General features: G+C 37.7%; 4 protein-coding genes and 1 pseudogene across 14 annotated transcripts; 3 read left to right on the plus strand and 2 right to left on the minus strand.

Annotated features, from left to right (window-relative positions):
* Positions 1-501: 501 nt before the first annotated feature.
* LOC104603019 (DNAse I-like superfamily protein) lies at positions 502-9,862 on the minus strand. Of its 3 annotated transcripts, none has more exons than XM_088886640.1 (13): positions 9,570-9,862; positions 9,284-9,352; positions 9,118-9,183; positions 8,942-8,994; positions 8,739-8,820; positions 6,362-6,448; positions 2,557-2,649; positions 2,415-2,447; positions 2,181-2,257; positions 1,857-1,968; positions 1,597-1,682; positions 1,399-1,483; positions 502-1,111 (listed from the first exon to the last, which is right to left on the minus strand). In XM_088886640.1, the coding sequence occupies exons 1-13, from the start codon at positions 9,798-9,800 to the stop codon at positions 995-997; spliced, it is 1,191 nt and encodes a 396-aa protein (XP_088742766.1). In that variant the 5' UTR covers positions 9,801-9,862; the 3' UTR covers positions 502-994. The 3 variants fall into 3 exon arrangements, with proteins under 3 accessions (XP_088742766.1, XP_088742764.1, XP_088742765.1); XM_088886638.1 differs by having other exon boundaries at positions 9,284-9,447; positions 9,570-9,837; XM_088886639.1 differs by lacking the exon at positions 6,362-6,448 and having other exon boundaries at positions 9,284-9,447; positions 9,570-9,837.
* A 216-nt stretch (positions 9,863-10,078) lies between these two features.
* Positions 10,079-22,826, plus strand: LOC104603018 (protein FAR1-RELATED SEQUENCE 5-like). Of its 9 annotated transcripts, none has more exons than XR_016068730.1 (8): positions 10,079-10,324; positions 10,428-10,488; positions 17,180-19,520; positions 19,638-19,721; positions 19,795-19,901; positions 21,287-21,349; positions 21,416-21,476; positions 22,752-22,826. XR_016068730.1 is itself a non-coding variant. In XM_010266918.2 (8 exons), coding segments are annotated over exons 3-7 (2,547 nt in total). In that variant the 5' UTR covers positions 10,080-10,324; positions 10,428-10,488; positions 16,935-17,066; the 3' UTR covers positions 21,473-21,476; positions 22,752-22,826. The 9 variants fall into 9 exon arrangements, 7 of the variants coding, with proteins under 7 accessions (XP_010265219.1, XP_010265222.1, XP_010265220.1 ...); XR_016068729.1 differs by lacking the exon at positions 19,795-19,901 and adding an exon at positions 21,593-21,748; XM_010266918.2 differs by lacking the exon at positions 19,795-19,901 and adding an exon at positions 16,935-17,068 and having other exon boundaries at positions 10,080-10,324.
* A 1,672-nt stretch (positions 22,827-24,498) lies between these two features.
* LOC104603017 (Ribosomal protein L12/ ATP-dependent Clp protease adaptor protein ClpS family protein) lies at positions 24,499-28,616 on the plus strand. Its single transcript, XM_010266916.3, has 3 exons — positions 24,499-24,705; positions 27,097-27,247; positions 27,876-28,616. Exons 1-3 carry the CDS (start codon positions 24,642-24,644, stop codon positions 28,135-28,137), a joined length of 477 nt encoding a protein of 158 aa, XP_010265218.1. The 5' UTR covers positions 24,499-24,641; the 3' UTR covers positions 28,138-28,616.
* Positions 28,617-30,663: 2,047 nt separating this feature from the next.
* LOC104603016 (GDT1-like protein 5) lies at positions 30,664-40,621 on the minus strand. The gene is made up of 12 exons (XM_010266915.3): positions 40,337-40,621; positions 40,168-40,236; positions 39,209-39,268; positions 39,050-39,097; positions 34,472-34,560; positions 33,360-33,396; positions 33,236-33,283; positions 31,996-32,064; positions 31,875-31,919; positions 31,708-31,769; positions 31,285-31,357; positions 30,664-31,176 (listed from the first exon to the last, which is right to left on the minus strand). Exons 1-12 carry the CDS (start codon positions 40,355-40,357, stop codon positions 31,105-31,107), a joined length of 693 nt encoding a protein of 230 aa, XP_010265217.1. The 5' UTR covers positions 40,358-40,621; the 3' UTR covers positions 30,664-31,104.
* Positions 40,622-57,475: 16,854 nt separating this feature from the next.
* LOC104603119 (disease resistance protein RGA2-like) lies at positions 57,476-61,563 on the plus strand (annotated as a pseudogene).
* The last annotated feature ends 3,440 nt before the right edge of the window (positions 61,564-65,003 follow it).

Raw genomic sequence — 65,003 nt, forward strand, 5'->3', positions numbered from 1 at the left:
CATAAATAACCCCCTATATAGCTGCTTATAGTTATTAGGGAGGTATTTATGTAAAAAACCCATTAGGGGGGGCTCCCCAATGACTAGTTCTTGGACAGTCCGAGCATGGCCTACTACGGTCCTGTCACGGGCAACATGACATGTCGTGCTTTGCCAGCCCATGGACTTCGAACCCTAGGTCCCCAGCATGGTGCGAACCATCATGCTAGGCCTGGCATAGTCCACGTGCCGTCATGCCGTTCTAGGCTGGGCCACGGGCGGCCTGGCCCAATTTACACCTCTAAGCGTATCCTATCAATATTTTAATACTTGAATGACAAGAACTTTTACTTCATGTCTCTCTCAAAGTCCTCCCTTCCCTTCAATTCTTGGAAACTCCCCCGAATTTCGCCAACTCAGAAACCCATTTTCCCTGTCATCTTCTCATCATATACATTTTGGCCAACTCAGAAACCCATTTTCACTTGAAGTCTTAAGATACAGAGGATAGCTCCTTTAAAATGATGAAAACTCAAACTTGTACTTGGGTTGTCTGTTCAGTAAACAATCTGTGTACTTTCCAGCAAAATCAATAATTAACACGTAAACTAGACAAGTAACCTAAGTATTTATTATAAAACTAAAAAATGAATCATTTTGATACTCTCTTCAATATAGCTTTCTAATAATACATCTTGAATAGCAGCAAACACCAGAAGCATTTAATACAATTTTGACACTGACCCGGTAAACATATCTAGGAATGGTGCAAGCTGAGTTTATTAATAGCAGGTATAGTCCAGAAGCTACCAGAGCCACAATATTGATAGCAGGTATGGTCCATAAGTCATGAAGCCAAGCTGAAAGAAAAGCACTCCTGCCAGTTTATGATAACCAAATTCTTTCCACATTGTATTGTATATTGGCAACTTTTCCCCCTTGCTTTTGCTTATGCTCTTTCCTTTCATCCACCCTCAATTACTCTTTGCTGTCACTTGAACTAATCTATTTGTCTTTAGTTGCTGAATGGATATGTCTGATGTGGGTCTTGATATGGTGTGGGCTTCAACTTCCCTTCTGCTTTCTTGAAGGCAAATTCAGAAACCAAGGCTAAATGATCACTACCCAATTTCTGTATGCATTAGAAAAGAAAGTGGAGGAAAAGGATCAGATATGCATGGCTTTAGATATAAACAAGATGGAACATATCAAAGAAACAAGGACTGCTAGATAATGAGGGAGACATCATCCTTGGCATTCAATCGGACTTAGAGCACAGACACGGGTTTGCCACTGGAAAATCAAATTTTCTTCCCAATTTCAAGTTAAGCAACAGGAACCTCATATCCAACATATTTGCATTTAGAAATTACTTGACTAATGATCGGCAATGAACCCTTGAACCAGAAGAATGCATACCTTGGATGGCAAACCACCTGTCTTCCTTAGCATATCAACGGGAGGAGTGTCAAGAACTCTTGTAGGAAAAAGACCATCTGAGTACCTATATCAAGAGTGAAAATACCTGCATGTAAGCTTATTGTAAGAAGATGCCTCCTACCTTTTTTTAAGAGGCAGCTTTCCTTTTTTAATTCTTCAGCAATGTCACTATTTTACCAGAGATAGTCAACAGTTCCGAGAAATCTTGAATGATATGTGGTAGCTAATGGTTCACCATGGGAACCTCTTGTCCTTGCAGATCCCTGCACAAGACAAATATTAAATCTTAAAATTTGTCCTTATAGATCCCTGCACAAGACAAATATTAAATCTTAAAATTTGTCCTTATAGATCCCTGCACAGGATAAACATTAAATCTCAAATTTATGATGCAAACTTAAGAGAGGAAAGAAGTTGAAGTGAAGCAATTTACCAACCTTTACAGTTAAGTAAGAGCTGTTGAGTTTCAAAGGATGCTCAACTATGGTGCGATTGGGACTGCCAGTTGCGATGTTGACCTGTTCACCACTCCAGCTATAATTCAAACATCTGAAGTGAAGAGCAATAATTCATTGGTGATTGCAGATTTCACTTAACAAAATGAAAGTCTATAAAAGGAACTTGTGTGGTGAAACTTAGGTTTCTAACAGTCTATATGAATGCATGTAATGGTAAGCATCAATCAAATGTGGCAGAAAACTAGAGCAAGTTGTGACACTCTCATATCAATATCAGCATAGAAGCTCAGAATAAAAAATTACCCATCAATCAAAACAAATGGCCTTCTCATTGGTATTTGGCCTGATAAATATCTTCTATCATATAGTGTGACATTCAGCTGCAAATAAGGACCATAAGATAAATTTCAAGAAATTCAGGTATATACCTAGGAGTATGAATTGTATACTGGTACCATTAGATTTTCCCCCCATTTCAATACCATATGACATAAACAATATCTGAGATAGCATTAGCATTACTACAGAAAATTTCACCTCTGATGACGACAAGAACTTGTAAACTGCGCTCTGCAGACAATTAAATTACATTTAGCATTTACTGTATTAAACAAAATCCTTAAGCCCCTAAATCTTACATACAGAAACAAGATGAACAGCAATTAAATAGGCATTAAACCTGAGGAGTGCTGTTGAAGTCACCAACAAGCACAACAGGGATATTGCCCCATTTCTCTGAGAGAGCATGTGCCCTCTGCAAAAGCAGACGGATCTGAAAAATAGAATGATTCAATATTAAATCATATCAAGGAACAATTTAGAGAACTAACAAAAAGCAAAGCTAGATTTTTTTTTTTTTTTGATAGAAAGCACAGCTAGAATTGGATGACAAAAACAAGAAATGTGTTTTGGGAGCTTCCTTAGCTCATACAATCTAGATGTAATGTATGAAACGGTACAAAGTAGATGTTATTAAAACAATTCATTCATATATTATGCACATCTAGATGCACAAATAAGCTTTTCACAAAGTTCAACAAATTTCCATCAGTAATCATGGACTTCATATTCACACTTTCATAAACACATTTGGAAAGGGCATAAACAGAATGGAATGGCAAAACAGGATTCATATGGCTGACCTCATATAGTTGGAAAACTTAGATGATGATGATGAAACAAAGATTTGGAAAGGGTTTATGAGAAATTCAAAAAAGTTCTGGGGTTTTAGAAGGAAAGAAACGCAAAGATCTTTTTATTGTAGAGCTTCTTGAGCTAGGCTGCTCATTAAAAGTAATATTATGGTTAGAAAATGTGAAAACAGTTTTACCAGTTGGCTTATCTCTGAGTCCATATGAAATCATGACAGACAGAAATAAAATCAAAACAGTAAAAGCAATTGTTTGAGGAAAGTAGTAGAGAGAGTAAAAACAATTTAATAATAAAAACTACTAACAAGGTAGATAATAAACATATAACATTTACACACCATCCTACTGCTAACAACATTCTGTAAAAGTAATAACATAGGTTGTGATAACCCTACATTTTGATGCCTTAAGGGCATCAATTCAGGGGTATTTTTGGCCTTAGAATAGTCAAAGTATACCCTTTTCCCAGTTAAAATCAATTATGTTACCTCTGAGGGTTTTTAGGCTGAAGTGCAGTTTTTGGGAAGCTGGTGTAAAGACCAGCTGAGAGAGGGGGTGTTTTTGTAAAGAACTGAGAACAGGAGGGCACCTCCTATCTGCTAAGCCCAGTTGGCACCCATCCTATTGTATTACCATGCTCCCCTCTCCTTAGCAAACCCTAGGGAGCTTTTTTAACCTAATCTTTTCACTCTTAGCAAACCCTAGCCACCCCTAGGTGTTTAATTTCCACCCTCCACCTCTTTTAATCTCAACCACTCATTTTAGGGCTCTCCTTTATAGCTTTTAAACCCTAGGGTGCCACTTATTCTGCTAATCCTCACTATTCAGCTCCTCACCATTAAATCTCAGCCACTCTCTCCATCTTATATCCCAACCATTCAATCTAGGGTGCCACCTATTCTTTTAATCCTAACCCTTCAACCCTAGATGTTCTAATCTACACCCTCCATTTCTAGGCGCCCAAATCTCAGCCCTACATAATATTGGGCGCCCTCTCCTTTTATTTTCAGCCATAGGATCACCCCAAAACCATCTTAGCCATCCATTAGAAACCCTAGGGCGTCCCTAACTTTGCTAAAACCCAACTGCCACCCCCATCTTTCTCCTTATTTCCAATTGTGTCCACCCTTCTCCATAAAAAGGGTCCTAGTGGCCCTGTAGAAGGGGTTGGTCAATTCACCCAGGTAAGAAGGAAGGCTGATTTTGAGAAGTTCAAGGGTAGAGGAAGAGGAGGACGCCTAGGCAAGAGGAGGGGTTCCTACTTGCAGTTCGCCAACACCACTACTACCACCTCTGGATTTGAATGCCAACCATTTTTTCTTCAGTTTTAGAATTACTTTATGTTCTTTATTTCAGTTTATTTTTCCTTCATGCAAATTTACTTTTCTTAGATTTAATTTGTGTTTTAATTTTCTTCTGTAGATCTGAAATTCGGCCAGGTAAGACGAAAGGCCTAACTCGAGAAGTTCGAGGGTGGAAAGAGAGATCCGGAAACTGCTACCTCTAATCGGATTCTCAGACATTTTTATTTTGTTTCTTTTATTTAGTTGTTTCTGTTATTTATTTATTTTTATGCACTTGTTATTCTCAGTATTGTTCGAATTTGGTTTTAATGAATTCCATTTTTTAATTAATTAATTTTATATTTTTGCAACTCCCCTTTGTGTTCTCTCTCCCAGATCTAAGAAAATATTAGTAGTTGTTTGAGAATCAGAATAAAATTATAAATGTTTAAACTAGTGTTCCAAAGTGGTTAACGACACGCTCCAGATCACACCAAGCTGCATTAAGCTACCTGGGTAGAAATGGAACTAAATTACTTGTCAAATACTGAGGAGCTTCCAAATATGCTAAAATGTGTATATCACGGGCTTAACATTACTAGTTTTAGATTCCCCCATATGTACAAATAGTGGAATCTGGAAACTTGTAGAATAAAAATATTGAATTCTATTTTCTGCTCCAATTTCCATTGAAACAAATGGTCCTAGGAAAAAATTTTCAATTGTTTTGCTCATTTCAGGGAAGGCATTGAAAATGTTTAAAATGGAAACTCCTCATGTGATCTTGAACAACTAAAAATAATATTTAAGAGTGATATGGTTGACAAAGTTGTAATCACCACCTTGCAAACCACTGAACCAGTTCAGCTTTTATCTATTTTGATATTTGGGCATTCATCATTTCAGGGAGTCTTGAACTTTTCTTTTCCTTTTTTAAGCATTTATAAAATTTCCACAATTATTTCCATTTCATCTCGATTGCTACATTTTTTAAAGGTCCATCTCAATTGTTGCATTGACACGGGTGGTTTTGTGAGTGCCCAGTGCTATTGTAGTTTTTGCCCTTACGTACCATGTTAAGAAATTAGGCATTCTAATGATAATTGCTACACAAGATATAGCTTCTATCCTATGTTGACTTTAAATTCTTACTGTAGTGCATATGCCACAAATTATTGCTGGGAAGCCACCCTAACAGGTTGCAACATTGTGTGAGTGTTAAATTTCCTTCATGAATGGATGAAACTCCAGACTCATTTAGAAGTGAAAGATCAATATGTAACATAATCTGTATGGGTCCCTTTCTCGACGGATATTGCATTTCGTGTTCACCTCATAATCAATCCATAACCTGAGTATTATTTTATCTCAGCTAGTCAGCTTCATAGTTATCAATGGAACTTATTTGAGATGAATGTGCAAATTCAATAGTAGATCCCCAGGTTGTTCTGGATGGATGTCAGATGGTTCAAATGGTCCATGGCCTTTGAGACCTATGATCAAGAAGGTAAGAGCCTTGACTTCAGGGTAAACATCCTATTCTGATGTCTCCCAGGGTCTGGTATCAAATAGTTTAAACCAGGAATTGGGCTTCAAGATTTGAATTGTAGCTGCTCCTTAATAAAATTTTGTTAGAATCAAAAAGAGTTGGCAGGGGCTATTGCTTGGTGTAATGGTAAAATCTTGTTATAAAGGCTTTTTTATCTAAAAGAATGTTGGAAGTGTGAAACTAATTCTCTTTTAATAATTTATGTTATTTGATCTGAAATTTATAGAGATCATTTTTCTCACATGCATTACAGATAGGGCTAACTGTCTAAGTTATTTTTCCTTCAAATTAAGTTTTTGTTTTCTTATCTTATTTTTCTTTTTTTCCTTGTCAGAAGTTGGATATTAACGTTTGATGTATGCAGGGATCCTAGTCAAAAGAAAAACAGCACTAAGAGAAAGAAAATTAAAAAATCCATGGTTAAAGATCTCAGATTGACAAGAGAGAAACGAGTTAGTAACATCATTCACAACAAATAAATAACACTATTCAGGAACTTACTTGACCTAGTTTAATATCTCCCCGGCTTGGGTTAAAAAGCACATGGATATTCCCAACCAATACTCTTCTTGAATCAGCCCTACACATCTGACTGTATGGCACAAAATAAGATACAGAACATACAACATCCTATCTTGCTTAATTTAAAGAACATAAAACACTGCTTTATGCATAAGAAGGCCTGCATAGCCTGGTATCCTGGTCTAAATTCTAATGCAAAATATCTACAGAAATATAGTGAATAAGGATTTTGTCATGAAATTTATTAAAGTTGTTAGGTGATTCATGGACAGGGGACACCAAAATGTTAGGCCCCTGCTCACCTGGTATGTGACGAAAGCTCTTTATTACTTGCAAAACAAGACTAATAGCTAACATATTATTTATCAAATCCTTCTATGGAATTAGTTGTATGCAATAGGTTCACCAATACAATCATCTATTCATTGCTTATTAGCAATAAAGCTTAGCTAACCATGTAATAGTAAATAGTTAAAGATCAACAGTACATGATCATCCATTGGTATCAAATTTTGCAATTTTGATCCAGTGTCCTGAGGCACAGCAGATCATCTCACCCAATGCTTGAGGACATCTCATAGCCATGGAAAATGCCTATAGATGAGCCAGCAACACATAAAGGGCATAGCAACCCATGTCTAGAAGTAGGCCTTATTAAGTTTCAAAAAAGGAGACAGGCCAGTAATCCAGCATAAGGTCATCTGGTTTATGAGATTGAATTAAAATTCTCTTTAGGTAATTCTAATATGGTATTTTCTTTGATTTCTAAGGAAACAAGCATGTTTCTATATAGGATAGTTTTAGCCATAAGATGCAAACCTGTGGGATCACCAAAAAAAGGGAAAGAGACATGAACTTAAAGGTGCCAACTGGCTCAGTTATTAAAGCTTCTATCTGGTTGTAGTGAGAGACTTGGGAACAAATCCTGCCTTTACCAGGGTTGGGGGGATTATGGGTTTGCGGATGGACTGCCCCCTGTTGTGTAGCCCCATGGAACTAAAAGAAGTTGCTAAGTTTATAAGAGTCAAACAAAGAAATGAATGATAAGAGGAGAAATGGAAGGGGAAAAGAATTAGTAGCAGAACTAGCAATAATAGAAACAATAAACTGTTAGCCACAAGCACTTTTTTTCCTATTTCTATTACTTCTTCAATATGATTAAATTTCTCAATAATTCAATGAGTCATTAGTCACTTGCCTGTCATAGGAGATATGACATTAGCATCATGGCATTTGACAACAGCCAGAGTCCATAACCACATTTTCTATATAATAGCCTCTTCTGGGGACTAAATAGGCCTTTTACAACTTTGCAAGCATTCACCAAGATGCAGCAGTTTGTAACATGTAAAAAATTCATTATCATGCTGACTGCATAGGCAATATAACACTGACTAATCATTTAGTGGATCACTCATAGGATCAAACTTCAAATTGGAAGTAACTCAAAATTGAAACTTATTATTATCATTATTTTTTTTTTTGGTGCTAACAGCATCATACCTCCCCCGCCCCCAACCCAAAAAGGAAAAAAGTGAAAGGAAAGAAATAAATGGATAAAATAATGGAAGAATAAGAGAGGATATGAAGCCAGAAAAGCATACAAGATTGGAAAATCAGGGACCAAGTTTTCATCTTAGATTGTTAATCCAGATGTGCATGAGGAATTAGTTCTTTTCTATCTTATAGAGTGCAAACAAACTAGAGTCTTCTTCAGCATATTTGCAAGAAGTGTTCGTGACCATAAAATTATTATGCAGGTATGATAGAACTCAACCATGGTATATTCCTAAGAAGGTCTGAAGGGTAACATGGCCTAGGTATACAACAAATAGGCTTGTACATGGATTACAGCTTCAGGGTGAGATATAAATTTCTAAGGAAGATCACAATGCTTGTTCATCAAATTTTCATCATTATAAAAAGAAGAATCTCCAGTTTGTTGGTTGCATGCTCATCTGTCAAATGTCCATTTCCTTTTTGGACCATCTACAGTATCAACAGGAAGAAGTGATCAGTTGCAAATTGAAGGGTTTAGAAGAGTTAGGGATGGCCCAGAAAGGGCGTGGGTTGAAGTAAGAAGAAATTGTTTGAGGGTCTGTACTTTAACAATGGATATGGAACTCAACAGAGTGGAATGACAGAACAGGATTCATGTAGCTGACCCAGTATAGTTGGGACAAGGCTTAGTGACGAGTTGACTTGAGTTGGATCATAATAAGAACTTACAGTTTGTCTGTCATCAAATCCTACTAAGATATACACGATTGAAAACCAAGAGGCTAAAAGAACATGCAATCAAGACAAAATAGAGCAGCGCCCTTCTAAACAAAAATACCAATTTATAATTTACTACCTCAAAAACAGAAAGTTGAGCAACATTATCACGAAGACCAAACATTCTGAATTCAATGCTCTCTCCCTCCAACAGCCGAAACCTAACAAATGAAGCAAGAATTACTCATTCCAAACTAAATTAACCTAATTCTTTGTTTTTGGGTGGAAAAAATAGCTTAATTCAATTAAACAAATTAGCAAATCATATCAGGGAATTCTCACGTAGTAGCTCTCCAAAACAACGCACAACCATCAGTAGCATGTCCAGTACGTCTCTGTAATAACAAGTAAGCAATTCAGTTTTCCACCATAAATCTGAATATGAGACACATGTGGATCCAATAACCAAATGTCGACCCATGTAACACCAAGAGAGATGGAGACAGACATTCATTAACCTTGTAGCTACCAGCATAGCCGTTTTTCTCCATAATGCTCAATAGATCATAATACCTATCCACCTCCTGAAAAATCAAACCAAGACCCACAATTTCCAGCATCAAACAGTTGAATTGCAGCACACTCTATCACTTAACAAACGCCATACCCAACCGGAACACTTGCCTGCAAACAGATAATATCAGGCTTCCATCCAATGAGCTCCTGGCAGATAAGCCTTTTACGCCGTTCCCACTTCATATAATGAAAATGCACATGTGAGTACAACTCTCTGTGATTGGAAGCATTCTTATCTCCCAATATGTTATACGAGACAACTATGAATTTCTCTGGCAAAACAGAGCCCGAATACATTCAACGGTCAAAATCTTCACTTATAAAACAAAGTATTTTAATTCACCCGGAAACTTCCATTAAAGATTGCACAATTTATATGGACAGTATTCGGTACCTTTAGAGTCGAATATAGGCGGATTATCAGCTTCAATCCAGTAACGAACGATCTCCGGCTGATAGACTCGTTTCTGTCTGTCGGGGTTGTACCAACGACGGACTTTGTGCGTGGTTGCATCGGTGCCATCGTTGATGCAGCAAGAGAGGTTGGATTTAGAGAACCGCTCGCATTTGAACGAACAATGAACCCTTGTGGCCAAAGGCGCAGAAGGGAAGAACCACCAAGCATGGCAAGCCATCGATACACAGCGACTAAGCGAGGGTGTCATCCAGTAGTCTAGAGCTAAGATACGAGATTTCTACTGGAAGGAAATGTTGTTAGAGTATATAATATAATACAGTAAGATTTATGTGAATGCATCTCGTACCGTTCATCATTATCATAATCTGTGGACTAACCTGAACGTATAGAATATTCTATCCTTATGGTATACGATGCACTTGCAAGTGACACAAGAAAAACAGGGCAGACCATAGGATATATACGGGCCGGTTCATCTTCATCCATGGCGGTTCCCATTTCGTCCCACAATTTCCTTTCTCGTATTAATTCTCTCGGGAAATCCCATACCTCTAGACTCTGTGTCTCTCTCTACCTCTCAAAGCCTACCTTTTTCTTTCAATCAATGACAATTCCAATATCTATTCACTTCAGCCTTCAGGTATATGCCTCTCTCTGCCTTCTTTGGAGCCGCTTCTTCTGACCTGTTCGATTTAATTTGAAAGAGCTCTAAATGAACAAATTCTCCCAAGGTATTCTAAAGCTTCCATTTTGATTTCAATTTCTCTCCTTTCATTGTTAGTTTATCTTCACAGAAGAAAGAGGGCTTTCTTCACTTACACAGATAGTTTACAGGTTTTTGGTTGGTTGGTTTTAGACGCAGTGCAACGTTGTTAAATTACTCTTGTGTTGAGAGGTATGTACATCTCTGTCTCTGTTTGTGTGTACGCCTATTTGTCATGAAGCTTTAGCGCAGAAGAAGATAAACATCAGGGCAGTGTAACAAATACTTGACCCTATAAGAATCATGTAAGTCGCTACCTTCTTTGGCGCAGCAACAAAATCCTGGAATGTAGAACCTGGGATTGAAGGCACTACCTTGTTTAGCGCAGGAAAAAAGATCGTGAGTTGGTAATTCGTATAGATATAGGTATTTTGGGTTCCAGAACTTGATTGGAGTCTTGGAGCTTCAGGGTGAATTGCTTTATAACTAAAGCCAAGGTTAGCGTGCAGAATATAGGTAAACTTATGTATGTATGCTCCCGAGTCCGTTGCTTTCACACTTCATCATGTCAACAAACTTTTGGAGGATCTTTGAACTTTTAATAAAGAAAGCGTCAAAACCTCAAAAACTAAAAGTAGGCTTTGCAGTCTTCCAACACAAAAATGCAAATGGATCCATGTCATGGACTAGGAAAAGAAAAGAAAAACACCAATAACATAAAAAAAAATGACGAAGTACATCTTTAAATGTATAAACTCAGATTGTCTTACTGCCCTCTCTCTTGCTCTCAAAAATCCATATAGAGGGACAACACTTCTATCCTAAGGAAACTAGAAATCAAGCTCAACATATCTGCTATTTCTTGATTTTCTTGACCTGTACCTTTACTTGCCCATATCTCTCTATTTTAGGAAAACTGGAATTTTCTGTCTATCCCCAGATGATATGTCTGGTATGAATTGTACAACTGAATGGCTACTTTTAGAAATGCATCATCATGTGAGGTAGGAATTGGCGAAAGAAAAGTGAAATGACAATCAACAGCATCAGACAGTCATAGAAGAAGTCAATGATGTTGCTTAAATTCTAATAAAAAATAGCTTCAGAAAAATGTTGCTTTTAAAAATCAAGATGTCTCATTATTTTTTTTCCCTCAAAAGTTGATCCATAGTATACTGTTGCAAGCAAATATGTGAACTACGAGAGAAAGTAGACTAAGATGGTTTGGTTATGTGCATAGAAGACCATCTACAGCACCTAGAAGAGGAACTGATCTGTTGCAAGTTGAAGGGGCTAGAAGGGCTGGGGCAGAGTAAAAAGGACATGTATTGAAGTAGTAAGAAATGATACTAACAATTTAACAATGGATATGACACTGAACAGAATGGAATGGCGAAACAGGATTCATGTAGCTGACCCCATATAGTTGATAGATAAGGCTTAGATGATGACGAGTTAGGGATATCACTAGCCAAGTTAATTCTAGTGGCAGTACCTGATTTTTTTTTTTTTTGATCAATAACAACAACTTCATTAAAATTAAAAGAAAAGAGAGATTATGGATACAAGAGGGGAGATAAAATATCTTAGCTCCCCAATAACAGAATACAAAGAGAAAAAAAATTAAAAATTAGCCCAAAAGTTAGACTCCCTATTCACCCCTTTCTTGGCCAACCCATCCGCAAATGAGTTGGCACTCCTCTTTACAGCTGTATTGTATCTCCATGTCCCTACACAGCCATAAGAACTGTTTCTTTTCATTGTTATAGCTCCACAAACCACTGTCCTCTTTCTTCAACCGGCTAATCACCACCTTCGAATCACCTTCCAGGATCAACCGGCTGATATTTAATTCCTTTGCTCTTCAAATTCCTTCTAGCACTGCAAGGATCTTAGCCCTAAGAGAGTCACCTTCTCCAATAGGGCCAGAGAACAAAGCAATAGCAATAGCAATCCCTTCCTCATTCCTAAAAACTCCTCCAATCCCAGAGGGCCCTGGATTCCTTACACTACTACCATCAAAATTCAATTTTATAAAACCCAAGGGGGGAGGGGACCAAGAGGGACAAAGAGTCCTCTTGCACCGAGCAGTGGTAGCAACCTCTTTCTAATTTCTTAACAAGTCATCCACAGGAAAGTCTGAAAACAACTCCATAGAATTAGGTTTAACAATTCTTCCAGGTTTTTTCCTTGTCTGAAAAAATACATGAATTTCTTTCTTCCCATAGTGACCAGCACACAGCTGCCCTAATACTCCTCCACATAGTCTTCCCTCGCTTCTTAGGCCATCTGAAACAGGAAGGAGAGAACAAACTTTGGACACTCTCAAGAGGATTCCAAGAACACCCAAAGCGGGAGAAAACCCACTCCCAAACAGTTTTAGTAACCTTACAAGAGACCATGAGGTGGTAGCCGGATTCCCCATCAGCTTTACAAAGAGAACATCTATTAGGAAGTAGACAATAGTTGGGTCTCTTTCTCTGAAGTAAGTCAATTGTGTTTATTCTTTCCAGGAAAGTTTCCCAAGAAAAAAAGCCAACCCGAGGAGGAATAGGCTTGCTCCATATTTCCTTAGCCGGAAAGGACAACCCAATAGGGACAGAAGGCTGAGTTAAGGTTTCAAAGAGTGAAGCACAAGAGAAAGTACCAAAGGTGGAAGGGGTCCAAAATCTGGTGTCTTCCTTATCAGGATTTAGGAAGACATTCTCAAGGGTGGCTAGTAAAGGTAACATGCTTTCCAAGTTTGTATCCCTGATTGCCCTACGCAGGCCTAGGTTCCACCCAAAACCAGAAGTGGAGTCTGAAGGAACCAAGAAAGAAGAAATAGGTTCATTTTTCAAGTCTGACAGAGCATACAAGGATGGAAACTGGTCCTTCAGAAGTGAATCCCCGACCCAAAGTTGTTCCCAGAATTTTATTCAGTTACCAGAGTTCAGACCATACCTGATCCAAGGGGAAAAAACTGGAAGCAAATTGTGAATGGATTTCCAAGGAGAAGCAGTTGTAGCCCTTGCCAAGATTCCAGGATCCCAGGCATTGTCTTCCAGCCCATGTATGCTAGCCACAATCTCAGTCCACAATTTATCCCTTTCCAATGTAAACCTCCACAACCATTTTCCCAACAAAGTCATATTCCTTTTCTTGATGTTACCAATCCCAAGACCTCCCAGTTTTTCACACTTAGTTACCACCTCCCAACTCACCCTATGATCTCTCTTCTCCTTTCCAGGCTCCCACAAAAAATTCCTTATTAATTTTTCCAAGAGATTGGAGACCTTAGAAGGGATCTTAAACATTGACAGATAGTAGACAGGTAGGTTAGATAGGGTAGACCTAATCAGAGTGGCTCTCCCTCCTAAAGAAGGATATTTTCTCTTCCAAGCCGCCAGCCTCTTCTCAAACCTCTCCACTACTGGATTCTAAAAGCTTACATTCTTAGGATTATCTCCTAAAGGGAGGCCCAAGTATGTCAAGGGCCAATCCAAGATTGCACAACCTAGCTCACCTGCAAATTCCCTTAGGTCCCTTTCATCCACATTCACTCCCACCACACAACTCTTATCAAAGTTCACCTTGAGGTTAGATATCTGCTCAAAGAGTTGTATTGCCAACTTTAAATTCTGGATCCAATTAATGTTCCCTCCTTCACAGAACAAGATTGTGTCATTGTACTTGATTCCAAGTTAAAAATGGTCTAATGATTGAAAGAAACCCAATTCTGCTCAACAACCTTAATTGGGTGTTCATCACAATGTCTTTCTCACATAAAGAGAGTATGTATCTGAAAATGGAGATGTTATTCTGATTGCATGCAGGCATGCAGGTAGTAATGATGTTTCATTAATTGAACCTGTAAGTACTGCCATTTGATCTTCAATCAGATGACTCTGGTTGGTAGTACTAACCAAGATTTAGAGGACTCTGGATCTCCTGCCCATGCCTACCCATAATACACTACCCCCGTGAATTAGGACAATCTCCCCCTGCATAATACTATGCAGGGGATGAGATATTCTCTATATGTGACTGCGATAAATGTGGGCAGGAGATCCGGACTCGATTTAGAGCTTATATGCTTTTAGGCCAGTAATGAAGCTATGCCCATTGGTTCTTCTTTATCCTCCTCTTGGGCCTAGAATCTCTGAAAATTTTTTGTTTTTTATTTTTAAAAAATTAAAACCCAAAATTTCGTAAATTAATCTAATGTGGCAGTATATCGTCAAGCTCCACTTCAACAATGAAACTTTCAAATATTGAATTGGACATAACATGGTATCCGACATATCCCAACCTCTTGAATCAGTTTAATCATTTCTAAGAATGAAATTAAATCATGATTCATTAAGAAACTATATTTTGCAGTGCATATGAAGCAACAGTCTAGGAAGATCCATTATTGGAAGGAAACAATGGGGAAGTTACTATCAAACTCACAAATGCTGTTCCAAAGGACCAATACCATTAGGGCACATGTGGTCAATGCTGTCCTGCTATTTCGAGTAGTGGAGATAAAATGTGAAGGAAGAGGGAATATGGAGATCGGGCTGATTTATACATTTTTTCCTGCTCTTTTTTTTTCTTTTTCCTTTTAATTTTAAATAGAAATATCTTTTTTCCTGCCCAATAAGGGCCATTTTTTTACACCATTCCCATGCATCAGAGGTCCCTAATAGCATACACTATATAATAGAATGTATTAACACCACATATCGATAATAAGATGCAGCCATAGCGATAATATTATAATAGGGTGTCCGTCTTGTGATTTTTATTGTCTAGGAAGGCACCTAGTTGCCTAGATAGATACCTTTTTTATAGAAGGCATTCAGGTTAGGCACCCAGCCAAGGGCAGGTAGTCACCTAAGCAACACCTTGACAACTATGCTAATTTCATAGATCTTTCTTCCTAAAACAGATCCCATTCATTTAAGCAAAACACTACTTTGCCTAGAGAAGGTGTAGTAGGATTTACCCAACTTATTTCATGAAAAATGCAGTGAGAGTGGAGTGGAAATAAAAAATTAATGTCTATGCAATTCTCTCTTGAACACTTGGGAATGTGTGAAAGCTTCCAATGGGTTCAATTCTATTTGCAGTTTATATTGACAGTGAGAGATTGTTTTGTAGTTTATCTGAAGTATCTCTTTGTTACTTGCAGTTTTAACTAAAACAATGGTTTAACAAAATAGCTTGAAAAATATCCTTTTTTTCTTTTTAAGTGCATTAAGGGAGCTCACTTGTAGTTTGTTAATGGATATTTATGAAGCTGGAGGACACTAAAGGACTTTGTAACTCTGGAATTGGTAGAAATATTTGATTTTTAATAGCTTAATAGAAATAGACACACAAGTCTTATTAAAGCATGAAGTCTGTTCTCATTGTCCTTCTCTTCTCATCCATAAATTTTCTTTAGTTGAAAGCAATGTAATGATAACTATTAAATTGCCATCATGCACTATTTCCTTGAAACTCACTTAAAAATAGAGATGCTACTGGAGTAGCTTCTCAGAGAATATTCAAGTACCTGATTTCCAAATTTTTTATTATCTGTAATCTAAGGATTTATAAATTGAACTGACAAACAAAGAAGTTGAAACTAAAAACTTGTATAATTACATATTAATATATTTATTCAGCTTTATCATCTATAGTGTCTAAAGTAACTGTAACTACTTCTTAAACATAGACAAGGTAACCGTTGAAAACTGGGTGTACACACAAGTTTAGTTTGTATTGTCCTTTACTTTTTTGGTTGGGAGTGTTTTAAATCCCACTCGTTTTTTTTTTTCTTTTTTTTTTTTTGATAAGTATGGTCCCATTTTCAGTTGAGATTTTCCCCCTAAAGAAATATGAGACAGAGAACCCCAATAATAGTGTTTGATTCACATTAACCTCCAAAGCTAACAAAATTATTGTTGGGGATAGCAATGTTAGAAATTGCACACCTGATTTCTAGAGAAGGGGAAACTTTCAAAGGATAAAAATGTTTTAAAGTCTGCCTAGGCTTTAATGAAGATGATATATGCTTTTCAATCTTAGGTAATCAAGTCTTGTTTGTGCATGGCACTGGATCTTTCATCAATGTAGAATATGAGACAGAGAACCCCAATAATAGTGTTTGATTCACATTAACCTCCAAAGCCAACAAAATTATTGTTGGGGATAGCAATGTTAGAAATTGCACATCTGATTTCTAGAGAAGGGGAAACTTTCAAAGGATAAAAATGTTTTAAAGTCTGCCTAGGCTTTAATGAAGATGATAAATGCTTTTCAATCTTAGGTAATCAAGTCTTGTTTGTGCATGGCACTGGATCCTTCATCAATGTAGAATACTGCAATAATAACACTTCCAATGAGGATTGAAAATTATAAGCTCTATCTGGATTGTAGAATTTGAGGAGTGGAAGTGGAATTGGTTCTCCAAAGTTTCCTTTCTTGTCTGTTGAGTGGGAACAGTTTATGGTGGGCTTCCATTTTCAACTTAGTTCATATGGGAGTATAGATGTGTTATTAGATATCCACATATGTTTTATCTATATAAAGAAAAAATAATTCTACATTTATGCTTTTGACATATTGGTTGAAGTTTTATATATTATTGATGTAAATACATTGCAAAGCTTCTTTATTTTATGCAGGTATTTGTTTATCAAATCAGGTTTTACATTTGTTCTTCATATTGCATAGTCCATCGGGTTTCTTGCATCAGACCTTTGCCTTAATCTATTGAATCTCTCCAGACCAAAGTATCTCACTATTCATCAATCTAAATGTATGTGCATTTAATTTTGTTTCTATTTGTTTTATAAGTTTAACTGCTTATGGGAATTTTTAAACCCATTTTGTTTTTCTTGTCTAACTCACTCTTTATGGAACATTGAAGGTCAACATCAGCATATAGTGGTAGTTCTCATGAAAGTAGTTCATCTGAAAAGGAAAGTAATCACAATGGTGGAGTAGCACGCCAGTCAGAGTTGGAAAGTGAAAAGGAGTGTGAAAACTTGGAATGTTTGGATGAGTCAAATTCTCAGCTTAAATCTCCAGAGATCAACATGGAGTTTAAAAGTGAAGAAAATGCATTTGATTTTTATCAAAATTATGCCTTGAAAAAGGGGTTCACTATTCGAAAAGATTGGAAAAATAAGAACAAGTTGGGGGTGGTAACAAGCAGGAGGTTTTTTTGTAGCAAGCAAGGTTATTGGAAGCCAGATAAACGGGATAAAGGAGTGAAGAAACCACGTAAAGATACAAAATGTGGTTGTCGTGCCTTTATGACCATCAACTTGAAAGAGAATGGTAAATATGTTATTGCCCACTTGGAAAAAAATCACAACCATGATCTTGTTATTCCAAAGAAAAGTACTTTAAAATCACAGAAAAAGCTTACTAAAGCTCAAGCTACTACAACAGACTTATCAGATGATTCAGGGGATGCACCCAAAACTACAGTTGAATTCATGAGTAGGCAGGCAGGTGATCAAACAAACAATGGCTTCCTTTCATTAGGTTATAAGAATTGTCTGCTTACAAAGCGAGAGAGAGCATTAAATTTGAGAGATGCTGCTGCAGTGATGCATTATTTTCAAAAGAAGCAAAAGGAGCATCCCTCATTCTACTACGCTATGCAACTTGATGTAAGTCAAAAGATAACAAATATGTTTTGGGCAGATGCTAAGATGATTGTTGATTATGAATATTTTGGTGATGTGGTATGTTTTGACACAACATATAGAATGAATCGTGAAGATCATCCATTGAGTTTGTTTGTTGGTGTTAACCATCATAAGCAATCCATAATTTTTGGGGGTGCTCTACTATATGATGAGACTACTGAATCATTTGAGTGGTTGTTTCAGACATTTGTTGAGGCAATGTCAGGAAAAAGACCAAAGACAATTCTTACAGATCAAAGTGTGGCTATGGCTAATGCAATTAAGTCAGTTTTGCCAAATACATGTCATCGTATTTGTGTGTGGCACATATTTCAAAATGCAATGAGGAAAATCAGTTTTGCCTTTCGTCGTGGGTCCACCTTTAGTAGGGACTTCAGTAAATGTATATTTGATTGTGAGGATGAGGAAGAGTTTGTACAAGCATGGAATAATATGCTTGAGGCACATGATTTGAAGGAAAACAATTGGTTGCAAAAGCAATTTAGTAGCAAAGAGAAGTGGGCTTTGGCTTATGGGAGGAACACATTTTGTGCAGATATGAAGAGTACTCAACAAAGTGAGAGCATAAATAGTGTGTTGAGGAAAGACTTGAACAACAACATGGATTTGCTACAATTCTTAAAGCATTTGGAAAGGGTTGTAGATGATTGTCGCAATGCAGAATTAAATGCTAATTTTAAGGATAGCCAAGGTCCTCCAAAGTTAATGGCAAAGGTGATGATGTTGACTGAAGCAGCGTCAATTTATACACATGCTGTTTTTAAGAAGTTTCAAGAGGAGTATGCTAAATTGTTGGCATGTGATTGTATTTGTTGTAGTGAGTTTGGTACAGTTTTTACATACAAAATTACCATGGAAGATGAGCAACGTGAGCACTTGATTACATTTGATTCATCTAATGAGACTTTGGATTGCAGTTGTAGAAAGTTTCAATTTACTGGGATTTTGTGTTGTCATGCAATAAAAGTTCTCAATTTTAGAAATATAAAAATGATACCACGACATTATATCTTGGAAAGGTGGACAAAATTTGCAAAAGTGGGAATAGTAAATGGCTTGCAAAGATCTGCCATAGAAGTTGATCCCAACTTTGAAGTATCAAGTCGTTATCAAATTTTGTGCCCCATTGTGGTTAAGATGGTAGCAAGAGCAGCAGAGTCTGATGCAGCCTTTAAATATATTTTAGGGCATTGTGATGATTGGTTAAATCGTGTTAACGATCTCATTGTTAATGACCCTCCTAACAAATATCCTACTGAGAAGGGGCATGGCAGTACAGTACAAACTGAAGGTGAAAAAATTTCCATAGATGGGACTGATTATTATGTTAACATTGATGAGGGTTCACAATCTGTACAAGTTCAAGGAATCGCTCGGAATGAAGAGTGCTTGCGTGGTAATAATAAAAGAACAAAAATCTGGAATGAGAAGCTCCCAGCAAGACGTAAGACAAGTTCACATGTTCCATCACAAAACACTTCCTCCAATGTTGACAATAATCTTTTGTCTAACTGTTCTGTTATAGACTCATCACAGAATCAATTTGAACAGGTATGATAACATATATTTTTACTGTAGCAAAAAAGATGTTATATATTTTTATTTGGTTTTATTATTTGTATGCTAAAAATGAATTAACATGTTTATGGATAATATGGGTTTGAGCAGAGGCATTTGGCTTCTTTTAATATAAATGAGAATCTTCAGGCCTATCATCCTGTTACAGTCCCATCACAGACTCATGTGGAACAGGTATAAATAATGTTCTACTTAATTTTATTTTTTATATTGTCAAAATACTGAAGTTGGAATTTTAATTTTATAGGGATCAAATGGGTTTAATTTAATGGACTCAACTTCCTAGTTCCCATAATACCAAGAAGAATATTCAGGACACCATCATGTTGTTATCCTACCATAAAATCTTATAAAGTAGGTACTACAGATCCATAACAAATACATTTACTTGCTTTTATTATTTGTATACTTAAAATGATAAAATATAGAGTTGAGGTTGGGTAGGTTCCTCTACCATAGAAATGTAATGGTGGAAAAGGATTCTTGGGTAGTAGTGGGTTGGTTAAAGAATAATAACAGGGCTTATGGAAATAGCAATGTATTATGAAGGAAATAATGATATCTGGATAGGTAATTGAAGCTACCTTCAATTGGGTACAAAGATCAATTAATAGTTTTGGCCTATGCAATGAGAATCTAGAAATTGACTGTTCTCAGTCAAATCTTTCTACAAGGATTGTCAAGGTCAAATGGAGAAAGTTCAGAATTGAAACGAATCTGGGGAAACCCTGTCCCTCCAGGGGTGGAAGCTTTTGCATGGCTAGTAGCATTAGATAGCATTTTGTCATTGAATCATCTTCAAAACAGAGGTTTTCACTTAGCTAGCAGATCCTAACTTTGTGAGAATGCAGATGAGAATGTATTTCATTTGTTTGTTGAATGTCTTCACTCTAAGTTCATTTGGGGTTTCTTTTATGGGATCTTCAAGACTAGTTGGTGGTCTCCTAATTTGGTAGAGGAGATTTTCTCCAAGTGGCCAAGTGTAAGGGGAAATGTCAAGGCAAAGATCGTGTGGAACTGCATTCCTTTTGCTGTTTGTTGGGAACTCTGGAAAGAAAGAAATAGGAGAATATTTGAAGAGAAGGTTCAAGCAAGGAGGCATATTACCCTACTATGTGGTAAAAGGGGACTGGGTTCTCATTCTCCCAGAGTTTGAAAGAGTCACAAAAGAAGACCTTGGTTCTGGTTTTTGGAACATTCTGGAGTTAGCTTAAAAGCTTTGCATGTTATTGGTTTTTGTATTTCTTACTTTTTCTATTGAGTGTTTCCTTTTTGTTTGCTTTTATCTCCTTTGTAGATTTGTTTTCTGGTGATACCTCATCACTATCAGATGTACTACACTCTTTTTATTAATATATTTTCTTTTTTATTTATTACCAAAAAATCATTCAAGGGGTGAATATGGACTGTCTCTGAGTGGGGTGGTTGGGGATCTCCCAATGATGGTTATAATTTGTAAATAAACAGGGTAGCTAGCAAAAGGCTGCTTAAAACAAAGGGGTGCTTGCACTTTTTTGTAACTTTAATTCTTCCACTATTTATAAAATTTGACTATTAACAATCAAAAACATTATAAAATTGGAAATATAATTACATAGGGATCATATGGATTTGAACCAACACATTTGGATCATTATCAAAGAATGCTTCCATTGTTCCAGACTCACAGTATATCCTAACTATTAATTTTATTCAATTGAATCTGTTTATTTCTAAGTTTCTTTGTTTTGATTATACAGGATTCAACACCTCAGTTATATGTTTGGGAATCAATCTTTAGCAACAATTCTCAACCATGTCAGGTATAATAAACAGAGCCTTTATAGTGAATATTGTTCATGTATGCACTGACTTCCTTGCATATATAGGAGTCTTCGGTGGTTGGAGTTCCACAGAATATAAGTGGTGAAAGTTCTGATGGCTGAAGAGGTACAATGCATCAACTCACTGTTTTTCAATTTCTAGGTCTTCTACTTGTAGGTTCTTGTGAAATGAAACTTTAAGCTCTTCTGGGCTTGCATAGTAAATGTTGGCCTCATTTCCAGGCCTCAGTTAAAATGCGTGGCATGGTCAGTTTTTGCTAGCGCATTCAGTACAACAATTGGAGAATCTTGCTACTTGGTTGCACTCACCTTTTGCTGCCATTTAACAGAAAGTTGTTTATGATGGTGTGGCGGCTTATTATGCCTTTTTTTGAGATAGTAAGAATAGGCACTCACATAATGATTATGATATGGTCAAGATTCCATGTTTAGGACCTAATTGCTTGTGAACCTATGCCTATTAAATTCATCAGCAGTTACTCTTGTGCTTCAACTTTATCATAAATCCAACTAGATATTTCTGAATTTCAATATGGAAAACAGAAACGTTTGATATTTTTTACAATATTATGCACATTCACATGTAGACAACAACACAATTAAAGAGATTGTATTAAGAGGACAACAATATATTTGATAAGCGAAGTATATAGACAAGTGGCGTGCACACTAGGTTAGAAACCTGCCCTTAAAATATATATTTTCTGATAAAAACATCACTGTTTGTTCATTGTGCCAACCATTGTTGGTCATTTGACTTGGTTAAGTCTGGCCTCCCACTATTACAACTTGCCCAGATTATGTTACAAGTTGGTAGCATCCTCGGTTTACCTATTGAATATATTTGAAGGGATTAAAAGAACAGTCTAGGTCACCTGCCACCTATCTACCTTCTTGTGAGACCCCAATAATGGTGGTTCAATTGCTGGCTCTTCAATGATTGCGAGTGTGTTATATTGGTGTGGAGGACTGGAACATGGAAAATGCAAGAGGCATCAGGCATTTAACATCTTGATGTTAAAGCAATCCCATGCTCATTGCCATTTCTTATGTGCATTCTACATAAAAATGGTGGCTTATGTGACACCACCTTTTATGCCATTGCCTTTCCTCATGTCCCAAGTTTCAGCATGGTACCCTTGCACCTCAAGGAGCTCTCTCTTTTGGGTCTCTTTTTTAATTAGAACATTGAACTTGCAACAGCTAGGGGCCATTACTTGGTATAATGGTCAAGACTCCAGATATCTGGGACCAACAATTGGTAATGGCCAACGGCTGGTGTTGTTATATAAGCAAGGGGAAAAACAAAACAAAACAAAACCTTGTGTTTGTGCATGTGTGTGTTTTTATCTGGCATTGAATTTTGCCTGCATGTGAGCAGGCTCTGTGTGAAGCTCTAATGAGGCAAGAGAAACTACTTGAATACATAGGCCGTCAAGAAGAAACAACGTTCCAGGTGAGTTCGATATAAGTACTGCATTGTTGTGTACAACAAGATTGGTTAATTCATTGAAACGGAATGCAAAACCTCTCATTTTATGTTGAGCAGAGAAAAAAAGCGTGAAGCTTTTGCTGGTGAATGAGAGATAGCACCAGAGAAGTTGTGTTGCAGATTGCACACGAGCAGCGGACTTTGTCTATATCCTGTCATTTCTATGCAAATGTTTGAGGTGGTGCTGCAGATGAGTACAGGGAGAGGCCATACTGATATGGAACTGCGACATTTCAGGCCATTGAGGAATGCAGAGTCTGATCGAAAAGATGGAAATAGAGCAGGATCTGTTCTGAAGTATTGCTTTAGTAACTTGGGGATTGTATGCGCTATGCAAGTATGCAGTGGATGATATGCACGGATCTTTTGTATCCATTTGCCAATTAGCTTTTTGCAGTTTACCAAATAATTTGTAGTAGTTGCTTGGTTTTGTTTGTAGAGGCAAACTGGGTGCAAAGAAAATGTGACATTCTGGTTAAATAAAAGAAATAACAATATCTACTCCAATCAGTTACTCCATGACAGTTCAACTCAGACTTCAGATAGACTGTTGAGACTAGGTATGTAGAGTACATTCTGGTTCATGCAAATGCAAATTTGGCTTAGTTTTGCATTGATAAAGTTACTTTCTTGACAAACGATTTTTAGTTGTAATGGGTGTAAACATGAGTCCCGATATTGTAATGTACATTGATCAACTTTGAATGCAATATTTTACAACCTCCTTCCCATGTAAATTTTGCTTTCATTTTGCATGCAAACATGCCTTGAAACTTGTGAAAACTATCACTATGTAAACGCAATCTTATCAAACACCAGCAAAACTGCACCATACTAGCATTTGCACTCTTTCCTAAATAAACAAATGAAATTTGGATATATTGGATACAATCCATGCAGCCCTAGTTTAGACAACAAAACTTTAAAGAAAAAAAAAATAAAAGAAAAAGAATTATTTACATGAGGGTGACCGCTTTTATGCAAAAAGAAAAAAAATCATACACATTGAAAATTTAAATGTCATGGAAATTTGTGAAATTCTAAATGTACCAAACAGTAAATAGTTACAGAGAAAAACCTACACGGAGTGACGGAATAGGAAATATATCAGGGACATTTCAAAAATCTCTGAAACTCTGAAACTGTGTTTGGGATTCCAACTCTTCGTTTTTGCCCAAATTTTGAGATATAATATTATGATAATAATATAAAATGTATTATAAAATTTAACTAATTAATTAGTTCTTTTATTACTTTGCCCTGGGTAGGGATGGGCCGGCCCGGATCAGACCCGGGCTATTTCCTAGCCCAAGGAATCTTCATGAACATGGGTGACCCATCATTAACCAAAACGGCAAAACTGGGTCCCGCTTCTCCAGCATCTAATAAATCCGGCCCTGCTATATAAGCCTACGTCATGACAGAAGATACCATTTCCATGGTGTTAAGAAATTGATGCTTTCTATGAAGGTCTTACCAAAGGTAATCTGAATGGTCCAGATCAATATTGGTGGGTGATGGTGTGTACAACACAGAAGTTTCTGTGTTACATCACACACGATATAATATTTCCAAACTGAAAAGCCCACCACTAGTGATTTATTATATTTTTTCCGATTTAAAAAAAAGGAAAAAAAAAAAAAAAAAAACCGAGTGGGAGAAGCGGAGAGGCAGCTAGTAGTCAGAACGCCATTTCTGGTTGAGTTTTGTCATCGGTCGGAGAAGAGGGTGTTGGGTGAGAGTGAGGTTGGGTTGGGGAGAGAGAGAGAGAGACCGGCTATGGAGACTGCCATATGTGGAAGAGTCACTCTTTCGCCCAATCACGTCTTCAACCCTAAACCAGGTTTCTCTCTCTCTCTCTCTCTCTCTCTTTCAATTATAAAATTCATCTTTTTCTCGTTTATTTCTACTGGGGGAAGATTTCAATGCTTAGAAATATAGATTCAGCGGTTACTTTGATCCTTTCCTCTTTTTGTTTCGCAACTAATACCACCTTCTCTCCTTGTGTCTCTGTGCTAGCAATTGCTAGTTCTATCGTTCTTTAATAGACCTTTAATTAATTCATATGCCTCTTCAAATTTATCTGATTTCTTCCGATAATTGGGTTTAGTAAGTACCATGTCTTTGTATTGAGTGTAGCTGAGACTTGTACTAGAACTTTTTTGTTTTAATATTCGTATAAGCCGAATATAAGATATGAGCTAAATATTGTAGTGGGTGTCTTATTAATAACAAATGTTTGGCGAATTTTGCACTGGATTCTGAAATGCTTCGAAGACTGAAATTCTGGGATAGATAAGATATTGAATTAATTTTTGGTAATTTCACTAGATTTAATTTGATGTCCAACTTAGATGAAAATACTAATATCTTTTTTTTTTTTTGACATGTAAATTGTGCTTCTTCTGAATCCTAGATGTAGCAGTTCCATTATAATATCAGATTCGTAATATTCTGGGTTTCCAACTTTCAGATGGAATAGTTTGTCGTAAAGTTTCCTGGTTGATCTTGATGATAGGAATTGAACGAACATGGTAGGTTAGAGGGAGAAAATGGTATAGAGAAACAAGTTGGGGGAATATTCTTATCAGGCTTGCTGTAAAGTTTCCCATTCGATCTTGATGTATCGATAAGAATTGAATGATCATGGTGGCTTTTCAGTTGCTTTTCCCTAAAATGATTTTACAGTTTTCCCCTTGATGACTATAATATGTTTAGTTTGGCCCTCCTATCTTTTTGTAAAGTAATTATGGAACAGGAGTTCTGTATCACAGTTAATCATAGTGTCTTCTTCCTCTACTTTTGATGCTTTTTAACAACCTTTTTTTCTAACTAATCAAATGTTATGTAAGAAACTCACAACTTCCCTTTTCTTCTGATCTTTTCTTTTTTTACGGGAAAATCTATGATGCGGAAAAGATATGGTATGGAAAGAGTTTTGACCAATCAAAACCCACCCATGAATTTTGATAAATAACACTTTATTCACTCTCACATTTATGATTCCAGTTTATCGGTCAGTTGTTTTCGGATATCATATCTTTTCCATGTCATGGTCGAAACCTTTTTCTACACTTATAACCTGGCTGCTAACTTTGAATTAGAATTTTGTCTTCTTGACATCTTCATTAGGAACACTTATTGTGATATTTATATAAGCCTTGCAACAGTTTTATGTGCCTTATCTTGGAGGTCTTCCAGAATGAAATCTCAGATTGCTCCTAAGCATCCAAAAACTTTTGCTTAGATGATCTCTTATATGTGCCTTTTAAGCATGCATGTGGATTTTGGTGACATAGGTGCCATATCTGGTGTATTAACATTTCTTTATATTAATTTTGATTGTGTCTCTCTATTACAAATAAGTGATGTATTAAATTAATTAAATCTTGATTTGAGTTTATGTGAAGAGCTCAATTCTGTAGATATCTCCACTCACCTTATGCACATCTGAGAAGAAAATGTGTATGAGTTGGCATGTTTAAAGAGTATATGGCTATATGCATCTTATGGAGGTTCAGCTTTTGTTATCAATTTGCAAGTTCCATGTTTAACATTAAAGTCAGTGATTGCATTCATATGCATAAAAAGAGATTCAGTTAGTATGGTTGCTTTGTGTTGGGTGCTCCTAAAAACCATGGCCAACTATACCTCTTATGATTGATAATGGAGATTTATCTAACCCTTGAAATTTTATTTAGGCATATTGTCGGAAGCACCAACAAAGCTACTCATTGGCCAAAGGTCATTTAGCCCTCTTTTGCTTTTTAGAGAACCTTTTAGAGGCTATTTACCAAGAAAAGAAAAAATTCATGAACATTCTTTAGCAACCAAGTATTTTCTGTTTTCTTCATCTTTTTCCCCTTTTGTTGAAAATTTAATTAGTGGTACAATTATAGAGATGTATAAAAGCAGGGTAGGTATACCCCAGAAAGTCTTTACAGCATACTACACTCCATACTCAAAACAGAAACCCAGTTGAACATAAAATCCCTCCTTTTGAAGTTATTGAAATCTTTCATTGGTAAATTCCAATTTATCTGACAGTTGCAAACATCCTATCTGAAAGTTGCTAAATTCCAACCCAGTCGAGACATGTAGTTTTATGCTGAACTACCAAAGCATTGATGTGTAATTTTGAGGCTGAAGCATCAAATGCCCTGCCTTTCTATAGACCACCTCTAATGTATATATTCTGACCGTCTCTCCCTGGTGCCCATACTGTTTATTACAGGGGATAAACAGCTTCTTTATAAAGGATCATGTATAAATCGAGGCATTCTCATGTCAATGTCAGTTACTTCTCAGGGAAAAGGTGGTGGTTTGTTGGAGAGACCAACTATAGAGAAGGCCACTCCTGGTCGTGAATCTGAATTTGACTTGAGGTATATATGGGATTCTTGAAGTTTACTTCTTTTTTGAGTTGTTTTCTTTGTCATACAGTATTATATTACATGTCGTTCCCAGTCCCAGCCAGATATATCTCAGTCATTACTTCATGAATAATGCCTACTGCATTGTAGATTAACCTGAACAAGGACTACTATCCCACGCCTTTCATAATAATTAACCAAAGATTAGTATTTGAGAATCCAGGTGAAAGAGTTGGATTTGCATTAGGACACTTGGCATTCAGAAACAAAACTTAGTATCGAAATATTTGACATATGGAGCATTGCAGCTCAACCTGCTTAAAAATCATGTTATTTAACCTCTAGCAGCTAACACCTTTTATAATTTCAGGGGAAAACCACATGTAAGTCAAAATTGGTATTTTCTCACTTTCTAGTTTTCATATTGCTTATTTGCTTCACACCATGAAAAGCATTCCTCCTTTTTAAAAGAGGCGGAAGTAAGTTTTCCCCTCAATATTGGGTATGGAACATTTTCATAATTTTTTGGAAGAATTGGTGCAATGTTTGCTTGTTTAGTGAATAATTCGACATGAAAAAGCATATGAAGTATGAGGAAAAAGAACCCATTTAACTTCGATTACTGACGCCTAATTTTCAGGAAATCAAGGAAAACAGCTCCTCCCTATCGCGTATTATTGCATAATGACAACTTCAACAAGCGAGAGTATGTTGTTCAAGTTCTAATGAAGGTCATCCCTGGAATGACACTGGACAATGCAGTTAACATCATGCAAGAGGCACACTACAATGGCCTGGCGGTGGTGATTATCTGTGCCCAAGCAGACGCAGAAGAACATTGCATGCAGCTGAGAGGCAATGGTCTCCTGAGTTCAATTGAACCTGCAAGCGGTGAGTGCTGAAGGACAGTGATCGTGGAAAGCATACATTATCTCTGCTACTGGTTATCTCCATCCTCTTTTAAGCTATCCGTACATAGTCTGAAAATATTCATATTATGTGAATCAACTTCGATTTCGTCAGGTTAGAGATGGATAGTACGACATTGAAGACACTTGTACAGTGACAAGTCTGGGCATTGTGGTTTTGGGGCTTAATGAATTGAATGGTATAAAAATGTAAATGAAGCTAAAGAATTCTTAGTTCCGAAATTGCTACTTTTAAGCACCCCCCCCCCCACCCTCCCCAAAGTTTTGATACGGAGACGTTGAATGTCTTCTAAATAAGTCCCAAAACCACAATTGGGAGTAGGGTTTGATAAGAAGGAAAATTGAATTTTGGTTCTAGTGTGGGTCATGCTGGAATTATACAAGGTTCAAAATATGGATATTGTATGTTGTATTGGAAAACTTAGATATGGATGCATATTGCACTTCAAATACGCATTGATACAATAGCCAATGGGAACATATAGATAGGTTTAGATGAGTTCACAGGAAGCGTGAACCCACCAATACGTATTGAACACGTAGCCAACAATGGGTTAGTAGGCAAGCTAATGGGAACTAATGGAGTTATTCTGTTAACGGCCGTATCATTGGTTGGACTGATCAGGCATTAAAAGACAAATTAAGAAACCCACCCTTTTTAAAGATTCAAATGAACGAAAATCCCCTTCTCCCACTTTCACTCGAACTTCCCTTCCCCTCTCTCATCTAAACCCTAGCCAAATTAGATCACCGGCGATGTGTGTAGGGCAAACCGACGTCCAACAATGTTATTGTGGTGAAAAACGAATTCTTCTTGTTCTTTTGCTTTTGAATTATTTATTATTCCAGAACCGAAGGTACCCTACCTCCTTCCTCGAACCTCCACTCTGAAATGACTAAAGCTCCAAATCGATTGAACACATGGTCTCCTTGGTGAAGCCAATCTTACCTAGACTGAAAAGTTATGGTGAATTTAAGAGAAATGCTGAAAAGTCATGATGAGTTTTAGATAATTTCCAAGTAATAAAATTATAGTTTAGATTTTATAGTTTTCCAATCATAGGATAATTAGGTAGTCCACTTCAAACCATGGTTTTGAAAACTGGACTGGACCAGAAAAACTGGGAACCAGTTTCGTTTCACCTTAAAATTGCTTTTTGGCCAAATTTATTGATTTGGTCAGCGACCCACTGACTTGGGCGGTTGAACCATCAAACCGTCCACCCAAACAGTTTTTTATCGTTTTTTACTTTTTTATTTTTTTTATTTTTAAGTCAGAACGGGCCATCTGTTCAAACTGGACAATCGGACCATTCAACCCAGGAACCAGTCCCAGAACGGTTCCTCATACAGTCCGGTTTTAAAAACCTTGCTTCAAACTTACACATGGGCAGTTGGTTCTAAGGGGAAAGTAACACCCATCAGGCAACGATACAAGGTCTGAGGTTTGAAAATGATAGCCTCCCGAAAGTGAACACCAGTGCACCACCAGGATCTTCAATTTCAAAAGACAAATCACGCTAGCATTGCTCATATGAGGTTCGTTTTGCTTTTGCCAGAGGATTGCTGACGGATGCAAGATTGACTTTGGGATGTTTCTGCAACGGTGAAACCACATAAATAAATGAAATAAGAACATCACTCTAATAAACAACAACGGGTGATTGCGATGATTTTCTCAAAACTGATATTCGGCCCAATTTATATTAATAACTAATCTAAGTGGGGGGGACTAATGACAAATGGATGCTCTGTTTTTATTTAGTTGCATTCATGCAAAGGGATCATATGGCCATCAATAATATGGAATCTGGATTGGCACAGGCTGCGTCATTCTCGTGCCCTACCCACCACTTAACTGTCGTTATGTGGCTTGCATTTTTTTCAAGTATATGGCTTATGGAAAGTGAATTCTGTGACAAATTTTTGAGTCATTTTTCTGGGTAAATTTTGCCCTTCTGTCTTCTGTCAGGTGGACAATCAGGTGTCATTTATTAAAATTCTTGGGCGGATTGTGATTGATGAAAACTCTTCAGAATTCAGATACCATGTCTTTCCCGCATCATAAATTATCCCTTTCCCTTGCTGAGAAGTTATTTACTCAGGCCTCAGGTCAAGTGTCACCTGACACTTCCCGAGTAAATTTATCTGATTCTTTTTGCCGGGAAGTTGGGTTAATGAGTCAATTGGCTTAATGAAAAGAAGCAAGAAAATGGCAGGGGATAGTCTCCAATTTTCTCAGGGAAGACTATTCCACTTCCTCTTTTTCAATAATTTTCAGGAACCTGGAAATTATCTTTCAGAAACCTGGGAATTATCTTTCCATCTCCCCGGAGTGTAGAATGTGCGCTCGGGGGGTAGAAATTTTACCAATCTCAAGATCTGAAAGGAATTTGGTTTGGCAGCTAACCAATGGCTGATAATATCATAATACCCATTGGCTATTTTTGGTTCCTCAGAAATGGGCGACAAACAGAAAATTGTAGGAAATTCTTCGACAGTCTCAAAACTCTCACTGATTTTGACACAAGAACCGACGTAATACATCATTGGCTGCAAAAACTGCATGGGGTACAACTGTACAAGAGCCTCAGAGGACTCAAAACCAAGTAAAAAACAATAAATAAAAATAAAAGGGCAAACAAATACATCATTCCCCATACCGGAGGCTTCTAATGACACAGAAAACTTTAATTGCACAAAGACATTATTTCCTTATACAATGTTTCCTGTTGTACCAAAAAAAGATACAATGTTTCCTTTTTCCCTAATAAAAGCTATTGCCCTCCAAAGAGTGAGAGTCCAAGAGGTCATAGCAATCCAAAAAAAAAAAAGATGTCAAAAAAATTCATTTTTATGTTGAAATGCAGCAAAAAAAAAATGTGCATCAGTACAAGGAATTATAGGATGCGGATTCATTCAATCAGCAAGCCTTTTACATCATGGTTCAACGGTCGATAAATAGGACTGGATACCAAATACTAGAAAAAGAATTCCACCTGAGAATGCAACCTGCACAAAGATGGATAAATTTTGATTTTACAAAAAAAATCAAATAAAGGACCAAGATTCTATTATTTCAAGCAAAGTTCAGATAGCACGTTAAGATGACTCAGTTACCATTTTCTCAGATATTTGAGATGCCAAACTCTTCCCACCAAGTACTGCTGCAGTAGTACATAAGGCTTGTCCTCTGCAGAGAAGGAAAACAATCACCACAAGCACATAATATAGGGTCTGCATACTGGAATCTGTGCATGGGGCATGGCATATGCAGCATTACTCCACAATAACTGAGTCATTCACAACTATTTTAACCATTTGATTATAAGAAGCGGCAATTCTTGATCTTCAAGCGGTCAAATGTTCACATTGTTGGATAATTCCTGACCAATTTGACAGCCTAACTTGCAATAAGCCAATTTTTAAGATTACTAGGATCAACAAAATACAGTTATTACATCTATCAAGAAAATGGTGAATAGCAGTGAATGGTTGAATGTCAGTCTCTACTAGGACACAGTAAAAGATGGTAAAACATACATGATTCCACCAAGGACCACGCCCAATGGATTTTCATCTGCAGCCAAACCAATTGTAGCAATCTGAAAAGGTAGCAATTGTCAACTGAGGACACTGACAAACGGACAAAGTAGACTAACTGTAATCCAATTAATATAGGAAAAGCAATTATCGGCTTTGCTACTTACTTGGCTCTTGTCACCCCACTCGCCAAAAAAGGTAATAGAAAATGCCTGCAAGATGGACAAGATGAAATCGGTTAGATGACTACATAGTCAGAACTCAACCAAATAATATAAGAGTTTCTACCTTTAAAAATATGGGTGAGAAGAACTGTGTGAGAAAGGGCTTCCTCTTCTTTTTTAAATCATCATCTGCCTGGAATAAGAGTACTAAGCATTAGCATCATTTAAAACACTGTGTTTTGAATATTGATTGGAAGGAAAGTTGCCGATATGCGGAACCAACAGTGAAATTATCAACTTAAAAGAACCAAGTTGTCCTTCTCACTTGAAAAAGATGGATATTGATTTTGAACACAATTTCTATTTTCCAGTGTTAAAAAAAGTTAGGATCCCATAAAATGCCTGATGAAGATTGAGGAATTGTGTTAACTTCACTAGACTTAAAAGTATAATAATAATTTGGCATGTTTTAAGTGGATCATCACAACACTCAGTACATTATCAGCATTTGGCAAACATATGGCATTAATTGGTCATAATAACAAGACAAAAGTGTATACCAAATAGAAACTGCCTGGAATATATTAAAGAACATATAGCATACAAGAATAATCCTATAGGGCTGGGCATGAGCCAGGAAAATTGGGCTTGACTCTGCTCCAGTTGAGCTTGGGTTTAGACATCAGGTAACCTGACCCAAACCCAACTTGAGCCTCCATACCCAACCTTTTATGATACATGCATCACTTAGTATGCATGTACAATATGTTAATGTATACATAATACAATGGATGAATTGATAAGCTGACACTGGTGAGAAATTGAAATTGAACATCCAAATTGCACTTTGATTTGGGTTGGGGGATATGGACAAGCCACTATTTGAGTCGCATTCTGATAATCAGAACAAGCTTTCCAACTAAGATTGAACAATATGTACAGTTGCACACACACCACAATGAGTTCATACTGATTCCAACCCAACATTTTATGGTAAAATCCAACCCAACTGAACCTGCATGCCTAAACTTTTATAATACATGCATCACTTAGCATGCATGTACAATGTGTTTATGTATTCAATGGATGATTGTTAAGATGACACTGCTTATACATTTAGCATCTAAAGTGCACTTTGATTTGGATTGGAGAATATAGACAAGCTATCATCTGACTATCTGAGTTGCATTATGGTATAAGAATAAGCTTTCCAAATAAGATTGAACAATATGTACATACACAGCAAGGAGTTCATATGATGAATGATGCTAGCACATTCATAAACTTTAAATGCACAACACAGAGAAGAGGGAGAGAAAATATTAAGCAGGGGTTGATATTGGTTGCTATATTCTTCACCTCACCTTGGGATCTGATTTGGTTTTTCCTGTGTTTCCCTTCAAATCAGCATCCTAATCATTTCATGAAAGAAAATGTCAACAAGAACTAAAGAATTAAGGATGAGTAAAAAAAAAAGAAGATACCAACCAGTTTTGCTTCAACTTCAGCCAACTCTTCAGCCTCCCTGTTGGATCAAACAGAATTAACCTTTAGTTAGGGCTGTTCACGGGTCAGTTCGGTTCAGTTGCATTTAATTTTGTCAACCGAACCGAAAAAGTTTGGTTGACTTTGAGGCCAACTGAAACCGACCAATAAAGAAAGAAAACCGATTTCAACTTTGATTTTATTTAACATTGGTTTAATCGGTTTTAGTTAAACCCAACCAAAATTAATGCTTATAGCCTAAAAAGGTCGATGGATCCAACCTGTACCTTTATGCTCCCTACATTTTATGACCACTTGCAGTTGGCTAGTTGAGTGTTAGTCAGTCCCTATATAGGTCCAACCTGTACCTATATGCTGTCTCTTCGGTCTTCACTCCTATGAATAGATTCACAACTTTCATTTTATTTAACATTGGTTTAATCGGTTTTAGTTAAACCCAGCCAAAATTAATGCTTATAGCCTAAAAAGGTCGATGGATCCAACCTGTACCTTTATGCTCCCTACATTTTATGACCACTTGCAGTTGGCTAGTTGAGTGTTAGTCAGTCCCTATATAGGTCCAACCTGTACCTATATGCTGTCTCTTCGGTTTTCACTCCTATGAATAGATTCACAACTTTTTACTTTTTTGTCAGTCCCTATATTTAATTTTTGTCAGCTAGATTTTACTTGGAAAAAGATGGAGATGATCAGAAAGTAGTGATTGTCAATCAAAAGTAAAAGAGACGAAAAATATATAAGATATATGAATCACAAAAGGCAAACATGTGTATGTATACATACTCGGTTGGTTTCACATCGGGTTACAAAAAGCATAACCACAACCGAACCAGGACATCAGGTTTTGCCCTTTTTTAAATCAAGGCCGACCAAACCATTTTAGAAACCGACCATCTCAGGTCGAGTCGGTCCGGTTTGGTCAATTTGGTCGGTTTACAACATCTTCTGAACAACCCTACCTTTTTCTGTGAAGAATAGGGAGAAGATATTGAAAAATAAAGAAGACGAACTGAAAAAAAAAATCCATAAAAGGGAATTGTAATAAAAAAATTAAAGGAAAAAGAAAACAATGAAATTGAGGAAACAGGTTTTACCCTTCGTCAGTGAATCCATCCCATAAGGACCAAAGCCCAAATGCCAAGAATAATATCGTTGTTATATGATGAGTCCACTTGCGAGAAATCTGCATTGTTTACATCATTCAACATTGGAAATGGCAAAAACAAAGACGAAACGAAAGCAAAATTAGGGAAAATAGAAATAAAAGAAGAGGACAATAGTAATAGAAGCTCTCCTAAACAGTTTCAAGTAACTTGGTCATACATGAAAACTAATGCTAGTTAACCTTTTCAAACTAAAAATGTTCACTGCAGCTATCACCAGGAAAGGGCACAAGTTATGGCAATTGAAAAGATTTAAAAAAGAAAAAATAATAAATTGATCAGGTACTACTCACCTTAAATGCTATTCTTATATTATTTTTCCCACCTCTATTTTCCTATACTTCCATCGCTTAAACTGTAACCTAACTCCAACTAATTTACACCAACTCCTGTGGTCCTATAAGGCCGTGATGTTATCTTGACAAACATGAACAGATGTCTTTCACAAGCATGTCTTCATTTTATGTCTTGTGCTTCAGATGAACTGTCTTTCACAGTTCACTACTCATAAAATATTTCTCTATTTCTGTCCAAAATTATGCTTGTCTTCCAACGGCCTAACCTTATAATTGTCTAGCAATACAGACCATTTCTGGGTCAAAATCATTGGACCATACAGGAGAGAGATAGCACCAGGGGTTCAAGGAAAAGCATTTTGGCTTTCATTCATTAAATTTCTGAATTCCTCTCTCTGTGGTCTCATGCCTTGATCTATTATGTTGACTGTAATCCACCTCAAATTGAATTAGATAGGATGATTATATTTAAACATAGTTCAAGGATTGAATTAGATTCCCAAATTGTGAACTGTTTTTTGGATCAGCTTATTCTACTCAGATTCATCACTAACATCCTCTTTGAGTGTCCCATGGCTCCCACATCTGATCAAAAGGTTTATGTGGTCAAGCTGCAGCTTGATGGTAGCTCCAAAAGTAGCCTTAGTCCAAGTGGGATGTTCAGTGGGAATTCTACAGAAACAGAAGGGGTCTTTTTTTTTTTTGATAAATGAGAGTAATTTTATTGAAAGAGTATCAGAAATACATGCAGCCTAGGAAGAGGCACGAGATATTACCTCCCCCAAGGACTGAATCATAAGCACTAAAACATGCCCAAACCTGAGAAACAAATTACAAATTAGCCCAAAACAGATCACCCCTTGCTTGGCCAGAGAATCAGCCATTACATTTGCTGATCTGCTAACCCACTGGAACCTAACAGTCATATTTCTTGTCATCCATTTAACTTTCTTTACCAGATCCCCGTAGCCCCAACAAACTATGTCTGGGCTATTCAGCCAGCCCACTACTACCTTGGAGTCTCCTTCTACTAAAAAAATGCTCACTCCTAATTGACTAGCCATCTGTATACCTTGTACCACTGCTAGTAGCTCTGCCCTTACAGAATCACCTTCACCCACTGGTCCTGAGAAAAGAGACAACATATTGTTGTCTTTGTCTCTCAGAATCCCTCCAATTCCGGATGGCCCTGGGTTACTTTGGCAGCTACCATCAAAGTTCAATTTTACCACTCCATTCGGTGGGGGTTTCCATTCAACTTGTAATTTGTTCTTGGTGGAGACTGTAGAAGCCACTGCTTCCCAATTTCTCCTTAAGTCATCAAAGGAGAAATAGGACAACAATTGTGAAGATTTCTGCCATGAAATTGTCTTTGTCAATATACTTTCCTTGACTTTAGCAAGACTTCTTTCCTTTTCTTGAAATATTCTAGCATTTCTCTCCTCCCATAAGATCCACAAGGTGGCGGCTCTGATACATTTCCACATTATCGTCCCCCTTTTTGTCAATCTCCCAAGAGCATCTGGAGTGAACAGTAGCTTTACTTCAGAGGGCAAGTTCCACCTGCACCCAAATAAGGAAACAACCCAATTCCAAATATTGGCAGCAAAGAAGCACAATATCAGCAAATGGTTACAGTCCTCACCCTTCACTTTACACATAAAGCACCAATTTGGGGACAGACACAAAAAAGGTTTCTTCTTTTGCAAGTTTTCCACAGTATTGATCTTACCAAATCTCCTTTTGAGAGTTCAAATAGCTAGATGGCTCCAAATCTCCCACTTAGTAATTTAGGGTGATTCCAAAAATGTAATCAAGTTTCACCAAAATGTGGGCATTGAGCAGCAGTCCTTGGAAGCTGGTACACTGCCTTAATGAAATGAGAGAATTATTGGCTAGGAATCTATGATCAATGTCTAGGGTAGATGGATGATCCCAAGGGAGTTTAGTGATATGCTTTCCAAATGAAGAATTGATAAGGTCATTTTGCACAGTGACAACACCCTGCTTGAGTGGTTTTAAATTAGAAAGGGGCTCACTTTGTCCAAATTTTGTAAAATCTCTACATCCACACAGGCACTTCCTTATTTCTAATTAGGGGTGGCCACGAGTTGAGCTTTTCACAAGCTATTTGAGCTTGGCTCGTGAAATGCTTGATTTGGCTCGGTCTAAACCGAGCTTCAAGCCAAGCTCGAGCCAAATATACTAATCGAGCTGAGCTCAAGCACAATAAAGCTTCGCTCGTGAGGCTCGCAAGCTTAATTGAGCTTTTACATACATATAAAAAATAATATACATAAATAAAAAATATTATAGATATGATATTTTTTATTATATATATATATAATAATAATAACTAGTTTTTATATTCTTAATTTTTTATATGTCAAATAAAAAATTTTTATATGTGTAACTTTTTATTTTTATTAAATGTTTGGCTCATAGTCAAGCTTGAGCCGAGCTCGAACTTATGAGCTTTTGCCTTGACCTAAACTCGAGCTCAAGTCTCTAGCTCGAATCAAGCTTGAGCCTTATAATTTAGTGGCGAACCAAACTCGAATAGCTAGATATTTGGCTCGGCTCGACTCGACTCGAATCCACCCCTGTTTCTAATTACAAATCAGTTATGGAAGTGGTAGAGGCAGTTATGCTGGTGCTTGCAGAACTGGCAATTATGGTGATGATGGTGGTGGTGATACTTGATAGCTATGGAAGTGGTGCAAGCAATTATAGTGGTGATTGCAGCTGTGGATATGGTGGTGAAAACTTTGGTATTGGAGGTAGTGGCAGCCACAGCAGCAGTAACTACAGTACTGGGCGTTAAGGTGGAAGCGGCGCTGGTGGAACTGGCAGCTATAGCACTAGTGGTAGTTATGACAGCGGAAGCTCTGGTGGCCATGGCAATGTCAGCAGCAGTGAAAAATATGGTGTTACAGGTGATGGGGGTTACTGCAACCAAAACAAACCGAGCCGAATTTCAGCATGTCTTGGCTCAGTTAAGTTCAACTAAAACACTCATATTTGAACTTGAGTTTGAGTTCGATTCAAGCTCTATTTTTGTATTTGAGTTTGGCTCAAAAGTTCAAAAACTTAATATATATTAATCGAGCCAGGCTCGCAAACTTTCAAGCTGGGTATTTTATTGGTCGAATTTGAGCTCAAACTGTTCAATCAAAGCTCAATCCGATTGCACCCCTATTGGGGGTGGAAGTGGTGCAAGTGGTAAGAACAGATTTGCAAGTGGTGGGTATGATGGAAGTGAAATATCATATCATGGTGTATACACTAGTAATCAAGGTAACATGGGTGTTGGAGAGTATGGCCAAGGTGATCCATTAGATGAGAATTTCAGGGCCAACAATAATGATGATGATTAGTCTGATGATTATGCAAATAAGAAGGCCTGATAAATGCAATACAGCAGTTGCTAAGGAGAAAAATGGTACTTGGACCTTCGTCATAATCTAGCCTAATTCTCTTTCATTATGTTTCCTTTCTTTCTTTTGACTTTCTTTTGAAGAGTAATAAAAGAAATTTTATTAAAAGAAAAAAGATAATAAGGCAAAGGTGACAAGCAGGCACCTCGACAATACAAAGCAGCTAAAAACCATAAAAACAAACTGCAAACTACTACAAATCCGAAAAACAAGTACAATCCACTAGATCTCCCCCAAATCTCAATTGCTACTCTGCTCAAACGCTGGGGTCATCAGACCCAATCCAAGACGAGATGCCCAACTAAATCCACCGGCACCTTAATAGAATTGAAACACCACCCCTAACAGGTCAGCACTTTTGGATAAGAGGCTTCTTATCAGGTTCTCACCAAAGATCTCCTGTTTCTCTTCCTCAATCCTCTCTAGTTCAGCTTAACAACCTCAACCTCTACCCAAATCTTTCAAAACTAAGATTTTGACTCTTCACATATCCTCACCCAACACCTCCTCCTCACCCATTTCTTCATCCCACTCTCTCTCTCTCTCTTTGCTTCTCCTCTCCTCTCTTTTCTTTTGACTTTTTTTTGGACCACCATGCAAGTGCATGAATACAGCTGTTTGGTAATATGAAATTTCCAAATAACTTATTACTAATGAAAAAAGATATAGGAAAAAAAGGAATTATATCTTAAACTTATATCTAAACAACCAAATCCAGGAACTATTATCAAATTTACCATTTTTGAGCTCTCATTTGTTATAAGTAAACATCTTACCATATTGGGGGCAGCCCAGCCAAGAAGCACAGAAAGAATAGTCATTACCTACAATTCAATGAAGGCTTCTGTAACTATTATACTCTAAAGAAAAAAGAAAACATCTAGACTAATAAAATAATAGAGCGTCTAAATAAAATATTGACAAGGCAAACTTACAATCAAAGCTGCCAAGCAGCCTAGCAAGACAGTCCTCCTTGGGTGGCGCATTGCCAAGATCTAAAAATATGAATCACCATGTGAGATAGAATCGAGCGAAGGGCTTTGTCATTCATTAAATAATCTCATACGTTCTAGGAAGAACCTTTGCCATTGTGTATGTCTGTGTGTGTGCACGTGCATTTTTCTTCCTTAAGTATTAATTTGGTAAGAAATACTCATGAATGACTTTTCTTTTTTTGGTAAATACCCATGAATGGCTCAGTGCATTTTATTCTCACTCTGCAGTTGGGAAAGACTAAATTTTAAAGAGAAAAAAAAAAAAAACAGTCAAAAGGATAACGGAAAAGAAAAAAATCCTAAGGCTATTTTTGGTTTGAAAGAAAAGGTAGGGAAAGGTACCTTTCCCTTCCTTTCCCTACCTTTTCTTTCAAACCAAGCACAGCCTAAGGTTGCAGCCCAGAAGGTTTAGCCGTTTAGGTGAAACAGAGACCAAAAAATAGAATTACTATATAGATTGGAATCATGATTGTTTGCAAATCTCTTCGGTATCACTAATTGTCTATCATTCAAGAACCCTCATCCCTTATATTTTTCAATTTATTCTTTTCAGTATAGACTATTGCAAACCATAACACAAGTGTAATAGAAAAATATTTGTAGGAGGGTTGTACTATTAGCACCACTTTCCATTTTTTCCAGGCAGTTTGTCTGACGTTTTTCTATACCAACTAAATTCTTTCGTCCAAACAATCCCAAATCGATGACAGACCCAATGCCAATATCATAAATTGGTTCCACCCCCCCCCCCCCTTTGATATAGTGGTTCTAGGCTCCGGAGACACCAAAACACATACAAGCAATTAAACAATAGATCTTCCAAATTGAACAGTAAAAAGAAATTGGAATACAAGCATTACGTATCAGAAAAAACAGCAATGCAACAGTAATATACTTACAGCAGCAGCAAAAAATGTCTTGTCTCCAATTTCAGAAAGCACTGTCATGGCAAGAGACTTGGTAAAACCCTAAAATGAAAAAAAAAAAAAAAAGATACAGAAATGAAACAAAATTCAACCCTAAAAATTCTGGAAATGAAACTTGATTGACTTGCAGAGTGAAGTGTACCTCCAATACAGAGAAACCCATGTTTGCTCAGTTGCAGTGAGTACAGCAAAAGAGAAACAAAATACGAAGAGAGAGACAGACTGAGAGAGAGAATCAGAGTACGAGAGAGAGCAGACAAACAAGATTCTCTCTAGTCTCTCCGCCTCGCGCACGAGTCAGCGCTTGACTCGTCCGAGGCTGAATAAAGCTTAAATCAGGATTGGCGGATTGAAGCGCAGAAGGAAAACTCGCATATCAGAATCAGGATTCCCAAGTGCAGTTATTCCCACGTCGAGGTCTCGAGAAAGTGGAAAAGATGCCTTTTCTCTTTTTTATAATTAAATAATTAATCATTAATAATAATTTTTATTTTCTTATTTAATTTTATTTATAGAATTCCGCTTCATAAGGACTTCGTTGGTTCCGGGTCCTACACTTGTACATAATTCCTTCTGGGGAGGTTTCCATGTGCAGAGTCAACTTGTAAACGTGTTAAACGTTAAGAGCATTGGGCCCACTTAAGAAAATCAGCATAACCAGATGGCCAAATCGTAACCATTCAAATCCTTCTTGTTCGTCTGATTGATGTTGATCTTTGTGCTAAGATTGGAATATCATTTTTCTCTCCCAGGAACGAGGAATCCTCTCCCACGTGCACTAGCTTTAACATTAAACACAAAAGGACAAAATTTAAGCATAGTCCTGTACGCTAATTCCTAGGGTTTAAGGAGATGGATGGTGACACCTGATCTTTTGTGCTTAAGTGTGTCGTGCTCGTTAAATGTTAATATCTAATCGTTGGATTGGCATCAGTGCTGACAAGAAGTTGGATTGGTATCAATACGTCAACTAGGAAGATTTCTTTGGGCCTTAATGGGGGAGACCAGCCCAATGGGCTCCCAAACCTATAATGTTGGGTCCGTGCTTTACTTTCGTGTCAATGGGTCGGATTCGGTACGGGTTTTCTTGATCTAACCCGATACTTCAATGTTTCCACCTGAACCTGACCAACCACACACCACTAGTAAACATGTAATGCGCCAATACTCTCACGATCCTATAGGATTCAATTCCATGTTGACTAGGGTCGGTTTACGGTCTTTCATTACATTTTTTGTAACAGATTTTGAAAACTTAAAAGGGTCCATTTGCATTTTAGGAAGTTGTTTATCCATTTTCTTTTATTTAAGTAATATAATGACTGTTTTAACCCTAAAAATTTATTATTAAAAAGAGTAATTTTGTCACATTCAAGTGTTAACAATTTCCTCCTCATGCGAAAATTAATTATCCATATCACCCGAGTAACTGATATCTAAGGAAAATAATTTTTTCATAAACCTCACATAAATCTAAAAAAAAGAATATAGGTATCTTTATTAATGGGAACCAAAATCCCATTAACCAACTTTCACACTCTCAAAATCCAAAAAAAAATGGATGCCCCTAAAAAGGCATTAGTAAGTTGGAATTTGATATATAGGTTCTAATCTACCATTTCTTTCAATAGAAAAACCAAAATAAACATTAATTTGAGTCATTTGACCCTACACCTGAATAAACCTAACCCTAACCCAAACCTATAGGGTCCGGTCAAGTTAGACTTATTACTTAACCCAACCCATTAACATCCTCTACTTCCGTAAGCTTATGTGGTGAAAGGCCATTAAGGGTCCGGTCAAGTTAAGTCTATACCAACATCCCCAACAATCATTCTTAGAGGTGAAATTTGCAATTGTATACTCAACTCATTCAACATGTTCTTGAAGGAATGCTGGCTTCGTATGATCTAGCCATTATTTATGCAAATAAATTAAATTGAAACAAAAAAAAAAACTATGTATATACTAATTAAAATTATCTCTTTCGTATAACCTTAAGGTTTTTTTCTTTTTTGATATTGTAGATATAATAAAGACAAAAATAGACTGTAGATACAAACAAAAAATAAAGGATTTGAAATAATAAAAACACATTACATGGTCTCAGTTAGTCAAACATTTCATAAACAAACATAGACCGCAGACACAAATTCATTATCAAATTACCATATATAACTTTAATGGTTTTTATTTACTGAGAAAGATAAAAACACAAAGAGAAGGATTTGAAATAAGTAAAAAGCACCTTCAATGGAATTGATTAAATTTTGATTTATTTATTTATTTGATAGAAAAAATATGAAGAAGAGATAAGGAAAAAATGAAGGATCGTAAGAGTACATGGAATTGATTAAACATGCATTGCGTAAAATGAACCAACAACCAAGTATTTGTTCAATTTCCAAATCCATGAACAACACATTACATTGAAATTAAAAATTGAAAATATTAAAAAAAAAAAGAGAGAGAGAGAAACGTCTCACCTCTTCTTGCTCAAATGCTTTCTATATTGTATAAGAATCACTCTCCAATAAATGTAATTTATAGAATTCCTGAGCAGAATTCTATAAATTACATGTGGTAAGGCCTAGGATGGTGGCACGTGGCATTGGCCGGATGCAATCCTGGCCGCCCATCACCAACCACCTTCAACCACTTATAAGGCAAGGTCAAGTATAAATAGGGGTGCCCCTCTCTTGGTAAGATCATCTAGCTCATCATTGCTCTCAAGCTCTCTTGCTCTCGAGTGACCTCATCTGAGTCCTCACCTCAAACCTTGTCCAACCCCCTTACACACTTGACTAATTTGACTATCAGAATCTTTGCCCCTGGGATAACACCCAGGGCGTCTGATGTGTGATCTCTTATTTTCAGGTTGGACACTTCAGCCTCGGCTAAGGAAGTGGATTTACCTTGTTGCCCTCAACCCATCATTGGCAGCAACAATTAGCGTCGTTTATGGGAACGTTGCTAAAATTTTCCTTAAGTGAACACTTAACTGAAAACAACTAAGCTTTCAACAATGACTGATAAACAAAGACAATAATCCAAACACTAAGAACCTAGTCACCATGGACCAATTTAGAATGGTCCTTGATAGATTGGACAACATAACCCAAAAGACTGGATGAGGTGGGGCATCCGACAGGAGGCCGCCCATGAGGTAGCCGCCCCGTTGGGAGCCAAGGGCAGTACAATGGACACTCTACTCATGCTCCACTGGTCCAGCACCCCCTTGGTCCTCGCAAAGCCAACCCCTCAGCGTCCTACGGCAGTCAACATGCCAACAAGCCATTAAAGACATCCTACCTCCCTAGTGGATGGGGAGATGATCCAATAGGGTCCTATGACAACCATTGGGACCATGAACTTTACCACCATGTAGAGAGCCACTGGGACGAAGGCAGGCACTCTGGTCACTATAGTCCTCCTCCGAGGGCTGGAGGCCGACGTCACGCCTCTCCCTCTCTAGTATTGGACCTCCACAATCTCCTCAACGATCGCCAAGCACGAAGGAACCAAGACATACTAGCATATGAAAACTCTAGGAACTGGGCTAACCCGTTCTACATTAGAGAAGACCACAACGAAACCCAGGCTCCCATCGACCGATAAATTGGTGACCTACATGGCATAAATCGACACCATGAAAGACGAGCTACAGCAGGTGCAGGAGGGTTGAGGTGATGCCTCCACCAATTAGAACCCGTCGTCCACCAGGATGGACGCCTTCACTGACTCCATCACCTCGGAGTCCTTCTTGCCTCACTTCAAGGCTCCCACACTAGAGACATATGATGGAACCACCAACCCGGACGACCACTTGGAGAGCTTTTGGAAGCTCATGCTCCTCTATGTGTACTCTGATTCCCTGACGTGCCAAGCTTTCCAAGCAACATTCAAGGGAGCAGCGTGTAGATGGTTTTCCACTCTCCCTCCCTGGTCCATCAACTCGTGGGAGCAATTTGCTGACCTCTTCCTCTCCCACTTCGTCAGCATCCAACGATGCCAAAAAATCATCATCTCGCTCATGTCAATCAAACAGAAGCACGAGGGGATCCTCTGGTCCTACATCGATCACTTCAAGAAGGAAGAACTCAAGGTCTGAGACCTCGACCCCTCAGTATCCATGCATGCCGCCATCAACGACCTCCAACCTGGGCCCCTTAAGTGGTCCATTTCCAAGACGCCGCCCAAGAACAAAGCGGAATTCCTGAAGAAGGCACAAAAGTACATCACCGTCGAGGAGGCCTTGGTAGGAGAGCGTCTCCAAGAGCATGAGGCCAACACTAGCCGAGGGGCTTCAGAGAAGAAGAAAAAGGATAGAAATGGCCGCAACCACAACCACCACAACAACGAAAATGAAGACAAGAAGCCACCGGCCCCATCCTTCAGCAAGTACACATTACTCAACTCCACCCGAATGCATATCCGCGTACAAGTGGGGAAGGAGGAATATATGAAGTGACCAACAAAGATGAAGAGGAACCCCAAGAGGGGTAATCCGAAGAAATATTGAAAATACCACCGCGACACCGGCCATAACACCGAGGACTGCTACGAACTCAAAAATGAAATCGAGTCCCTCATCTACCGTGGTCACTTGAAGGAATATGTGGGGGCGACATCGGCGCCTTGTCCTCACAGCAACAGTAGCAACATCACACCTTGGCTAGGGTCGATGTCATCATAGGGGGCACAACCTTGAGTGGAGCCTCAACCTCAACCTGAAAGGCCTACGCCAGGCAACTTAGCATCCAAGGTCCAACTTCCAAGAAGCTAAAAATAGACGACGCCATCTCCTTTTCAGACGATGACTTGAAGGGGGCCTCGGTACCCCATGATGATGCATTGGTGATGTCGATGACTATTTCTAGTTACACGGTGAAGAGGATACTTGTAGACAGTGGGTCATCAACAAACACCATCTTCTACAATACCTTCGAGAAGATGAAGTTGACACGAAATCGGCTACACCCAGTCGACATGCCACTGGTAGCTTCTCCGAAGCTGTCATCAAACCATAAGGAAGAATCACCCTACTGGTCACAATAGGGACAGAGCCTCGGTAGGTGACCATGATGACTAAGCTCTTAATTGTGAAGATAGGCTCCTGTACAACACCATCATTGGGAGGCCAAACCTTCATGCACTCAAGGAGGCCATCTCCTCCTACCACATCGCCATGAAGTTCCCAACTAAGCACAACATTGCAGTTGTCCGAGGTAACCAATAGATGGCTAGACAATGCTATGCGACAACACTAAAAGGCAAGAATAAAGAAGCCCTACCGTTGGAAGGGCTCGACCTCAAGGATGAACCAGTGAGCCGGGGGCCTCGTCTCGGTTCCCCTAGACGAGGTCAAGCCCAGGAAGACGGTGCACGTTGGGTCCAGCCTTCCTCTAAACACCCTTTTCAAACTGGTAGGCTTCCTCAAATCTAATACCGACATCTTTGCTTGGTTTGCTGTTTACATGTCCGGAATTGACCATTGGTCATTATTCACTGGCTAAGCATGGACCCAAGCTGTAGGCATGGTTCAAAGTATCGATACGATACGCCCGATACGGGGCATATCGTATCGTAACTTTTGAAAAAGATACGGTCCGAAATGCCTGTTTCCATGTGTTTCGGACCCCAAATTTTTTAATACTAAAAAGCATGCTAAAAGCTTCCCAAAAAAACAAAATGTGAAAAAAAAACTAAAAAAATAAAGTTTCGATTGTTTCTAATGTATCGATACAATACGATACAACCGAAACTCGTATCATATCGATACTTTGAACCTTGGTTGTAGGCCAGTTTGGCATAAAATGAGGAACTTTGCACTAGAGCATTGGAAAGTCATCAGAAAGGAGGTAGACAAGCTACTTAATGTCGGCTTCATCCAAGAGGTACACTATCCTAACTGGTTGTCCAATGTTGTCATGGTTAAGAAAGTTAATGGGAAATGGCGGATCTATATTGACTTTACAGACCTCAACCGAGTATGCTCCAAAGACAACTTTCCTTTGATGAGGATCGACCACCTCTTCAATGCCACCACAGGGTACAAGTCATTGAGCTTCATGGATGCCGTCTCCAAATACAACTTTCCTATTAAAAGATTATTTGTTAAATACCCAAGCAGCCAAGGGAAGCAAAATTATAGTGACTACATAGTGTGGCTGATTTAGTGGGCACGCTTCCTAGGCATCGTTTAGGATTACTATCAGGGAAGATTGCTGGACCATATTCAAAAATAGAACGTTTGCGGAAGTTTCAGGGTTACTAGAGACACCAAGATTGGTTGAAATAGGAAGGGAAATAGTAGAGAAATGTGATGGCCTACCTTTAGCCGCAAAGGCTCTTGAAGGGTTGATGTACTCAAAGAAAGAAGAAAAGGAATGGGTGTCTGTCCAAAACAAAACAGTGAAATTGCCAAACTTGAGAATGTGAGCAGTGCAAGAGAAGCCAAGGAGGCGAATATAGAGGACAGGCAAAATATCCAACGATTGGATTTGGTATGGAGTAGCTGGTGTAATTTGGATACCAACACTATCGATGATGATAATGATGATCATGATGTACTGAAAGGGCTGCAACCTCACCCAAATTTGAAGGGGTTGCAAATTGCTCACTTCAAGGGCACTAAATTTCCTCTGTGGATGATTATAGAGATCGATTCCTTCCTCCCCAATTTGGTCGAAACCTATCTAATAGGATGCAGGAGATTGGAAAATGTTCCCATGTTTGGCTATCTACCGTTGCTTAGGGATCTTTTCATAGAGGGATTGGAGTTCAAGTGTATCCAGTTTTATGGAGTAGTCAACAACAGTAATAGTAGAAATGCAGTTGCAGGCCGCGGTGGTGATCATGGACCAACAACGGTAACATTGTTTCCATTGTTGAAACACTTGTGGCCGATAGACATGCCTAATTTAGTAGAGTGGAAGGAAGCTTCTTCATCTTGCTCTTCTAATTCCATTTTCCCTTGCCTCGAGCAATTCACCACCGAGAATTGCCCTAAGTTGAATCAAGCAATGCCTTATTGCTAAAAGGAGGATCCTTTGTAGCCAATCTCAGGTCTCTTGTTGGCCTTTATATAATCAAAAGTGAAGAGCTTACAGTTCTACCGGAATGGCTATTACAGAACAACAAAAATACCCTCCGCCGGTTGGAAATTATCAACTGTCCCAAGCTTGAATCTATTCCCAGGGAAAGAGTACAAGTCCTCATCACATCTCTCAAGTGGTTGAAAATAACTGGTTGTCCATCATTGCCAGATGTTTCATGCTGGGGTGACTTTCAGAAATTATTAGGACTAGAAAGAAAATAATGCAACAAACTGAACTAGTGTTTACAAGAGGGGATCACGGTTCTTCACATTAATTCACGACAACACTGCTTGATTGTGGGATGCTCGTTTTCTCGACAAGAATCGTCAAGGACCAATAGCTCCTTCCATTTCAGATGCATTAAAGTGTTCACTGATTTGATTCTTTGGGAGATCAAATCAGCCCCTCACAACACATCCTCGCCATGTATTGGAAATATCTCTCGGTGATGACATCATCATTTCTAGTATTATCATCGAGAGATGTTCTTAATACCCGATGGGAATGTGCTGTGGAACATTGTAGGGGGCAATCTTGTGGGGGCTGATTTGAATTCATTCTTTGGTGATTTCCTGACATTATCTGGCCAATCCCTCGTCAGAAAGTCTTCTACACTCCACGAAGATCCCTCTAGTGTTTGTGTTGTCTTTTTCAGGATTGTTCTCTGTTGTTTTTTAATGATTCATTTGCTTATAAAAAAGAAAAAAATAGTACCAAATATCAAATAAAGATCCTCGTGGACAAGGTGGGCATTATTGTTAGTGTGGTTGAGTGATGCATGGGATAAAATATTATGAGGACAATTGGCTGGAGGAGAAAAGCTAATTTCTTGGATAATTAGATTATGATTTGATTCCAATGTAGTGTTGATGATTTTCTTTGTTTTCAAATTCAATCAAAAGCAGCCTAACCTTGTTTGGGTTTTAATTTTCTTTTATCAAAGTTAATTTCTATAATTTTCTTTTTAAATTCATTTAATTTTGGAGAACTAACTAACATTGTTTTGGCTTCCAACTTGATTCTGTTTTTCAACTTTTGGATTTAATTTCGGGGAACTAATCTGAATAAAATATCTATGATCATTAATTACTTTTTTCTATTGTTTCAAATAAACATTAATTACTTCAGGTTCTAGCTAAGTTTAGTGACTGAATCCCCTGAGTCAATTTCCATTCACATCCTTAGGGATTCATACAAATATTTATATGTAGATGGTTTTAAAATATACGATAAGAATTTCGTTGTGGTATGCTTAAGAAATTTAAATAATAGACTTACTGAAACTTTCGTTTTTCTATGAGAAATTCACGACAATCAGTGATCACATATGACTTAAAAGTCATTATCATTTTAAATTATTTGATTAATGATTTTTTTTTTCTATTTGAATTTGTCTATGGAGAAAGGTATTAATAAAATGAATGATCACCCCACATAATGGAAAAATATTATAATTATAAACTACAATTTTCATGTTATCATTTAATGGGTTGCTCAACAGTTTTTATAATGATCGTGGTTCATGACTCATGAGTGTGGCTGTGTTGGTTGTTGGCTCTGCATGTATGCCATTATTTTAACAGAAACACGTTCCCAATGTTTAATTTGGACCTAATTAATCTCCACTGGGCCAAATCTAAGCCCAACCATACATTGTAATTCATGATTGGGCTCATTACCTTGGGCTTGTTACGAGCCCAACAACATGCAAAGCTGAGCTGTGAAAAGAATGCTTACGGTTGTGCCGGTCCATTTTGTCCCATTCTTAATGGAGGACCAACCTGATTTAGACCTGAACCCACGTTACGTAAGTTGGTGCTATTCCCCGACCCTGACCAGGAGATGGCCAGGTCCCGGAAGAAATAAAACCGGTCCTGCCTTATTATATTTGCAACCGAGAATAGGATGGATGTGCATTGTTTTAGGCATGCATTATTTGGTCATTATGTTATATACATCTTAAATTTTAACTTTTATTCATTACTAGCGGGGACTTGCGCAATGCAGGACTTGTTTTATATTTTTTACATTTTAAGTAATTAACATATAAGAGTATATAATTGTTTTATATTTTTTATATTTTAAGTAATTAATAATTATTTATGTTTTATATAATGTCTTTAGTAAATTTGTTATAATACAAAATTAACAACAATTAATTTTAACTAGGATTGTTCATCAAATTGATGAAACCGACCAACCTGACCAGCTTGATCCGAGTTGGTTGGTTTTCTAGTATTTCCAGTCAGCTTTGGTGCAATAATTTACCAATTTGACAATGTTGGATAAGTTCTGTTTTGGTCATTTGTAAATCAACCAAAATCAAATGACCTGACCATACATATATATATATATATATAAATTTTCTTATTTCTTAGTCTAAAATATTTTATATCATAATTTAATTTTTAAATTTATTTTTAATAATACCTAGGGTGAGCAAATGGCTAGGTTCTACTCGGAACCAAATGGTACCACAAACCAGCCTTGAACTAATCCTACCCAATCAGTTAAAGGGGAGGGTCTGGTTCCAAATTCTTGGAACCGATTTCCACCCAGGCAGGTTCTAGGGTCTAGGGGTTTACCCTATTCGAATAGACCTTGGTGGAATCCGCCTTGAAATAAACCCCAAAATACTTTTTGATTATTTGTTTTCATTTAATATTTGAATGTGTACAATAAGTAATGTAAAGGTAATACTTATAAAATTTAAATCTAACTTATAAGTTTTGAACCATATTGTGATAATCTACATATTAAGTTACTCAATAATCAATAAAGTTTTAAACTATATATTATATTTATTAAAAATCAAGTATTTAAAGAACATGCTTTTTTTGACCAAATTTCTTAAAGTACCCTTATGGTTTAGGAAATTGACTAACTCTACCCTTAGGTTATGTTTGGTTTGAAGGAAAAGGTAGGGAAAGTAAGGGAAAGGTAGGGAAAACTATACAAGTTTTGTAAAGGTTTCCTTACCTTTTCCTTCATTTCCCTACTTTTTCCTTTAAACCAAATACAACCTTACTATTTACATATTGTCTTAAAGTACCCAAGTTTTATGACAATAATCTAAAACCTACTTTGTCGTTAACGTTTTGTTATACTCCATCACGTGTGACATCATGTGATTGATATATTTTCCAAAATTTTCTAAAATACCCTTTTTGATAAATTATCTAAATCCACTCCACCTCTATCTCCATTTTCATCTCCCTCACTGGTATCATTCCGACAACACCCACATTGTCTCGCTTTTGCAATTTTTCCTTTCCTTTGAGTACAGGGGTTTCCTATTCGGCAGGGAAAATAAAACCCATATGTCTATTGAGAGAGAAATGACAATAGCTTACTAGATACAATTAATCTTAGTAGCGTCAAAGGCCGAAGGAGAGGAGAAATCCGGAAAAAACTATGAGGAGGCGAAACGAGATTAAGAAAATTTTTCAGAATATGTTCTCTTTTTCCACTCGTTTGCCTATCTGTAAAGCACTCAAGCATAAACCCCTTCTCTCTCTCTCTCTACATCACTTGCTCTCAGTATTGAGTGTCGAGACTCCTCTCTTAGAGAGCGGAGTTCATGGGCCAACGGAAAGGCTTTCTTTTTTTGCATTAATCAATTCTTGTTTGTGAGGAAAAGTCATGAGGCTTCATTTTATTTTGTTAAGTGTTCTTTTGGTTTGTTGAATGTGAGCGCTCAAGTATGCTTTTTTAAGCTTTTAACTTCATAGGTTTTCTCTCTTTTGTTCACTGGGATGTGACTCGAGATCTTGTACTGAAAATTATAGACTAATGTAGTAGGGGAACTCGATAGGCCTCAAATCGTGCCATGTGGCGTCGACCAGATCAAATCCTAGCCACACATCCCCAACTACTTCCAACCACTCCTAAGGCAATGTTAGATATAAAAGGGGGCACTCACTTCAAGGTAAAGATTCATTCAGACACATTACTACTCTTGGCTTTTAAGGACTAAGCTCTGAGCTCTTGTCTCTTGCCTAGTCCGACCCCTATCTAAGTGCTTGACTAAATTGACCGTCGACGTCTCCGCCCTTGGGATAACACCCGGGGCCTCTGACGTGTGTTCTTCCTTTTACAGATCGGACCCATCGGCCTTGGAAGCTAAGGAAGTTACCTTGTTGCCCTCAACCCCATATCTAGCAGCAACAATTGGTGCCGTCTTTGGAAATGTTTTCAAGACTCCCCTCTAAAAACAATATGACTTAATCCAACAAGTTTCTAACATGGTTGATAAGCAACACAACACTCCTAATGTTTAGGACTTGGTTATGAGACCCATTCAAGTTGGTCTTGTACAGGATGGATAACCTAGCCTAGCGGTTAGATGAGGTGGGGCATCTGACAGGAAGCCACCCTAGGGTGACCACCCTGTTGGGAGCTAGGAACAACACAGTAGACGATTCACTCATACACCGTTGGGCTAATGCCTGGTTGGCCAGGGGAAGGCCGACCCCTCAGAATCCAACAGTAGCAGCCGATGGGCCAGCAAGCCCCCGTTGAAGACCTCTTGGCTCCCTAGCCAAAGAGGCAAACCTACAGGGTCCCATGCCAATCGTATGGACCATGATTGCCACCATCACCACACAGAGAGCAATTAGGATGACGGCGGGCACTCTGGCCACTACAATCCTCCTTCGAGGGCCGGAGGTCGACGCTACGCCTCTCCCACACCAGTGTTTGACCTTCACGATTTCCTTAACGATCGTTGAGCTCGCAAGTCTCAGGATGTACCCGCATTCAAGCACTCTAGGAACAGGGCCAACCCGTCCCACGTGAAAGAGAACCCAGATGGTATTGAGGCCCTGATTGACCAATGTCTCGGTGACCTTTAGACGCAAATAGGCACCATCCAAGATTAGATTCGACAAGTGAAGGATGGTCGAGGTGATGCCTCCACCAGTCAGAACCTCTCATCTACCTGGATGGAGGCTTTCACCAACTCCATCACCTCGAAGTCTCTCCCACCTAACTTTAAGGTTCCCACCCTAGAGACCTATGATGGGAGCACGGATCCCAATGGCCACTTGGAAAGCTTCAGAGGTCTCATGTTCCTCTACGGATACTCTAATGCACTGATGTGCCAAGCCTTCCAAGCCACCTTCAAGGGAGTAGCATGCAGATGGTTCTCCACACTCCTCCCTCGAACTGTTAACTCTTAGGACTAGTTTGTAGATCTCTTCCTCTCCCTCTTTTTCAGCAACCGATAGTACCAAAAGAGCGTCGTCTCCCTATTGTCCATCAAGCATAAGTGCGGGGAAAGCCTTCGGGTGTACATGGACAGATTCAAAAGAGAGGAGCTTGAAGTAAGGGACCTTGACCCCTCGGTCTCTATGCACGCATCCATCAACAGCCTTTAGCCTGGATCCCTCAACTGGTCCATCTCCAAGACTTCGCCCAAGAACAAGGCCAAGTTTTTGAAGAAAGTTCAAAAGTACATCGCTGCCAAGGAGTCCAAAGCCAACAAGTGCTTCCAAGAACCAGAAGCTGAGCCCAGCCGAGGGGTCATCGACAAGAAAAGGAAAAGGATGGTTGTGGCCACGACCACATCAGCAAAGGCAATGAGAAGAAGCCGCTGACCCCTTCCTTCAACAAATACACACCACTAAACTTTCCCGAATACACATACTAATGCAAGTAAGGAAAAAGGAGTATATGAAGTGGCCGACCAAATTGAAGAGGAAACCTAAAAGAGGTAACTTCAAATAATACTATATGTACCCCACTGCGACACCGACCATTATACCGAATACTGCTATGAGCTCAAGAATGAGATGAAGTCCTTCATCTGCCGCAGAAACTTGAAGAAGTATGCCGGGGGTGACGCTGACGCCATGTCCACGCAATAGTAGCAACAGGCCAAGCCCTAGGCCCATCACCCTTTAGTTGGAGTCCTTGTTTTCAGGTGCAACCAAACACGGTCTAACATTGTTTGGATTTTAAAATAGGATCCTGACTATAATGTTAGAAAGTTGGAAAAACTTATAACCAATCGACTGGTAACATCATAGTGATAACCAATCAGGTGGGATTTTCATCGGTTTGATTGATCTAAACATTTTCAATATTATAGATTTCTCCTTTAAAATAACGTTGCCGTTCACACTGATTGGAAGTAGATGGTTTTAAAATATAACAATTATCTTGCTGTATGCTTTAAAAACTTCAATAATAGGTTTGTTGAAATTTTCATTTTTCTATTAGAAACTTACGATAATCAATAATCATTTTGTAGGAGGGGTAAGTCTTGGTTAGGGAATGGTCTCTTTGAAAGACAGAGAGAGGCCTATGAGTAGGGAAAATGAGCTTTTGGGGTTAAGGATGTGAAGGCAAGGGATTAGAGAGGGAGAGTGCTCGAGAGTGTTGGGTGCCAAATGCTAAGGATCGGATGAATTTCAATAGGAAGAGGACCTCCATTTATGGGGGAGATCCTAAGATCCTAAAAGGTAGGAGATAAGGGTATTTGCATCATATCGGAAAAGAGAATATTGGATCCGTTGTCAATTATTAAGTGCGCTACCGGGGTTTCACCATGTGTCTCATGAGGATCTTTTTTATGATTGACTTTGCTTCTCCTTAAGATTCCTCATTACTCACGTGTACTACTACCTTTTGCACGGTTTAACTTAATTGACGTGGCAGTAATGACATCACCACTTGGCGGGCACCGCTTTGCCAACTCCACGTGGCACTTCGTCACGTCTTTTGTTGTCGTAGGTTCCACGTGCCTTCGGGCACACGTAGGCCTCACCATGGGCTTGACCTGGGTTTCTCTTGATCTGGGTTACGAGTGGGTTTGTAAGCTATTGGTTTATTGCACATTGTGGTGGGCGTGGGTTCATTGCACGCTCGAATAGGCTTGAGGCCCTTGGATGGGTTCGATCATGATTTCCCTTGGTTCAGGCACCGAATAGGCCTGGTGGACTGCAAGTTTATCACGATTTTGTGATACACGTTGTGATTTCATTGCGGAATTGATGGTTTATTGCATGTTCATTGTAGAATGGAGATTAACTGTGGGTTGTTCGCATGCACATTTGCGGTGTTAATCTTGATATTTGATATTCTCTGAGAGTCTTAGCGAACACTGCATACTTACACATTTATTTATGAATTGAATGTTCTTATTATTATTTTAAATTAATTGATTAATGATTTTTCCTATTTGAACTTCTCTTTCATGAATATGAAAATGTAGAAAAGGTATTATTGAAATGAATGATCGCGGCCGATAATAGAAAAGATTATAAGTTATAAACTACAATGTTCGTTGTTATTATTAATGGGTTGGTAAACAGTTTTTATTCTTATCATGGTTCATGAATCATGAGCGTTGGTTGTGTTCCTCTTCATATATGCAATTTTTTAACAAAATGGTTTCAATGTTTAATTTGGACCTAATTAATCTCCATTGGACCAAGCCGAACCCCAACCATTCATTGCAATATTGTTTGGTATCGTTTCATTGGGCTTGTTATGAGCCCAACAACGTGCCAAGCTGAGCTGTGAAAAGAATGCTTTTACGGCTGTGCCGACCCATTTTGTCCCATTCTTAATGGACGACTAACATGGTTCAAGCCTGAACCCATATTATGTAAGTTCAACGGTCTAGCACTCTAGTGTTAATTTTTGGGCCGCGTGGTGGATTCCCGGAAGAAATAAACCCGGGCCTAGCTTATGCAATTTGCAACCAAAGATTCTAATCGGACAGACCTACTTTATTTTAGGCCTGCATTATTTGTTTTTCTTTTTTTTTATTTTTCGAAAGCCATTAGCATTATTTGGTTATTAGAAGGGAATCCATTGCAGGCTTTGTTAACAGAAAGCTAAATAATAGAAATATATAAGAGTATATAATTATTTTATATTTAAACTTTTTAATAACTAATTCGATTGAACTCGATTCAAGTTGGTTGATTTTCTAGTAGTTTAGATCAGCTTTGATTCAACAATTTTCCAATCTGACCAAGTTAGGTCAGTTTTGGTTTGGCTATTTGTAAATCGATTCGGCCATATATATATATATATATATTATATTTTAAATATGGTTTTTTAATATGAGAAAGGTGAAAAATTCCCATGTTTTTTAGACTAAATTATTTTATATCATAAATCTAATTATTTTTGTTTATTTTTTAATAATATCATTGTAATTTATTAAATTCAAATTTAATTTATAAGTTTAAATATTTTGAACAAACAAACCAAATCGAAAATAGACCCAAATCGGTGGGCTTTCACTAATGGTCAATTAGTTTCGGGTGACAAACTCCTGACTTGACTAAGTCAATTTAGTAGGCAAAACAGCCTAGCTACAACCGAACTTAACCAATCCATGAACACTCCTAATTTAAGCTAAATTAATAGTTTAATATCCAATAATTATTAAAAGTTTATAATAAAAATACACATTTATAATGAAAATACAATAATTAGAAAAACACAATAAATACTGAAAATTTTGACATAATTGTAAGTAAACCCCCTCTTAATGCCTTTCTAATATAGGAGGTCTACTTGCAACAGTTAGGGAGATTTTAGCAACTTACCTAAAAAGACCCTCTTATCCGAAGATTTATGCTATTCGATTGGATTGGGTCCAGACCACAGACCACAGTCATCCTGTACATGTTCCGTTCACATCTTCTTTCCAATTGCTATAGGGGCAAACTGCAAAGCAAAGATTGATGATTTAATTCTACTCTTCCCATTGCTCATTAATTAACGAGCTAAAAGAGACTTAAGCCTGGCTTTAATAACAGCCAGAATGAAAAAGCTCTGGGCAAAGGGCTGACGCCCTGCTTGATACTTCATTTTCCAACTTCATAACTTAAAGTTGCTCCAGGCGGGTTGCAGTCCTTGCAGAAGCACAAACTGAACACCCACCACCAATCCCCTCTGTATTTCCATCTCCATTAATGGCGCCCAAGCTTCAGATCTCTGAATTAGTCGTTTTATGGAATTTGTTAGGCACTTTAAGCCATGTATATATCAAAGGGGTTCAACACAAAGGAAGATAATGCAATATATGTTGAGAGGGACCCAACTTTTAGCGATGATCACTGAGCTACGTACAAAGTTAAGAAGCTAACATATTTCTTATTGTCTCAATTTTTGTACCAATAAGTTATATTGAACACACATTGTGTTTATTTATTTATTTTTTCTATTAAGTTATATACATGTTAGGGCTGGTTTAGCCAGCGGGATCATTCCAGCATTATCATCAAGGATAAGGCCACAGTTGATGTCAATACCATCATTATTGTCAAATGTCTAAACATCAATATATTATCCCCAAACAGTTTCAACCCTAACTTCGATTTGGTGACTAATGGAATGGAGAATTGAGAGAAGAAACTTATGGCTTAATCTTCAATGGTGGAACAGATTCCAAGCCCTAATAGCTTTTGACCCAACTAACCCTTACCCTTTATGACCCAATGGGTACCCTTAATCTAACTGGCCCTGACCCTTTACCACCCAACCCACTTTGACCCTCTTCCCCTGACTCTAATGTGTCACTTGACTCATACGACCGGCTTCTGGAATGGGTGGATTTTGTAGGCTCATTTTTTGGTAGCAGTTAATATACACGTTTATTTTGCACACAAAAACAAAGGAAAAAAAAGGGTTTTCTAATCCAAACCCCATTTACAAATAAGTCCAGTTTCATTCTTGTGATTCCCGAAAACTTTAGAAATTATGTTAAACCCCCCTTATTTTATTGAGGATGAAGGAACTTAATTTTCTATCAAAGATTCCATGTGGACAAGTGGCAATTAAGTAAAGAAACGCAAAATCACATGGTGACCCACCCACATCACTTCTACCAAAGTAAAACCACATAGACTTATGACAATTTTTATTACGAAAATTGTTTTAATATTGTTATTTTTCAAATTACTAGTAAAATGTGTGATGAACGGTAGGTATCATACGGCATTGACCATTGAATTTTTTGAGGGATACTGCTGACTCACCCATGCATTTTGTGACCACTTATACTTGTTTTTTATTACATGAAGTGATTGTTTCTTAGTCAACCCACTTCATCGTCAACACTGGCTTTTTAGTCAATCCCTGGAATGAAAGATTGGAATTATCCTGGTGGCTTTTCATACACCTCAAAAGAATCACATTCTTGCAAATTAAGGAGGAGAATGGCCGGAGATCTTCTCATCGGCGTTGTTGCTCCGGAAATCTTGAGCAGGGTGATCACCTTTGCTGCCCAAGGGATTAATCTCACCAGGAATTTCAAGGCAGAGATTGAAGATCTCAAAGTTAAATTGGAAACGATTCAAGACGTCATAGAAGACGCCCAGAATCGCCAAGTAAAAGAACAGTCGGTCAGAAAGTGGTTGAAGCAGCTGGAGGACGTAGCTTATGATGCGGAAGATGTGCTGGATGAGATCACAACACACACTCAACTACAGAAAATGATGAATAAGAAGAGAGAGAAGGTACGCAAGTTCTTTTCAACGTCCTCTAACCCAGTTGTAGCTCACTTAAAGATGTCCAATAGGATTAAAGATATCAATGCATCTTTTGACAAACTTTTAATGCGAGCCAATGCCATCCAACTTGCGCGAGCAGCCGATAGGGGGCTCTGGAATGTGGTCGAATGTATCGAGACACCCATTCTGTTGTAAATGAGTTAGAAGTCGTCGGAAGAGATGATGACAAAGAGAAGATAGTAAACATTTTAATTAACAACGTCCCAAACGACGACCAGAACCAGAATGCTGCTATTTTAGTCCTACCCATAGTAGGAATGGGTGGTCTCGGAAAAACCACTCTTGCTCAATTGGTCTTCAATGATAAATCGGTGGAGGCACATTTTGATAAACGCATGTGGGTTTATGTGACTGAAAACTTCAATATTCACAAGATTTTAAAAGAAATCCTGAAGAGCCTTGTAGAAAGGAACACCTTAACAAATCTGGATGTTATTCTCCGCTGCCTCCAAGAGAATTTGGGTGGAAAGAAATTCTTACTTGTACTTGATGAGGTATGGAATGAAGAGCGGAGTAAGTGGGATATCTTAAAAGATTATTTGTTAAAAACCCAAGCAGCCAAGGGGAGCAAAATTGTAGTGACCACGCGCAAAGTTGAAGTTGCAAAAACAATAGGCACATTTCCTCTGCATCGTTTAGGATTACTATCAGGGGAAGATTGCTGGACCATATTCAAAAATAAAAAATAGAGCGTTTGCGGAAGGAGGAGCGCTAGAGACTCCAAAGTTGGTTGAAATAGGAAGGGAAATAGCAGATAAATGTAAGGGCTTACCTTTAGCCGCAAAGGCTCTTGGAGGGTTGATGTACTCAAAGAAAGAAGAAGAGGAATGGGTGTCTGTCCAAAACAGTGAAATCTGGGACTTATCTGAATCTGAATCATCTGGAATCTTACCTGCATTAATGCTGAGCTATGACCATTTGCCATCACATCTAAAACAATGCGTTGCTTATTGTTCCCTATATCCTAAGGGTTTTATGATCGATAAAATTGCACTTATTCAACAATGGATGGCACAGGGATTCATTCAACATCAAGGGTCGACATTGGGTGAAGGTAGAAAAGAAATGGAGGATATTGGCAATGACTATTTCAATCACTTGTTGTGGAACTCTTTCTTTCAGGATGTGGAGATGGACAGGTTTGGAGACATAAAAGCGGTGAAGATGCATGATCTTGTGTATGATCTTACACACCATGTTTCCAAGGCTGAATGCATAACATCTATAGAGAAAGGTCAGGATTTAGATAGAGTCCAAGGCAGAACTCCTATTACTTGTGATGATGTTCGACATATGTCAGTGCATCACCGAAAGTTAACAAAAATACTATCAGAGGCCTCCTCCTCATCAACATATGATCATCGGTTGTACAAATTGCGCACATGCATTGTGTGGCGTTATTATGATGAGGATGTTGAAGAGTTTCTTCAAAACTTTTCTGTTGACAAGAAGCTTTTCAAGTTTAAGTATCTACGATTCTTAGCTTTGGGACAACTCTGGGTTAGGCCTTGATTTCCAGAATCCATCAGCAAGTTGAAATTACTAAGGTTCTTGGACCTTTCAGGAAGCAAATGTGAAACATTACCCGAGTCTATTACCAGTCTCTGTAAACTACAGACACTAAGGCTCAAATATTGCAGGAGGCTTAAAGAGCTTCCTAAAGAAATGAGAAAGCTTATTAACTTGAGGCATCTTGATATATGGGGATGTATTAACTTGCAACAAATGCCAATCGAGATGGGGAGATTACGCTGCCTTCAGACGCTACCCATATTTGCAGTGGGTCAGGGCGTTGGACATGGTATTACAGAGTTGCAACACCTAATAAATCTAAGAGGTTGGTTATCAATTACAAAGCTGGAGAATGTGAGCAGTGTAAGAGAAGCCAAGGAGGCGAATATAAAGGACAAGCAAAATATCCAACGATTGGATTTGGTATGGGGTAGCTGGTGTAATTTGGATACCAACACCATCGATGATGATATTGAACATGATATACTGGAAGCCCTGCAACCTCACCCAAATTTGAAAGGGTTGCAAATTACTGACTTTAAGGGCAGTAGATTTCCTCTATGGATTATAGAGATCGATTCTTTCCTCCCCAATTTGGTCGAAATCTATCTAATGGCATGCTGGAGATTAGAAAATGTTCCCATGCTTGGCCATCTACCATTGCTTAAGGATCTTTGGTTACAGGAAATGGCGTTCAACTATATCCAGTTTCATGGAGTAGTCAACAATTGCAATAATAGAAATGCAGGTCATGGTGATGCTGGTAGTGGTAACCGAGCAAGAACGGTAACATTGTTCCCATCGTTGAAACACTTGTGGCTGATAGACATACCTAATTTAGTAGAGTGGAAGGAAGCTTCATCATCTTGCTCTTCTAATTCCATTTTCCCTTGCCTTGAGGAATTCACTATCGAGAATTGCCCTAAGTTGACAGTGACACCAAATCGTCTGTTTCCTTCTCTCGAGGCATTGGTGATTGAATCAAAAAATGCCTTATTGATAAAAGGAGGAGGATCCTTTGTAGCCAATCTCAGGTCTCTTGTTGGCCTTCAGATAATCAACTGTGAAGAGCTTACGGTACTACCGGAATGGTTACTCCAAAACAACAAAAATTCCCTCCGCCAGTTGCAAATTACCGACTGTCCCAGGCTTGAACCTATTCCCATGGAAAGACTACAAGTCCTCTTCACATCTCTCCAATGGTTGAACATAACCGGTTGCCCGTTAATGCCAGATGTTTCATGCTTGGATGACTTTCAGAAATTGTTAGGACAAGAAAGAAAATAATGCAACAAATTGAATTGGTTACAAGAGGGGATTCTCTTTTCTCGAGGAAAGAACCAGAAGGATAGTTCCTCCTTCCCTTTTCAGATGCACGAAGAATCCAGTTTTGATTGAGTTCTTTGGTGATTTCCCGACATTAAGTAATCAATTCATCATCATATAGATTTAAAGACTTCTACACTCTACGAAGAATCTAGTTTTCATTGGAAGGGTTTTGTTTGTTTGTTAGTAAATTGGAAACAACTACCAAATGACTTGTTTCTTTTTTTTGGCAAAATAGAGTGGCCTTCATTACTGAACCTATAAAGTTACATCGCTCGGAGCTTTTCGGCGGATTACTAACTGTCCTTTACAGGCCACATAGGCTAAGGTATGATCTGCTAATAAAGTTTGCGTTTCTATTTACATGACTGGTAGTGAAGTATTGAAAATATGATAATAGCTTTCTAATACGATACAAGTAGTACTTGTTTCTAACCAGTAAGAAGATTTCATATTACTATTCAAAAAAGAAAGTAGCTGAAGGGAGTCTGATGTGATGATTAATCTCTGAATTCCTTAGCTCTGAGCTGCATCCAACCCATCTATAAGAGCTCGAATTTCTGCATCATAACTTGCAGACGGCCCAGCAAGGTCGCCCTTGGGCTGCAATGGTTCCTCGTGTGGGGCATTTGATGATGTAGCTTCTTCCTGCAGGTCCTGTGTTAGCATTATATGAGCCATCAAAAGCCAGATGAGGTGTCAAATTTGCTGGGAGGTTCTGAGTAACTGCTGTATATTGTAGACTGTAGAGTATGATAATATCTAGTTTTTTGAATGATGTCCATTCATCCATTGGCGAGTAATGTTTGCCTTGAAAAATGGCCTTGTTTCTGGCTGTCCAGATTAAGTATATAAAAACACAAACCTTTGCTTGTCCAGATGAGCACTCAAGGATTTCATCCATTAATTGTTGTATAACTTCATGCGGTGGGTTGACTACCGCTGTGTCTGGGTTGATTCCCAGTTGACTTCCACACCATATTGCTCTTGCAAAAGGGCATGAGAACAAGTGATTACTTGTTTCTGTGGTTTGTTTACAGAATATGCAGAGGAGATCCTCATCTTTCAGCCATTGTTTACACTTGTCTTTAGTTAATTGCCCGTCCCATAAAAGCTTCCATGTTAACTGTATGCAACGGTAAGGAAATTTGGGGTTCCAAAGTTTTGGCCATTTGAAATGGGGGGCGGATGACGATGGGTTTGTGGAGAGAAAGGTTCTGTAAGCTGATTTGACAGTAGTGTATTCTCCACTGTTATTTCTTCTCCAGACTTGAATGTCTAAGCTAAGTTGTTGGTTTGGATGGAGACTGAGTATTTTTTGGGCTGTTTCATCATCGACCAAGTATCCTTTGGAGGTCTTGATTCCAAGTGGATCCCTCAATGAGAAGATCAGCAACTTTGGGTTGGTTTTCTTGCTGAGACATGGTGTGAACTGGATTTGGTCTTTGAAGATCGATATAGAGAGACCATCCTTGACTAGCCAAAGTGAGATGATTTTCAGAGTGGGGAGGAGCTTATGGGCTTGCTTCCACCATATTGAGCTAGATCTCTTCTTCTTGGCCGAAAATAAATCACCATTGGGGAAATATTTTTCTTTTATTACTGTACCCCGTATTGAGTGAGGTGCTTAAAAAAACTTAAATTATATATAGATGTATTGAGATTTTCATTTTTTCTATAAGAAATTCACATCAATCAATAATCAACTACGACTTGAAAGATTATTATTTTAAATTATTTGATTAATGATTTTTTTATTAGAACTTGTATTTCATTAATATGAAAATGTAGAATGGTATTATTGAAATGAATAATCACGCCAAATTATAAAATAAAATGTTAAATTGTTATTATTAATGGGTTGCTAAACAGTTTTTATTATTATCATGGCTCTTTTTTTTTGTGTAGAATTTTAATTTTTGAGCTTTGTCGACAGTAGTGGCCCTGGCCCAGGCCAGGAGCTGATCTGGCCCAGAGAAATAAACCCAGGCTTGAATTATCAAATTTGGCTACCTAGGAATAGGATGGACCTACTTTTGTTTTAGCGCAGGCCCCGTGCAAAAAAAAAAAAAAAAAAATCCAATGTGTAATATGTTAACTAAAGGATTAAAAATAAATGTAAATCTTACATCATTTGTCTTGAAAAAAAAATAATGAAATAAATCATAAGGGTGCAATTTAACTAGGCCAGACTTGTACTTTTATTGGGCTTGGATTATATTTATATAAAACCATACTTCTTAATTATTATATATGAATGTATATAAAAGTATAAAACATGTATACTAGTATAGAACAGGTTTTCAATCATATCTACTCTTATATTAGGCCATAAAATCCAATGAAAAATGACCATGTAAGACTATATATATTCATAAATTCTTTCAAATTCAACCAACCCACCCAAGCCCAATTCCATGCCAAATTATGTTGGGGTTAAGCTTTGCTTGGGCCTGGGATAATAAACTTGGACCTGACTTGGGTTGGACTGGGCTGATCTCGAGGTTAGCACTTTTAGGGTTGGGCTTGGGTTGATCTTCAACCTGACCCAACCCCCAAGTTGCACTCTAAATGTAAGTCAACAATAATGTATTTTGTAAATTAATTCATGTAATTCACCCACTAAATTAATTTAAATAAAGTTATCATATTTTGTTAGTGTAATAATTTGTAAAAAAAAAAAGAAATCATGGTTCCGCATAAATAAAAATGCTATAATAAATGACAAAATTTAGGGTGACCAATTCATTATATTCAATTATATTATAAAACATCTACATGGCAGTTAAATTTGGTAGGATATGATGTTACTTCTTTTATTTGTGAAAGGAGAAAAACCAAAATAAACACGAAAAGAAATCCTAAACTTTAAGGCGATGGAGTTAAAAAAAAAATCAAATTTGCCATATATCTCTCACCATTTCAATTGTATCATTGTGCAAGGAAACGAAAAAAAATCCATATCCTGTTGGTGAAATCTTGCACCACTTCATGGCAGTTAAATTCTTTTATTGCCAATATAGCAAGAGGTTGCCTTTTCTTTGTATTTTGTCTTTGCTCATCACGTCTGTAGATATGCAAACACTATAGCTCCCCCTGCCTTCTTTTCTTTGTAATTTGGATTCTTGTACTTGGGTTGGGGATGAACCACATTGTATAACTGAATCTTTGCTTGAAGACAAAATGCCTCCTAACCAGACATTTCTATTGAAGGAAAACAAGCCTTAGTGCCCAACTTAAAAAAAGAAAAAAATGGTTTCTTTATTTTGGAATTTTTTTCTTTTTTGGATGAGAGTATTGTACATTCTTTTTTAGGGTAAATACTAGAATTACATCATTATATGCATAAGACACTTAGGATCTATTTGGTTTACAGTTGGAATCGCAACCAAAATCGAAATCCTTCAGTAATCTGAATCAGAATGGTATTTCCATGTAGTCTCTTTGATTCAGATAGGACTCAGAATGGGAATTGGGATCAGCTGGAATAGGATTTCATTCCACCGTAAATGGGAATGGGATTCTGATTCCGCCAACCAAACAATTCCATTCAGATTCCACTTTCATATCCTTAATCCCGCAAATCAAACAGGCCCTTAAATAATAGATTTTTGAGATTTTCATTTTATATGAGAAGTTCAAATAAATCAATAGTTAATGATGAATTAAATGTTATTGTCATTTTTCATGTGATGCACGGGATTTATCGAAGAAAAGTGAAACAATCAAAACTTATAATTAATCTTTATTTTAACAATTTGTTATGAAAAAAATTTAGTAATTTAGTAATTTTGGATTAGTTATATCAATAATTTAAAAATAATAATAATAAAGTATTGCTAATTACTTGATACAATAATTATTATTTTTCCATATTATCTATTAATGTTCCATTTTATTTAATTCATTTTATTAATGATTAAATGCTACAATTTTTGTAAGTATTATTTAAATATTTGATATAAATATATAAAATATTAAATGTTCCAAATTGAGACTTGATGAACTTTGGGTTTGAATTGGTCAATCAGCACATGTTAAAATTTGATATAAATATATCTTTATATGTATGTATGTATGCATATATGTATGGTTTAGACCTGTTTATGGGCCGTCCTTGGGCTTAGTTTTTGCTAAAATATGATTGAGGCTAACTGGAAGCAGTATAAAATCTATATGGGTCTACCTCGAATCCCGCCTTTAAATTGGTCCAGTATGGCTTACCAGGATGGTTCAGTTTAAATAAAGGCTAGACCCAAAAAATAAAAAGCCCAAATCTATTTCAAGAACAAAAAATTACAGGTCGGATGGATCTGATCTCCAGTTGGGCCCACCT

The sequence above is a fragment of the Nelumbo nucifera genome, chromosome 4 (genome assembly GCF_055504915.1).
Source record: "Nelumbo nucifera cultivar China Antique chromosome 4, China Antique-T2T, whole genome shotgun sequence".
NCBI lineage: Eukaryota > Viridiplantae > Streptophyta > Magnoliopsida > Proteales > Nelumbonaceae > Nelumbo > Nelumbo nucifera.

Coding starts and splice junctions, on each gene's coding strand:
- LOC104603017 (XM_010266916.3), top strand. CDS start 24,642: ATGGAGACTGCCATATGTGGAAGAGTCACTCTTTCGCCCAATCACGTC. Junction 24,706..27,096: donor CGTCTTCAACCCTAAACCAG/GTTTCTCTCTCT, acceptor TGTTTATTACAG/GGGATAAACAGCTTCTTTAT. Junction 27,248..27,875: donor GAATCTGAATTTGACTTGAG/GTATATATGGGA, acceptor CCTAATTTTCAG/GAAATCAAGGAAAACAGCTC.
- LOC104603018 (XM_010266917.3), top strand. Junction 10,489..17,179: donor AATTACTCTTGTGTTGAGAG/GTATGTACATCT, acceptor GGAACATTGAAG/GTCAACATCAGCATATAGTG. Junction 19,722..21,286: donor CACAGACTCATGTGGAACAG/GTATAAATAATG, acceptor TTGATTATACAG/GATTCAACACCTCAGTTATA.
- LOC104603016 (XM_010266915.3), bottom strand. CDS start 40,357: ATGGGTTTCTCTGTATTGGAG. Junction 34,561..39,049: donor GCTGGGCTGCCCCCAATATG/GTAAGATGTTTA, acceptor TAAACAATGCAG/ATTTCTCGCAAGTGGACTCA. Junction 32,065..33,235: donor AAACCAAATCAGATCCCAAG/GTGAGGTGAAGA, acceptor CTCTTATTCCAG/GCAGATGATGATTTAAAAAA.
- LOC104603019 (XM_088886638.1), bottom strand. CDS start 9,810: ATGGCTTGCCATGCTTGGTGGTTCTTCCCTTCTGCGCCTTTGGCCACA. Junction 9,184..9,283: donor CTGATATTATCTGTTTGCAG/GCAAGTGTTCCG, acceptor TTGATTTTTCAG/GAGGTGGATAGGTATTATGA. Junction 8,995..9,117: donor GCTATGCTGGTAGCTACAAG/GTTAATGAATGT, acceptor TTGTTATTACAG/AGACGTACTGGACATGCTAC.